At 39.8% G+C, this 72,089-nt stretch overlaps 3 protein-coding genes across 4 annotated transcripts in view; all 3 read left to right on the forward strand.

Moving 5' to 3' along the window:
* Positions 1 to 11,967, forward strand: part of LOC139554945 (transmembrane protein 106B-like) — a 21,499-nt gene extending 9,532 nt beyond the window's left edge. The window contains exons 6-9 of one of the 2 annotated variants that reach the window (XR_011670919.1): positions 5,062 to 5,111; positions 6,489 to 6,621; positions 9,687 to 9,740; positions 9,877 to 11,967. Coding sequence is in view for 1 of the 2 variants with exons in the window: in XM_071368255.1 (XP_071224356.1) it covers positions 5,062 to 5,111; positions 9,687 to 9,740; positions 9,877 to 10,018 (246 nt within the window). In the remaining variant the exon portion in view is untranslated. The remainder of the gene's footprint in view (positions 1 to 5,061; positions 5,112 to 6,488; positions 6,622 to 9,686; positions 9,741 to 9,876) is intronic. The other variant, XM_071368255.1, reaches the window with a different exon arrangement.
* Positions 11,968 to 17,423: 5,456 nt separating this feature from the next.
* LOC139554947 (scinderin-like) lies at positions 17,424 to 33,382 on the forward strand. Its single transcript, XM_071368256.1, has 16 exons — positions 17,424 to 17,760; positions 20,254 to 20,408; positions 21,062 to 21,223; positions 21,868 to 22,017; positions 22,252 to 22,344; positions 22,429 to 22,561; positions 22,686 to 22,774; positions 25,538 to 25,753; positions 26,008 to 26,129; positions 26,274 to 26,364; positions 27,624 to 27,794; positions 28,045 to 28,222; positions 28,749 to 28,870; positions 29,309 to 29,386; positions 29,482 to 29,542; positions 32,824 to 33,382. The coding sequence occupies exons 1-16, from the start codon at positions 17,568 to 17,570 to the stop codon at positions 32,991 to 32,993; spliced, it is 2,184 nt and encodes a 727-aa protein (XP_071224357.1). The 5' UTR covers positions 17,424 to 17,567; the 3' UTR covers positions 32,994 to 33,382.
* Positions 33,383 to 34,622: 1,240 nt separating this feature from the next.
* On the forward strand, positions 34,623 to 38,292 carry LOC139554948 (ADP-ribosylation factor-like protein 4A). The gene is made up of 2 exons (XM_071368257.1): positions 34,623 to 34,759; positions 35,626 to 38,292. Exon 2 carries the CDS (start codon positions 35,748 to 35,750, stop codon positions 36,357 to 36,359), a length of 612 nt encoding a protein of 203 aa, XP_071224358.1. The 5' UTR covers positions 34,623 to 34,759; positions 35,626 to 35,747; the 3' UTR covers positions 36,360 to 38,292.
* The last annotated feature ends 33,797 nt before the right edge of the window (positions 38,293 to 72,089 follow it).

Genomic DNA, 72,089 nt, shown 5'->3' on the forward strand with positions numbered 1-72,089 from the left:
ACAACGATGACTGGTAATAACACGCATGTGTAGCTAGTATAGGAGCCCTTTGAAGTGATTGTTTGACAATCGGATGAAAACATGACTGGTTGTGTTTATGCTACAGTAATAGGTAATACATTTTACAAGTTAAATGACATCTTTACGAGGCACACGGAGATCCTATTCAATTAATAAGGATTCTATATGTAATTCTATGATTAGGCCCTTAAAGTTCTACTTTCACCACTGGTAATAACACTAACTGCACTGTAATAGTGTGGTTATTACACAACGATGACTGGTAATAACACGTTAACTGCACTGTAATAGTGTGGAATATTACACAACGATGACTGGTATTAACATGATAACTGCACTGTAATAGTGTGGTTATTACACAATGATGACTGGTAATAATGCGGTAACTACACTAATAGTGTGGTTATTACACAATGATGACTGGTAATAATGCGGTAACTACACTAATAGTGTGGTTATTACACAATGATGACTGGTAATAATGCGGTAACTACACTAATAGTGTGGTTATTACACAACGATGACTGGTAATAACACGGTAACTGCACTAATAGTGTGGTTATTACACAATGATGACTGGTAATAACGCGGTAACTGCACTGTAATAGTGTGGTTATTACACAATGATGACTGGTAATAACACTAACTGCACTGTAATAGTGTGGTTATTACACAATGATGACTGGTAATAACGCGGTAACTGCACTGTAATAGTGTGGTTATTACACAATGATGACTGGTAATAACGCGGTAACTGCACTAATAGTGTGGTTATTACACAACGATGACTGGTAATAACGCGGTAACTGCACTAATAGTGTGGTTATTACACAATGATGACTGGTAATAACGCGGTAACTGCACTAATAGTGTGGTTATTACACAATGATGACTGGTAATAACGCGGTAACTGCACTGTAATAGTGTGGTTATTACACAATGATGACTGGTAATAACACGGTAACTGCACTAATAGTGTGGTTATTACACAATGATGACTGGTAATAATGCGGTAACTGCACTAATAGTGTGGTTATTACACAACGATGACTGGTAATAACGCGGTAACTGCACTAATAGTGTGGTTATTACACAACGATGACTGGTAATAACGCGGTAACTGCACTAATAGTGTGGTTATTACACAACGATGACTGGTAATAATGCGGTAACTGCACTAATAGTGTGGTTATTACACAATGATGACTGGTAATAATGCGGTAACTGCACTAATAGTGTGGTTATTACACAATGATGACTGGTAATAATGCGGTAACTGCACTAATAGTGTGGTTATTACACAATGATGACTGGTAATAACGCGGTAACTGCACTAATAGTGTGGTTATTACACAACGATGACTGGTAATAACGCGGTAACTGCACTAATAGTGTGGTTATTACACAATGATGACTGGTAATAACGCGGTAACTGCACTAATAGTGTGGTTATTACACAACGATGACTGGTAATAATGCGGTAACTGCACTAATAGTGTGGTTATTACACAATGATGACTGGTAATAATGCGGTAACTGCACTAATAGTGTGGTTATTACACAATGATGACTGGTAATAACGCGGTAACTGCACTAATAGTGTGGTTATTACACAATGATGACTGGTAATAACGCGGTAACTGCACTAATAGTGTGGTTATTACACAATGATGACTGGTAATAACGCGGTAACTGCACTGTAATAGTGTGGTTATTACACAACGATGACTGGTAATAACACGTTAACTGCACTGTAATAGTGTGGAATATTACACAACGATGACTGGTATTAACATAACTGCACTGTAATAGTGTGGTTATTACACAATGATGACTGGTAATAATGCGGTAACTACACTAATAGTGTGGTTATTACACAACGATGACTGGTAATAACGCGGTAACTGCACTGTAATAGTGTGGTTATTACACAATGATGACTGGTAATAACGCGGTAACTGCACTAATAGTGTGGTTATTACACAATGATGACTGGTAATAACGCGGTAACTGCACTGTAATAGTGTGGTTATTACACAATGATGACTGGTAATAACGCGGTAACTGCACTAATAGTGTGGTTATTACACAACGATGACTGGTAATAACGCGGTAACTGCACTAATAGTGTGGTTATTACACAATGATGACTGGTAATAACGCGGTAACTGCACTAATAGTGTGGTTATTACACAATGATGACTGGTAATAACACGGTAACTGCACTAATAGTGTGGTTATTACACAATGATGACTGGTAATAACGCGGTAACTGCACTGTAATAGTGTGGTTATTACACAATGATGACTGGTAATAACACGGTAACTGCACTAATAGTGTGGTTATTACACAATGATGACTGGTAATAATGCGGTAACTGCACTAATAGTGTGGTTATTACACAACGATGACTGGTAATAACGCGGTAACTGCACTAATAGTGTGGTTATTACACAATGATGACTGGTAATAACACGGTAACTGCACTAATAGTGTGGTTATTACACAATGATGACTGGTAATTACACGGTAACTGCACTAATAGTGTGGTTATTACACAACGATGACTGGTAATAACGCGGTAACTGCACTAATAGTGTGGTTATTACACAATGATGACTGGTAATAACGCGGTAACTGCACTAATAGTGTGGTTATTACACAATGATGACTGGTAATAATGCGGTAACTGCACTAATAGTGTGGTTATTACACAATGATGACTGGTAATAACGCGGTAACTGCACTAATAGTGTGGTTATTACACAATGATGACTGGTAATAACGCGGTAACTGCACTGTAATAGTGTGGTTATTACACAATGATGACTGGTAATAACGCGGTAACTGCACTAATAGTGTGGTTATTACACAATGATGACTGGTAATAACGCGGTAACTGCACTAATAGTGTGGTTATTACACAATGATGACTGGTAATAACGCGGTAACTGCACTGTAATAGTGTGGTTATTACACAATGATGACTGGTAATAACGCGGTAACTGCATTAATAGTGTGGTTATTACACAATGATGACTGGTAATAACGCGGTAACTGCACTAATAGTGTGGTTATTACACAATGATGACTGGTAATAACGCGGTAACTGCACTGTAATAGTGTGGTTATTACACAATGATGACTGGTAATAACACGTTAACTGCACTAATAGTGTGGTTATTACACAATGATGACTGGTAATAACGCGGTAACTGCACTAATAGTGTGGTTATTACACAATGATGACTGGTAATAACGCGGTAACTGCACTGTAATAGTGTGGTTATTACACAATGATGACTGGTAATAACGCGGTAACTGCACTAATAGTGTGGTTATTACACAATGATGACTGGTAATAATGCGGTAACTGCACTAATAGTGTGGTTATTACACAATGATGACTGGTAATAACGCGGTAACTGCACTAATAGTGTGGTTATTACACAATGATGACTGGTAATAACACGGTAACTGCACTAATAGTGTGGTTATTACACAATGATGACTGGTAATAACGCGGTAACTGCACTAATAGTGTGGTTATTACACAATGATGACTGGTAATAACACTAACTGCACTGTAATAGTGTGGTTATTACACAATGATGACTGGTAATAACACGGTAACTGCACTAATAGTGTGGTTATTACACAATGATGACTGGTAATAACGCGGTAACTGCACTAATAGTGTGGTTATTACACAATGATGACTGGTAATAACACTAACTGCACTGTAATAGTGTGGTTATTACACAATGATGACTGGTAATAACGCGGTAACTGCACTAATAGTGTGGTTATTACACAATGATGACTGGTAATAACACTAACTGCACTGTAATAGTGTGGTTATTACACAATGATGACTGGTAATAACGCGGTAACTGCACTAATAGTGTGGTTATTACACAATGATGACTGGTAATAACACGTTAACTGCACTGTAATAGTGTGGAATATTACACAACGATGACTGGTATTAACATGATAACTGCACTGTAGTAGTGTGGTTATTACACAATGATGACTGGTAATAACGCGGTAACTGCACTAATAGTGTGGTTATTACACAATGATGACTGGTAATAACACGGTAACTGCACTGTAATAGTGTGGTTATTACACAATGATGACTGGTAATAACGCGGTAACTGCACTAATAGTGTGGTTATTACACAATGATGACTGGTAATAACGCGGTAACTGCACTGTAATAGTGTGGTTATTACACAATGATGACTGGTAATAACGCGGTAACTGCACTAATAGTGTGGTTATTACACAACGATGACTGGTAATAACGCGGTAACTGCACTAATAGTGTGGTTATTACACAACGATGACTGGTAATAACACGTTAACTGCACTAATAGTGTGGTTATTACACAATGATGACTGGTAATAACGCGGTAACTGCACTAATAGTGTGGTTATTACACAATGATGACTGGTAATAACGCGGTAACTGCACTAATAGTGTGGTTATTACACAATGATGACTGGTAATAACGCGGTAACTGCACTGTAATAGTGTGGTTATTACACAATGATGACTGGTAATAACGCGGTAACTGCACTAATAGTGTGGTTATTACACAATGATGACTGGTAATAACGCGGTAACTGCACTAATAGTGTGGTTATTACACAATGATGACTGGTAATAACACGGTAACTGCAATGTAATAGTGTGTTTATTACACAACGATGACTGGTAATAACGCGGTAACTGCACTGTAATAGTGTGTTTATTACACAACGATGACTGGTAATAACGCGGTAACTGCACTGTAATAGTGTGGTTATTACACAACGATCATTATTGGACGTGCAGCAGAAACTCCAGTTTCACTAAATTCAAGATCCAACGACCCCTAGCTGTTTTTTTTGTACTAGATTCAGACACCTCTTCCTTGTCCTGCATCCGTTGTCACAGTGAGGATTTCAGGTCAATTTCCTATTTTGGTTCTTGGAGCACTCTTTCCCCATGTCACCTTTTTGATCATAACCCTGTGTGTTGTTGTTCCCAGGTTGACTACATGGTTCCCACCATTATAGCAGACGAGATGAGCTACATGTAGTAAGTACAGCACAACCCAGTACAGCACGTTACAGTACTAGTATTATGAGAACACTGGGAGCCTGATGGTCGAGATGTTGTTTAAAATAAATCCTATGGGAGTACAGATTGCAGTGTGGAGTCCTCTTTCAGTTCTTGCTTAACCTCGTCCCCAGGCTCATGTTACCGCATATAGAGCCTGGAAACCACATGACACTAAAGTGGGACTTGAAAGGGGCACATGCTAAAGGCTGGAGAGGGACAGAGAGCCTGTCATAGCTGGATTATTTGGGACTTTGAAAAACCTGCAATCAATAGCAATGTTGGATCACACCGACCCATATAATTTTTTGGAAGCCCAATTGATTCTGATCTTCGGCATATAACGTTTATGTGAAGACGTATTTTTAGATCAAGGGTATTCAACCAGGGGTCCGCGGAGATACTGCAGAGGGTCCATGAAACATTTTTTAATATTATTTTTGTATGCATGTATCGCTAGCAACCGGTTTTAATTTATTATTACATACCTACAATAGAAAAGAGGATAATATCTTCTGATGGCAACTTTATTTCGTAAACTTCATATATTGAGCCAGTTACACTCAATGGAATATCTGACATACAGTTGAAGTCGGAAGTTTACATACACTTAGGTTGGAGTCATTAAAACTCGTTTTTCAACCACTCCACAAATTTCTTGTTAACAAACTATAGTTCTGGCAAGTCGGTTAGGACATCTACTTTGTGCATGACACAAGTAATTTTTCCAACAATTGTCTACAGACAGATTATTTCACTTATAATTCACTGTATCACAATTCCAGTTGGTCAAAAGTTTACATAAACTAAGTTGACTGTGCCTTTAAACAGCTTGGACATTTCCAGAAAATGATGTCATGGCATTAGAAGCTTCTGATAGGCAAAAAAAAATGTGCCTTTTATTTAACCAGGTAGATTTAGTTGAGAACAAGTTCTCATTTACAACTGCGACCTGGCCAAGATAAAGCAAAGCAGTGCGACACAAACATCAACACAGAGTTACACATGGAACAAACAAACATGCAGTCAATAATACAATAGAAAAGGTCTATATACAGTGTGTGCAAATAAGGGAGGTAAGTCAATAAATAGGCCATAGTGGCGAAATAATTACAATATAGCTATTAAACACTGGAGTGATAGATGTGCAGAAGATGAGTGTGCAAGTAGAGATACTGGGGTGCAAAGGAGCAAAATAAATAACAGTATGGGGATGAGATAGTTGGATGGGCTTTTACAGATGGGCTATGTACAGTGATCTGTGAGCTGCTCTGACAGCTGGTGCTTAAAGCTAGTGAGGGAAGTATGAGTCTCCAGCTTCAGTGATTTTTTATTTTTTTTTGCATTTCGTTCCAGTCATTGGCAGCAGAGAACTGGAAGGAAAGGCGGCCAAAGGAGAAATTGGCTTTGGGGGTGACCAATGAGATATACCTGCTGGAGCGCGTGCTACGTGTGGGTGCTGCTATGGTGACCAGTGAGCTGAGATAAGGTGGGGCTTTACCTAGCAAAGACGTATAGATGACCTGACCAGGTGGGTTTGATGACGAATATAAAGCTAGGGCCAGCCAACAAGAGCATACAGGTCGCAGTTGTGGGTAGTATATGGGACTTTGGTGACAAAACGCATGGCACTGTGATGGACTGCATACAATTTGCTGAGTAGAGTGTTGGAGGCTATTTTGTAAATTACATCGCCGAAGTCAAGGATCGGTAGGATAGTCAGTTTTACTAGGGTATGTTTGGCAGCATGAGTGAAGGCTGCTTTGTTGCGAAATAGGAAGCCTATTCTAGATTTAATTTTGGATATCATTTGAGTCAATTGGAAGTGTACCTGTGGATGTATTTCAAGGCTTACCTTCAAACTCAGTGCCTCTTTTCTTGACATCATTGGAAAATAAAAAGATATCAGCCAAGACCTCAGAAAGAAATTGTAGACCTCCACAAATCTGGTTCATCCTTGGGAGCAATTTCCAAACGCCTGAAGGTACCACGTTCATCTATACAAACAATAGTACGCAAGTATAAACACCATGGAACCACGCAGGCGTCATACCGCTCAGGAAGGAGACGCGTTCTGTCTCCTAGAGATGAATGTACTTTAGTGCGAAAAGTGCAAATCAATCCCAGAACAACAGCAAAGGACCTCGTGAAGATGCTGGAGGAAACAGATACAAAAGTATCTATATCCACAGTAAAACGAGTCCTATATCGACATAAGGCTGCTCAGCAAGGAAAAGCCACTGCTCCAAAACCGCCTTTAAAAAAATTGGCATGCTCCTGATGAGGTGGCGGATGGTCTCCTGAGGGATCTCCTCCCAGACCTTGACTAAAGCATCCGCCAACTCCTGGACAGTCTGTGGTGCAACGTGGCTTTGGTGGATGGAGCAAGACATGATGTCCCAGATGTGCTCAATTGGATTCAGGTCTGGGGAACGGGTGGGCCAGTCCATAGCATCAATGCCTTCCTCTTGCAGGAACTGCTGACACACTCCAGCCACATGAGGTCTAGCATTGTCTTGCATTAGGAGGAACCCAGGGCCAACCGCACCAGCATATGGTCTCACAAGGGGTCTGAGGATCTCATCTCGGTACCTAATGGCAGTCAGGCTACCTCTGGCGAGCACATGGAGGGCTGTGCGGCCCCCCAAAGAAATGCCACCCCACACCATGACTGACCCACCGCCAAACCGGTCATGCTGGAGGATGTTGCAGGCAGCAGAACGTTCTCCACGGCGTCTCCAGACTCTGTCACGTCTGTCACATGTGCTCAGTCTGAACCTGCTTTCATCTGAAGAGCACAGGGCGCCAGTGGCGAATTTGCCAATCTTGGCGTTCTCTGGCAAATGCCAAACGTCCTGCACGGTGTTGGGCTGTAAGCACAACCCCCACCTGTGGACGTCGGGCCCTCATACCACCCTCATGGAGTCTGTTTCTGACCGTTTGAGCAGACACATGCACATTTGTGGCCTGCTAGAGGTCATTTTGCAGGGTTCTGGCTGTGCTCCTCCTGCTCCTCCTTGCACAAAGGCGGAGGTAGCGGTCCTGCTGCTGGGTTGTTGCCCTCCTACGGCCTCCTCCACGTCTCCTGATGTACTGGCCTGTCTCCTGGTAGCGCCTCCATGCTCTGGACACTATGCTGACAGACACAGCAAACCTTCTTGCCACAGCTCGCATTGATGTGCCATCCTGGATGAGCTGCACTACCTGAGCCACTTGTGTGGGTTGTAGACTCCGTCTCATGCTACCACTAGAGTGAAAGCACTGCCAGGATTCAAAAGTGACCAAAACATCAGCCAGGAAGCATAGGAACTGAGAAGTGGTCTGTGGTCCCCACCTGCAGAACCACTCCTTTATTGGGGGTGTCTTGCTAATTGCCTATAATTTCCACCTGTTCATTTGCACAACAGCATGTGAAATTTATTGTCAATCAGTGTTGCTTCCTAAGTGGACAGTTTGATTTCACAGAAGTGTGATTGACTTGGAGTTACATTGTGTTGTTTAAGTGTTCCCTTTATTTTTTTGAGCAGTGTAATATAGATAGATATATATATCTATCTTCTGGTCGGATGAAACAAAAATAGAACTGTTTGGCCGTAATGACCATCGTTATGTTTGGAGGGAAAAGGGGGAGGCTTGCAAGCCGAAGAACACCATCCCAACCGTGAAGCACGGGGCTGGCAGTATCCTGTTGTAGGGGTGCTTTGCTGCAGGAGGGACTGGTGCACTTCACAAAATAGATGGCATCATGAGGAGGAAAATTATGTGGATATATTGAAGCAACATCTCAAGACATTAGTCAGGAAGTTAAAGCTTGGTCGCAAATGGGTCTTCCAAATGGACAATGACCCCAAGCATAATTCTCTCTCCTATTACTCTGTCATTTCACATTCTTAAAACAATGTGGTGATCTTAACTGACCTAAAACAGGGATTTTCTACTCTGAATAAATGTCAGGAATTGTGAAACTGAGTTTAAATGTATTTGGCTAAGGTTTATGTAAACTTACGACTTCAACTGTAGGCTTTAAAAAAGCACCTGTGAAAAGTGCTGCCGGTAAGCTTTCTTGACTTGGACATACATTTTTGCAACACATGGCTAACCTTTTGTTTTAAACAGCTGCTCTTAGAGAACATGTGTTTGCAGTTTCTTTTCTACCTAATAGACAGAGTTTATACTTCCCCTTCCAATTATAATGTGGTCAAGTCAAAATGCATTTTTGGGGTCACCAGTTTTCCTGGGAGGGGGTCCCTGGGCAAGAAAAGGTTGAAGACCCCTGTCTTAAATTCATACTTTCCGATTTCCCGAACTTACTTCATTTCTTGTTTAGCCTTTCACTTGTGCTGCTCCTGCTTTGAAATGCACAACGTAGAGGGGTGGTTCAAGGGGTATGCTGATGGACTGAAAGATCAGCAAATAGGCTCCTTTCAAGTCCCTTTCTGAAACTCTGTGAAACCAGACAGAGAAAGAGCCAGCTGGTGGACAAGATTCGTTTTTTGTTTTCTTATCACGTGAAACAGCCAATCTGACTGGAGCATCTGTTCTTCTTTTTCCCAGTGATTACTGCACCCTACAGACCATAAAGGTGCACAACATTGTGGTTATGATGCAGTAAGTACTCTGTCTGCACATCTCTCTTTAAATATTCACACAGGACCACGGAAGCCTGGTTCTCATTCTCCCATGTAATACTTGTTAATGCACTTGTAATACTTGTCAATAATATATTGAATAATCCTGTTTCCAGGGTGACGGTGACCACAGTGTACTTTGGCCACATGGAGCAGGTCACTCAGGAGATGTACCAGTATGTAGACTGTGGAGTTAACACCACCACTGTGAGGGGGGCGCAGCCCAAGGTGTCTAATGCCCCAATACCCCCAGAGTAACCCACATACTTGCCCTACCTGACCTGAGCCCGGTCCTGGTGAGGGTCCTTGGATATAGAATGTTAGAGCAGGGATAAAAGTGTCCACCCAGTAGCTCTCCAGGAGGAGGGTTAGCCACCCCAGCCGAAGATGGTACACTGTGTTTCTCCTTCCTCTTCACCATCCATCTACTGATGAAGACCCCACTGTCATGCATATCTGTGTTAGCTTACCATTTTGTTGGGAGTATATGCCAAATGTGCAGTTGAGGGGAAAAATACTTGTTTTAAATGTATAAACACTACCACAATATTTCAGGACCAAACCATTATGCACTTTATTAATGCATTTCAAATTCAACCTGTCACTGTGACAATGTAACATTTCACGATGCCACTCCAGACTCCTCCAAACCACTTTGAACTGTAAATGTATATGAAGTAATAACACTTTCCTGTGTATGGATGAGGATAACCTCTGAAAGAGTTCTCTCAGTAATCTGATCTCAAATCATTTTGATAGTCAGAGAAATTGAACCAACAGATCTGGGACCAGTCTATTCTCAAAGTTAGACCTGTTGTAACACAATAGTGTGTATTATTATGACATTAATCTAGTCCATCTAAATCTGCTGATCAATCACAATCCCCTATATAGCACTACTATGGCTCTGTCCAAAGGTAGTGCGCTATATAGGGCCCCCAAACTCAACTCTGGACCTCGAAGCCAGTTCCACTGTGTTTTTTCTTCATTGTTCCCCTCTAGTCATGGACTGATTTAGACCTGGGACAACAGGTGGGGTGCAACTATCAGGTAGAACAGAAAATCAGCAGGCTCTGGACCTTGTCGGTTAAGAGTTGAATCCCCCTGATTTAGGACATAAGGTGCCATTTGAGATGAAGCCAGAATGTGGCGTTTCCAGGATTTCTCAGCTTGTAATGACCAGGTTCTGCTTTAGAGGGCTCTCTGTACAATCTGTGAATTTGGACCAGTTTACTGTGATCTGTTGTGTGTGTGATCCGTTGACGTGATTTGAAAGGCTTATATCCCTGAAATTGAGTAATTTAAGATATTAAGTTCCTTCCACCACTCTTTTCCCAATTGGTAAAATATTGATTGATTGATGGTGATTCCTTATCAGTAATTTACTCCTCTCAGTTTGTGCCTATGAGGGAGTTGTGTAATGTTTTGTGATCCTACCTACTGCTGATTTGTATTTGACCAACTGAATTTTTACATTCCATCGGATCCATTTTCATGATATACATAAAGAGGATTTATTAATAACCTGCAAGGGACTGCGTTTTGATAATTTACGTCCCTGCCTATCAAACTCAGTTGAAGAGTTTGTAGAACTACCTAGATTTAATGAAAACCTGTTTTAATACAACTTTTGTAATATGATTCATACCTACGTTGTAGAGAACCTTTTTGAAATATGAACTCAAATTAATATAAACTACCCTCTTTCATAGATATAAATATACCTTGAATTATACAACTCTAATAGAAACTACCCTCTGTCATAGAAAAATATACCTTGAATTTCTTAATGAATAATCAAACTGTAGTTTGCCGTTGATGTAATTAGCAGTTTCCTAGGTTATTGTAGAGCACAACATTTAATTTTGTTTTTGTTCCTAATCAAGCACCTTAATCGTGTATGGAAGAGTGGTTCAGCTTTTGATTGAATGTTAGGATCGAGTGAAGACTTGAAATACTATTGGTTCATCAAGAAGAAGAGCGGTTTGATGATCTGACGAGGTTCTTTCTGAATGTCTACTTCTGTGGGGTAGATAATCAGAATAATGTAACAACTTTTTGACTAGATGTAAATACAAGCTGTTTTTAAAGAGTATAAATGTAGTTTTTATTTGCTTTTCATCATATTTTAAATTGTTTGTCCTGTCTAGGTATGTTGTCATGCTTTCAGGAAAAAATGTAATAGCATGAATAAAGTTGTCACCACATTTGTCTGTTATCTTGTATTTTCTTCAGTCTTTGTTCATACCTTTTTATTTAACAAACCACAGAGCAACTGGTAAGAAATGGAACACTCACATGCTTGAGCACATGAATCAGTGTGACATCACAATTCACTCACAATGACTTCATGAACCAGAATTGGAATCATACTGGTAATTCTGATTCGATGGATGTTTGCCAGACGGTTGTCTCCTGAGCAAAACTGAACTCGCACAATGTTGCCATGGGGACAGTGGACAGCCAGTGGGAAGAGTTTTTACATCAAACCCCATATTTGACAAACACCTGTCTGCATAAATAGCCCCTTTCGATGGAATTTGGCACATTACTTACACTTTACATGCACTTTCAGGCCATTTTGGAAGCTGATCTTCCTTTTGCCTTACAGCAAAATAATGGTAAGTTAATATCACTGATGACATGTTGATGCAAGCTTGTATACTTAATGACTTGTCAGATGAGCCTTAATTAAAGTGGTTGTAGCCTCAAAGTTGTTTGACTTGACAATGGAGCAAGAGCACCAATAGATCCTGGAACAGTCTAGTAACCAAAGTTTGAGTCCCAGGACGGACAGGCAAATCTGGAGGAAGTTGCAGCCGAAGAGTTGCTGGCTTCAACTTCCTATGTTGTATACCCAGTACCATTGTGCCCTTGGGCAAAGCACTTACTGCCAGCTGACCCTGTGCTGCTCCCAGCCTGTAGTGTGTCAGGTTGTGTCCATAGCTTTGACAGCAAATATGAAAAGAATGTCTCTGCCAATAGTATTGTATATTACACAAATTGTATGACTTGTTTATTTTAGCATTTTGTGTATGCAGGACCAGCAGTGACATTACTTGTGAACAATGCTGCCCCTAACAGTGCAGGGGGGTATACCAGGTGTACCACGCAGCACCATCGGCATCCTGGCACGGTCTTCCTGTGTACCAGGGTCCACCACCTCACCAGCTGGCCTTGACCACTTCAGAGATACAAGGGGGCACTGATCCAGTGGTGTAAAGTACTTAAGTAAAAATACTTTTAAGTACTAATTAAGTAGTTTTTGGGGGTATCTGTACTATTTCTATTTTTGACAACTTTTACTTTTACTCCACTACATTCCTAAAGAAAATAATGTACTTTTTACATTTTCCCTGACACCCAAAAGTACTCGTTACATTTTGAATGCTTAGCAGGACAGGAAAATTGTCTAATTCACGCACTTATCAAGAGAACATCCCTGGTCATCCCTACTGCCTCTGATCTGGCAGACTCATTAAACACAAATGCTTCGTTTGTAAATTATTATTTGTAAAAATTACTTCACACTGGAACGCTACCTGGACATGTTCACTGACTGAAACACAGTGACTGTGACTAAGGAAAAATAACCAATAAACATTTGGAATAAAGACAATGATCTGCTGTTGTTTGTTCTAATGTAATGTGTGTTTGTTTACACTAGAATCAGTCGTAGGAAATAGAATACCTTCATTATGGATTAGCAAGTGTGAATACCGTCACACTGTTAGCTAGTTAATTAACTAGTCATTTTGATATCTCCATGTCTCTAGGAAATGAAATGTAGTTGATGGATTTACGTTATTGATTGATATCAGGCGGCAATGATGACAAACAGGACGATAACATATCAAGACGAGGAAGGAAGACAAGGTGCTATATTTTTTTCAGCACTTGTTTTCTGCTGTTGGAACTGTGGCTGTCGTTCGAAGCAGTTCTCTGATTTTAAGGGCTATGTGTGTAGGCCTTATCCTCTCAGGGCTGAGCGCCCCAAAGGACACAACAGAACAGGGCAAGACTTCTGTTCACATGGAGACCCAATATGAAGACATAATATCTGACCCAATCAAGCAGATGATTCATCTTGTGAAACATGCTGACCCAGAAGAAAGCACTCAGTGAAAAATTGCCTTAATGAAATTGACTACACTGCTGTCTAGAGGCAGACAGATTGAAATATTGTCTGTGCTTGTGTTATAACAGTTTGCTACGGGAGTCAGTTAATACCTTGATACTGTAGGCTATTACATCATACAGTTAATGATACATCATAGCTAGTTATATAGTGTTATCAGTGCTTGACTTGGACTGAAATAGGTTCCGGTACTCATTTCGAGTGTCGGTATTGTTTTTATTTAGGTGTAGGAGCTCCACAATACTTTTGAGCTGATATTCTATAAGATGAACAGGGGCTCAAGCAGTAATGTGAGGTGCCGGTACTCGGCTCCGGTAAGATCCTGCTATGCCTATTCAATGGGCCAGATTCAGTATGGTGATATTTGGAATTGATCTGGTATTTATGACATCATAGCTGTTCTTTACGAAATAATGAATTAAACCTCTCAAAGATTCAATTCCCAGCGGGTGGTACCTTTTAACTTTGAAACAGTGTCAACTAGAAGTTGTTGAATTCCGGTAAACTACTGATTTAATTATGAGCCATGTAATAAACGTGTAATAGATGACACATGACAGAACTTGTTTGCTTAACTGCATGCAATCACTTACTGGTGGAGAGGTCACAGCCTGTCTTTGAATCTAACACACACACACACACACTTTTACTGCACTAATTTGAAAGTACCACTGCCTGTAAACTTCCCCTAAATGGCCTATCTTACCATAAAATATTTTGCCTACCTCACCATTGTAAAGAAAATCCTATGAGAAAATAACACAGCCAATGTAAAGCTGAACATAGTCACTTTAAGTGACGCTGAAGTGTGGGTGTATATTGCAGATAAAGTAACAAGGGAATTGACACCCATTGCTTGTACTTTAATATCAGATCCACACCAAAAACAGGATATCACATGACACTGTGTTTACAGTGCTAAGCAACAGCACTGTTTTGCTCCATTTCATTTCTGACATAGATCATCTATTTTCCCTGTCTATCTTTCATATGCCCATAGACTATATTATGTTCAGCAATATATTGAAAAATTACCCAAATCAAAAAATGTATATTAAAAAAAATTACTGTACATTTTTTTATACATTAACAAATGAATGTTTGGAAATTGTTATTGAACTCAAAATACCACTCATATTTCAGAACAAGCGGTAAAGCTTAATTTGACTCCAGTTTTTGCTTTGTAGCACCTACGTATGAAATATTATGGAGTCTTAAAGGAAGAGGTCTGGGTAAGTCCAAAAATGTCATAAATATGCCAACTTTGATTATTTCTCAATTATGCTTTTTGATACAAATGTCAAATATATGTCAACAATCCTTCCTCCAAAGGTCCATTCTATTAATTAAATGTCGTGAAAGTCCCGAATCATGGTCTTTTTTTGTCCTGGTTTCGTGAGGAATCACTATTATAAAGCTTCCATCACGGGTCTGGATCCTCCTTCTCTATTGCTCACATTAACTGACACCAAGTGGAAACTGGTCACTGGCGTCACCAACTTTAAAATAACCTTATTTTTGAGGGATAAAACTCTACAGTACTCAAAACAGATTCGTTGCACAACATTAGCAGATTGGTCTTGTAAAAAAACACTTATGTAATAGTTAGTAGTAAGTAGTTGTACTACAGACTGTCATTGTATTTCAAAACTTATGAGGAAAATGCTTGACATTTTCCAAAGATTTGGCCCCAAGCTGTGCAATGTGTTGGAATTGAGCAGGTACGGCTGGTAAATCTACAAGTTTTGAATACCATCGCAAAAAACTTGAACTAAAACTTGAGCTCTCCCCTAAGCCATAACCTTTAGAGACCAGTCTAATACGGAACAAGAAATAGGGAACTTGAAAGGGAACCATTCTGTAATGTCTGGTTTATATTTAGTTTCTTGGTCAAATGGTAATATTTCTTTAAACCAGAGTAGAGATCAATTCTGAACTGATGCAATTGTGGGGATTTTTTTCTGGTTCTCTGTGTTTATAAGTGCAGAGACAAATTACCACACACTGATATCAAGGTCCAAACACACCAAAACAGTCATGAAGAGGGCACGACAAAACATTTTCCCCCGGGGGAGACTGAAATGATTTGGAATGGGTCCCCAGATCCTAAAAAGTTCTACAGCTGCACCACCGAGAGCATCCTGACCGGTTGCATCCCCGCCGGGAATGGCAACTGCTCGGCATCCGACCGTAAGGCGCTACAGAGGGTAATGCGTATGGCCCAATACATCACTAGGGCAAAGCTTCCTGCCATCCAGGATCTATATACTAGGCGGCATCCGAGGAAAGCCCCAAAAATTGTCAAAGACTCCAGTCACCCACGTCATAGACTGTTCTCTCTGCTACCCCACGGCAAGCGGTACCGAAGCGCCAAGTCTAGGTCCAAAAGGCTTCTTAACAGCTTCTACCTCCAACTGCTGAACAATGAATCAAATGGCCACCTGGACTATTTACCTTGACCCCATTGTTTTTACACTGCTGCAACTCGCTGTTAATTATCTATACATTGTCACTTTACCCCTACTTACAAGTGTCAATCAATCAATCAAATGTATTTATAAAGCCCTTTTTACGTCAGCCGATGTCACAAAGTGCTGTACCGGAACCCAGCCTAAAACCCCAAACAGCAAGCAATGCAGGTGTAGAAGCAAAAACAACCTAGAAAGGCCAGAACTTAGGAAGCAACCTAGAGAGGAACCAGGCTCTGAGAGGTGGTCAGTCCTCTTCTGGCTGTGCTGTGTGGAGATTATAACAGTACATGGCCAAGAAGTTCAAACGTTCATAGATGACCAGCAGGGTCAGATAATAATAATCAAAGTGGTTGTAGAGGGTGCAACAGGTCAGCACCTCAGGAGTAAATGTCAGTTTGCTTTCATAGTCGATCATTCAGAGTTAGAGACAGCAGGTGTGGTAGAGAGAGAGTCCAAAACAGCAGGTCCGGGACAAGGTAGCACATCCAGTGAACAGGTCAAATTACCTCGACTAACCTGAACCCCCGCACATTGACTCTGTACCGGTACCCCCTGTATATATGGCCTCGTTATTGTTATGTAATTTTATTGTGTTACTTTTTATGAAATGTTTTACTTAGTTTATTTAGTAAATATTTAGTTAACTCTATTTCTTAAACTGCATTGTTGGTTAAGGGTTTGTAAGTAAGCATTTCACGGTAAGGTCTACACATGTTGTATTCGGCGCATGTGATAAATATAATTGGATTTGATTTGCTGAGCTCTGTTGAAACTACAAGATAAACATCTCTGTTGACCTGATCTGAATGCAAGTTATTTGAAGCCTAATATTATGATGTAATAAAGTTATTATAGCAGAACCTTTACTCTGAGCGCTTTTCCAAGGACATATTGGAAATATTGAGCATGGATAGAGACAGTAATATGTAGGTGTAGTGAAAACATGTGTGTGTGAGTGTGTATGTGCGCGTACGCATTGTGTGTGTACTTTGGCAGCCTCTAAGACACACCCACCCCCTCTCAGCCTCAACCTCAGCCTTAGAGCCCTGCACACTGCTGCTATTGACTCACTCCTCCGCTGGACCAGACAGAGAACAGAGCAGCAGTCTGTGCCTCGCTCTCACCCCATACTCTTCTCACCACACCAGGGATCCACATCCAGCCGTCGCCCTTCTGCCACCAGACAACCAGAGGAACCATGGTGCTCTACCACAGGGAGTTTGACAAGGCAGGCAGGGCAGCCGGTCTCCAGATATGGAGGATAGAGAAGATTGAGCTGGTCGCTGTGCCTGAGAACCTGCACGGGAACTTCTATGTTGGCGACGCGTACGTGGTTCTCCACACCGTCAAACAGCGGGATAGCTGCTTCTACGACCTGCACTTCTGGCTGGGTGAGTTGGAGTGAATGAGCGAGTGTGTTTCCTCAGGCTCTTCCACACAACATGTCACACGCTGGATGATTTGTTTACTGACGGAGGGTTATGAATCCTTGGAGATTAACGTGAATACATTTGGGGAGTGCTTCATAGACGTTCAAGTTTTATAGCTACAGGCTGAAATCCATGGCATAATATTCTCAGAACCTTCTCATTAACATTAATACATACATTGGCAATAGCTAAAATAACTTAGCATCAAAGGACATAATATACTAACAGTGTTATAACACATTCCCTTCATCATAGGATCATATCTGAGTAGATGTATTCATATAAGAGAAGAACAGGTTGTACATTTCAAGACAGAACAAGATAGATGGTTTAGCTTGACACCACAAATGCAGATATGAGATGCTGATAATGTTGAGAAAGATAGTTTAGAAATGGATTAAATAATCACTATTATTTGGCATTGCTGTCCTGCACCTCCCCTGAAAGACCCCATGTCAACCTAATAGTAGAATGCCTCTGCTCTTTGTGGATGATCGCGTGTGAGCAGGGATGGAACATAAGGATTTTGGGCACTGGACAGCCAGGCTAGCCGTCTAAAAATGCAAGCAGTCTAAAAATTCAAAAGGCACTCTTTTGCAGGTGCATGGTAACAATTGAATAACATGAGAGAAAAAATAAGAAACCTGCATGCTTTTCTTGCTAGTATAACTGCTCTTTATTAAGCTTTACGTATAGGCCTCAAGGCCTTTGTAAGAGCCCGGGGCTAAAAAAATGTGCCATGCGATATTTGAAAAGACAAAATGTCAATAGCCGGGTAGCTAGTTGGGCACATTTTGTACTAGCCCTGTCTGAAAAGTACTGGCAACGGGTTAATGGGCTAGCTTAATTTCCATCCCTGTGTGTGAGTGACGTTTCATAACGTTTCACAACTGTGAGGTCTCAAGGTGCTGTTGTCTTAGTGTACAGAGAAGTAAAGCAGAAGCAAGTCAGACGATCTTGTCATCAGCTGAGCTGAATACAGTTTTTTTGCCTGAAGTAAAAAATGAAAGTGACTATCTGGGTGGGGTGATTGACTATCATGAATCTTCCTGGATAAGATAAGGTCATTCTCAGCAGAGGTCGTAAACTTTATCAGTCCTCGTTCCACACGTAATCTGGGAAACGATCAAGCCTTTTCATTAACCTTTGAGTAACTTCTCTGTTCAGCTGTCTCAGAGTAGACACATTGTACCTGAAGGTACTGTCAGTTTCTTCGTGGAACTACTGAACCATGCAAGTCAAGGCTACTGATCTGTAACTCCAGCTTCCTTCCTTGACACACAATCATATATTTTTATGTCTCTCTCTCTCTCCCACACCCTCTTTCTCTTTCTCTATCTCTCCCACCTTCTCTCTCTCCCACCCTTCCTCTTTCCTCTCCTCCCTCATGCCCCCCCCCCCCCCCCATCATTAACCATTAACCACTAAACATGCTAATGGACCTCCAAAGGGTTTCCTTCACATTATGCTTGCTGCTATGGGCTTTAATTTTTCCCTCGGTTCCTTCATTCAGTTACTCACTAAATTAGAATGACAACATGTTATAGACTGCTAGCTAATGTTTAACTATGTTAGTCACACCAAAATAGTAGGTATGACTTGGACTGTTTACCTACCTCATCAGGCCTACAAGGTACCACTTACAGGGTTCCAGCTCCTCAAATCAAATCCAATTGTATTGGTCACATACACATGGTTAGCAGATGTTATTGCGACTGTAGCGAAATGCTTGTGCCTTTATTTCCGACAGTGAAGCAATAGCTAACATGTATTCTCACAATTCCACAACAACTACCTAATAAAAACAAATCTAAGTAAAGGAATGGAATAAGAATATATACATACAAATATATGGATGAGCAATGACAGAGCGGCATAGGCAAGATGCAATAGATGGTATAAAATATAATATAAACATATGAGATGACTAATGCAAGATATGTAACCATTATTAAAGTGGCATTATGAAAGTGACTAGTGATCCATTTATTCAAGTGGCTAATGATATCAAGTCTGTACCCAGGCAGCAGCATCTCTGTGTTAGTGAATGGCTGTTTAACAGTCTGATGGCATCTGATGGCCTTGAGATAGGTGTTAAACCACTGTTGTGTTGTGCAGCAGCAGCAGTCACCCAGAAATGTACAATGGCAACACGCAAGGCTGTTAGATTCTGTTTGAGAGTGAAAATATGAAAACTGCATCACCAGTGTGATTATTGTTGCCAAGCCGTCTTCAAGGGTGACAAAAAAGATGTGAACAAACAGGCCCACGCCACACAGTGTGAAGATAAAGCATACTATGAACATCACAGTGATAACATCAGCTAGGCAGTTTGACTCATAAGAATGAACATTGTGCTTAAGTTCCTTTGTCTAAACTTGAATACTCTCTCATTTCATGCTAACATTTATCATATTGTATTTAAGTACTGTACCCCTCATGTTCTCTCCTTAGGTAAGGAGTGCAGCCAGGACGAGAGCACGGCGGCGGCCATCTTCACTGTTCAGCTGGATGATTTCCTAGGAGGGAAGCCTGTCCAGTACAGAGAACTGCAGGGGTTCGAGTCCACCGCCTTCACACGCTACTTCAAGGGAGGCATCACATATAAAGTACAGTATTGTCTTACTGATGCATTTTATTTCAGTTTATTTGACTAATATTATAGTTGTTCCTGTATCTGTCTTACTGCTATTTACTACTAGAAGATATGGTGTTATATTGAACCAAAAAGCACCCTTATTTTTAGCAGTGAATATTCATTCCATTTGCCACATTTCAGACCCTGGGCATCATACGCTGGAGGTCTGCTATTAAATTAACACTTGTCGTAACGTTTTGTTTGGCCCTGGCCATGGGCAGCAACACTGACTCATGGGATGGTAAAGGAACCTGGTGTGCAGATGAAAAGGAAAAACAGTTATGCGTGATCCTCACATTGTTTGTTTTTCTTGGTTCTGAACCTTTCTTAATTTTCCTTAATATTACCCAATCACTAGAAGGAACTACTTGACATTCTAACCTTGTTCAACCTCACAGGGTACTCATAGGCTCTGACATTGCCTTTTATATGTTGTTTCAGGGATGTTTGTGTTGGGCACTATGTAACTGTGTATCTTGTGTTGTATGTGATGTATGCTATGTACATCTACATCTTGTATTGCTTTAAAACTGAGCAAGACAAATTCCCTCTTGAGGGCAATGAAGTATTACATTTTATCCTGATCTACTCCATTTTTTTCTATTCTACCCTGTTCTATTCTAGGCCGGAGGCGTGGCCTCTGGGTTCCATCACGTGGTCACCAACGACCTGTCAGCTCTGAGACTATTCCATATCAAAGGTCGCCGCGTCGTCAGGGCAACTGAGGTTACCCTCAACTGGTCCAGCTTCAACAGAGGGGACTGCTTCATCGTGGACCTTGGTGCAGTAAGATTTGATTGATTGATTAATTGATCTACTGATTGACTAATTGACTCATCGATGGATCGACAGATCAGGAGATTGTACTTTAGCCTCCCTCTATGTGAGAGTTTACCATATAGATATAGAACATGTATCAATGATATAGTGTCTATGTTGGGAACAATGCCTCTGCCACTTGTATGCCACTTGTATGGATGGTAGTGCACTTAGTGACCCTGTAACAACAGTTCATTTGTTTGACTGTCACCTTCCTGAGAAAACAGACACATTGTCCAGACAAACTTCAAATTCTGTTGAAAGTCAAATATTAACTGTTCGGCTTGAGTTCTTCTTAAATCTTAAATATATGTAGGCCTACGGTATGTTGACTTGAGGTGGGTTTATGTATCAGATCATTTGATATACAAGGTATCCTAATGTTTACCAAACTAAATCCAAAAGCTGTACTGTTCTCTTATTTGAATATTGCCTGAAATCAGGATGTATTGCCACATAACAGTGACCCGCTGGGTTAGAACCTGGGTCATCTGCATGCCCCAGCATAATGTGAGTTATCCCTCGAAGCTAAACGCCTGTATGCACCTGGAACTTGATAAAGTGAGCAACAACCTTCTTTCAAATGAACCGTACCTGTTACCTGTCTATAGGTTATCTACCAGTGGTGCGGTTCAGAGTGCAACAAATTTGAGCGCCTCAAGGCAGCACAGGTGGCTGCCAGTATCCGTGATAATGAAAGGAATGGCCGAGCAAAGCTGGTTGTCGTGGAAGAGTGGAGCGAGCCGCCTGAGTTAACTGAGGTGACAGATGCTAATTCAATATGTATTTTTACAACCACAATATTGAACTTTCATTCCCTAGTCTAGAATTTGCACTCTTGAATGGACATTAATCGCGAATTACTGCAGGCACTTAACTGTATGACAGTTAAATAATCCACTTATGTACACTATCATTTTGCTATCTCCATTAACACAAGTCAATATTATCTTAGTCTTTTTTGTCTTTGTGTTTTTACCGGTCAACCTTAACAGGTACTTGGCAACAAGCCAGATCTACCAGAAGGTGATGACAATGACGATATGATGGCAGATATCTCCAACAGGAAAATGGCCAAACTCTACATGGTATGGTACACAGTCTATACACACTCTAACACACACTCACTCACACACACACACACACACTCATCTCGCTGTTGTTCCTTTCAGGTATCTGATGCGTCCGGAGAAATGCAGGTGACCCTGGTCTCAGAGGAGAACCCGTTCTCTCAGAGCCATCTGCTGTCTGACGAGTGCTTCATCCTGGACCACGGGAAGAGCAGGATGATCTTTGTCTGGAAAGGTACATATTTAAACTGCTACACATGCTTATCTTGACCATCTAAATTCATCCCCTCATCCTTTAGTACCTCCCATCTTTTTTGTACCTCTTCTTCTGCATGAATCATCCATCATCACCCATAAAGGCCGTAACGCCAACCCGAGCGAGAGGAAGACTGCCATGAAGACTGCTGAGGGCTTCATCAAGCAGATGGGCTACCCAGCTAACACACAGGTTCATGCTCATTATCATCCATATAGCGTCAGTCATAATTGCTTTGGTTGGATCATTTGATTGGATCAACTCGTGACTCAAATATCAGTCTATGTCAGTTCATGACCTGCTAAACTGATCATATCAAATAAAACTTTATTTGTCACATGCACCGAATTCAACAAGTCTAGACCTTACCGTGAAATGCTTACTTACAAGCCCTTAACCAACAGTGCAGTTCAAGAAGAGTTAAGAAAATATTTACCAAATTAACTAAAGTAAATAATAATTTGTACATGTAGGTAGGGGTGAAGTGGCTATGCATAGATAATAAGCAGCGAGTAGCAGCAGTGTACAAAACAAATGGGGGGGGGGCAGTTCTCTGACCTCACTGACCACACTGCCAGTTCTCTGACCACACTGACAGTTCTCTGACCTCCTCCCTATAGGCTGTCTCATCGTTGTCCGTGATCAGGCCTACCATTGTTGTGTCATCAGCAAACTTAATGATGGTGTTGGAGTCGTGTTTGGCCATGCAGTCGTGGGTGACCAGGGAGTACAGGAAAGGACTAAGTACACACCCCTGAGGGACCCCAGTCTTGAGGACCAGCATGGCAGTCGTGTTGTTGTCTACCCTAACCACCTGGGGGCGGCCCTTCAGGAAGTCCAGGATCCAGTTGCAGAGGGAGGTGTTTAGTCCCTGGGTCCTTAGCTTAGTGATGAGCTTCGTGGGCACTATGGTGTTGAACGCTGAGCTGTAGTCAGTGAACAGAATAATTCTCACACAGGTGTTCCTTTTGTCCAGGTGGAAAAGGGCAGTGTGGAGTGCGAGTGAGATTGCGTCATCTGTGGATCTGTTGGGGCGGTATGCGAATTGGAGTGGGTCTAGGGTATCCAGGAGGATGCTGTTGATGTGAGCCATGACCAGCCTTTCAAAGCACTTAAATGGCTACCAACATGCTACGGGGCGGTAATAATTTAGGCATGTTACCTTCGTTTTCTTGGGCACAGGGAATATGGTGGTCTGCTTGAAACATGTAGGTATTACAGACTCAGTCAGAGGTTGAAAATGTCAGTGAAGACACTTGCCATTTGTTCCGCGCATGCTTTGAGTACACGTCCTGGTAATCCATCTGACCCCGCGGCTTTGTGAATGTTGACCTGTTTAATGGTCTTGCTCACATTGGCTACCGAGAGCGTTATCACATAGACATCCAGAACAGCTGGTGCTCTCAATCATGCTTCAGTGTTGCTTGCCTCAAAGCGAGCATAAAAGCATTTAGCTCGTCTAGTAGGCTAGAATTAGGATAGAATTATGGTCAGATTTGCCAAATGGAGGGCGGGTTAGAGCTTTGTATGCATCTCTGTGTGTGGAGTAATGATGGTCTAGAGTTTCTTCCCATCTGGTTGCACATGTGACATGCTGGTAAAAATTTGGTAAAACTGATTTAAGTTTGCCTGCATTAAAGTCCCCGGCCACTAGGAGCACCGCTTCTGGGTGATTATTTTATTGTTTTCTTATGGCCTTATGGAGTTGGTTGAGTGCGGTGTTAGTGCCAGCATCGGTCTGTGGTGGTAAATAGACAGCTGCAAATAATATAGATGAGAATTATTTTGGTGGATAGTGTGGTCTACAGTTTAAGGTACTCTACCTCAGGCGCGCAATACCTCGAAACTTCTTTAATATTAGACATCGCGCACCAGCTGTTATTGACAAAAAGACCCCCACCCCTCGTCTTACCTTCTTACCTTATCTTCTCTGTTCTGCCGGTGTATGGAAATTCCCGCCAGCTCCATATTATCCGTGTTGTCATTCAGGCACGACTCGGTGAAACATAAGATATTACAGTTCTTAATGTCCCGTTGGTAGGATAATCGTAATCGTAGGTCATCAGTTTTATTTTCCAATGATTGTATCAGGATAAGGTAAGACCCAGATGCAGACTGTGTCGAAGTAACAATGTTGATTACAGCAACAGGGGCAAAGGTACAGGAAGGCAGGCAGGCTCAGGGTCAGGTCAGGCAGAGGTCGGTAATCCAGAGACGGGCAAAGGTACAGGATGGCAGGCAGGCTCAGGTTCAGGTTCAGGGGCAGGGGCAGGCAGAGTGGTCAGGCGGGCGGGCTCAGGGTCAGAACAGGCAACGGTCAAAAACAGGAGGACGAGTAAAGACAGACTGGGGAAAAGCAGGAGCTGATACAAAACCATTGGTTGACTTGACAAACAAGAAGAACTGGCAACAGACAAACAGAGAACACCAGAATAGGAGATAATGGGGAAGATGGGCGACACCTGGAGGGGGGTGGAGACAATCACAAAGACAAGTGAAACAGATTAGGGTGTGTCAAATTGCATGTTAGCAAGTAAAATGGATGGCAGTGAGAGTTTACTCGCTCGCTTATTGATTCTCAGAAGGCAGCCAGATTTGCGTCCTCTTTTCCTCCGTCTTTTCTTCACGCAAATGATGGGGATTTGGGCCTGTTCCCGGGAGAGCAGTATATCCTTCTCGTCGGACTCATTAAAGAAAAAAAAATATTACAGTTCGTGGTGAGTAATCGCTGTTCTGATGTCCAGAAGTTATTTTCGGTCATAAGAGACGGTAGCAGCAACATTATGTACAAAATAAGTAAAAAAATAAGTTGCAAAAAAAATGACAAAATAGCACAATTGGTTAGGAGCACGTAAATGTCAGCCATCCTCTTCGGCGCCATCTTCATCAGGACTGAAGGAGAGTTGATCCCCAACCCTGACATTCATAGAAACAACTCCTCTTCTCTATCTCCAGATCCAGGTACTTCCAGAGGGTGGGGAGACTCCCATCTTCAGGCATTTCTTCCAGGGGTGGAGGGATAAAAACCAGAGCGAGGGGTTTGGGAAGGTCTTTGTGACCGAGAGGATCGCAAAGATACGTCAGGTGGAGTTCGATGCCTCCAAACTCCATGAGTCCCAGAGCATGGCAGCCCATTATAACATGGTGGATGACGGCACAGGAGACACTCAGGTACAGGACCATGTGTTACTGCCACAAAACTGTTAGCCCGCTGAGCTAAGGTCTAAGCAATAGATCAGGGAGCTAGCACAGGCCTTCAGGAATCAGGCAAGGTTCCTCATTACACAGGCATTAAGAGCAGTGAATAAGAAAATGTGCTAATCTAAAAATGAGTCAGGTGTTTTATTCAACTGACAATTCCAATCACATGGATTGTAAACAAATTATAGTAGAATAGCAAGCCAGATGCATGTTTCATGTTCTAGATCTTCAGAGTGGAGAGCAGTGGTCGAGTCCCAATCGACCCAAAGACCTATGGCCAGTTCTATGGAGGAGACTGTTACATCATCCTCTATACATATAAGAGAGGACAGGTCATCTACACCTGGTGAGTCTGGTAGACCTGTGCTCATATATTCAATTAGATTGATTGGTTGGTTGGTTGGTTGGTTGGTTGGTTGGTTGGTTGGTTGGATGGATGGATGGATGGATTGATGAATTAATTGATTGATCCCTATACTTCCTGTGGCAGGCAGGGGGCTAGCAGCACTCTAGATGAGCTCACAGCTTCTGCCTTCCTAACTGTGGAGCTCGATCGCTCTCTGGGTGGGAATGCAGTTCAGGTAAGTCTAACCCAAATTAAGTTGAGGATCTCTTATTGTCCAATGTCCACAGATGTCCAGTGGATGTGCTTTATCCCAACCCCTCCGAAAGACACAGTCGCTGTTGGAGCGAAGGCCCTCGGTGGAAATGTGTAAAAGCTGTAGAAAGTTTTAAACTTTTTTTTTTTTATCACAGTTGTAAATTGTGATACTAGAGGTTATTCTCTCCAGCCCATAGTGTATTAAATTCCCTAATTTGATTGTTTTATCAGGGTTTACTTTCCATGCCTACGGGGCATGATGTAATCTTTTCTCTGGTTGTGAAGTTGGTATCTCATTATCTGATTCAATGTTTTATGATCAACTGTTAGCACAGGGTGCCGCTGGGAGGTTCTCAATTTGTTTTACTAACTCCTCCATCCTCTCCTCACCTCTTTTTTTAAAAAGGTCAAAGGTAATCGAGGAGAGGAAACGTGGAAACAAATGCGCTTGTATGAAATGAGATTCTCCTTCTCCACTCGTGCCTCATCAGGCAAATCGAGAGCTTGGGACGATAAGGTTCAATGTGGAAAAAGATGATTCTGGGATAATTAAAGTTCTGATCCCTCAATGGTTTGAATGGTGTCAGCGATGTTTATCTTGTAATCTTTTGAAATTAACAACATGATTTGTGGTATTTAGAGTACTATATAGGTAGAGAACATTGAACAGAACAAGGCTATGTCAATAACAACATTTAGACAAAAATGCAGATACAATCTTATAGTCCCAAACACTCGAAATGCGTTTACAGGGGTGGAATACCCAAATAAATGTGTAAAGTGATGAAAACAAATGGAGCTAGTTGTGGCAGACATTTTATAGATAAGTAGAGTATAGTTTTTAAATGTGTACATGTTTTTCTCCTTCGAAAAAAACACATCTGATTCAAAGTGGGTGTGGCGGATTATAAAACACTTCTGCGCTACCTGCCGCGAGGGCACTCTTGTGCATCCGCTGCCGAAGAAGGCCATCGAAGAGGGAGCAGACTCCTTTGTTCGCCTACTAACGAATTGACAGTTTCCTCCACCACCCGACAACTTATCGGTTTCTGGGTCACGGAGGATAGATAGCGTTTTTTTGCCCAAATGAGAATTTTCCACTGTGTATGCCATGTTATAGTGCCCCCTAGTGGTTGTCTACAGCATAGTTTTCTACCTGGCCCTCCAGCTATGGCTTTGCTATCCATGAGCTCCTGTACCAAATTTGATATGCATTAATACTCTCTTTTGGTTTCCTAGGTGAGAGTATCCCAAGGAAAAGAGCCTGCCCATCTCCTGAGTTTGTTCAAAGCCAAGCCCCTCATCGTGTATAAGAGTGGTACCTCACGCATCGGAGGCCAGGCACCTGCGGCCCCCACACGCCTGTTCCAGGTCCGACGTAACCTGGGCACCATCACACGCATCGCAGAGGTTAGGATATTCTCTCACACAGACACACACTTATGGTTGTTTGATTGGCAGAGATGGAAGGTAAACACACATAAATGCAGTTTTCACACTATATTGTGAATAGGCACTGATTATGCTAAATTTGAGGGTTTTTCATTGACATTTACGATGCTCATTTGTCATTTCCTATCATCTAGACTGGAGGTCAGCGTTTCCTCACCACTAGATCCCAGTTGCATTGTCTGTTGTGTGTGTGTGTGTGTTGTGGCAGGTGGATGTGGAGGCTGGCAGCCTGAACTCTAACGACGCATACCTGCTGAAGCTGCCCTCGGGGGGGAGCTACCTGTGGGTGGGTAAGGGCGCCAGCGAGGACGAAGAGCGGGGGGCCCAGTACCTGAGTCAGGTGCTGAAGTGTCAGACACAACGCATCGTAGAGGGACAGGAACCAGGTGAGAATATCATACAGATTCCTTGGCCTGGGCTCATGTTCATAAAACGTCTCAGAGGAGTGCTAATGTAGTATTAGTTTTCCTTTTTAGTTCATAATGAATAAGAATATATGGACAGGTTCCTGATATTAGATCAGAAGTTCTACTCCGAGAAGCTTTATGAGGGGCAGCAGGTAGCCTAGTGGTTAAAGTGTTGGACTAGTAACTGGAAGGTTGCAAGATCAAATCCCTGAGCTGACAAGGTCAAAATCTGTTGTTCTGCCCCTGAACAAGGCAGTTAACCCACTGTTCCTAGGCCGTCATTGAAAATAAGATATTTTTTTCTTAGCTGACTTGCCTAGTTAAATAAAGGTAAAATAAAAAAAATGAGATATGATGTAGTACTCAGGAAAGTCACCAGGGGACACACTGACACAAGGAAAGTCTTCAGACAGATTGACAAGTTTGAGGTTTTTCGTCCTAAAAATGTATATCACAAGTTCAAGATGCAAAGAAACCCAAGCAGATTTGTTTTGTTTGGTTGTAGCGGACCTCTGGGCAGCATTAGGGGGAAAGAAGGACTACCAAACATCAGAGAGACTGGCGAGTAAGAGCCTCACTCAACAACCTCGCCTGTTCGCCTGCTCCAACAAGACTGGCAGGTTCATAGTGAGTACCACACACACGCACTCTCTCTCTCTCTCTCTCTCTCTCTCTCTCTCTCTCTCTCTCTCTCTCTCTCTCTCTCTCTCTCTCTCTCTCTCTCTCTCTCTCTCTCTCTCTCTCTCTCTCTCTCTCTCTCTCTCTCTCTCTCTCTCTCTCTCTCTCTCTATATCCCTCTCTCTCTCTCTCTCTCTCTCTATATCCCTCTCTCATCTCTCTCTCTCTCTCTCTATCCCTCTCTCATCTCTCTCTCTCTCTCTCTCTCTATCCCCCTCTCATCTCTCTCTCTCTCTCTCTCTCTCTCTCTCTCTCTCTCTCTCTCTCTCTCTCTCTCTCTCTCTCTCTCTCTCTCTCTCTCTCTCTCTCTCTCTCTCTCACACACACTCACACTCACACTCACACTCACACTCAAATAGATAGATAGATGACAAATACTGTTTGCAGATTGAGGAGGTTCCAGGGGAGTTCAGTCAGGAGGATCTGGCAGAGGATGACGTGATGCTGTTGGATGTCTGGGATCAGGTATGGAGCTTGTTACATATCCTCAAATTACAATTTTCAGGCCATTTCTAACTCTATGGAGGTTGAACTACATTGATGTTCATTTTTTGCGATAGGTGTTTATCTGGATTGGCAAAGATGCCAATGAAGTTGAGAGAACTGAATCTGTAAAATCAGGTGAGTTTTGCCTTGTGTGTGTGTATATAGGGTAGTTTATTTTTCGTAGTACGTTTAATATATAGTTTATAAGTATATAAACTGAAACCATATCATGACCAAGACTTGGCATCTATAAGGTCTTATTTATGCATACATTTAAGCAATGAGATTTAAAAAAATATATATACAGTGGGGAGAACAAGTATTTGATACACTGCCGATTTTGCAGATTTTCCTACTTACAAAGCATGTAGAGGTCTGTAATTTTTATCATAGGTACACTTCAACTGTGAGAGACAGAATCTAAAACAAAAATCCAGAAAATCACATTGTATGATTTTTAAGTAATTAATTTGCATATTATTGCATGACATAAGTATTTGATACATCAGAAAAGCAGAGCTTAATATTTGGTACAGAAACCTTTGTTTGCAATTACAGAGATCTTACGTTTCCTGTAGTTCTTGACCAGGTTTGCACACACTGCAGCAGGGATTTTGGCCCACTCCTCCATACAGACCTTCTCCAGATCCTTCAGGTTTTGTGGCTGTCGCTGGGCAATACGGACTTTTAGCTCCCTCCAAAGATTTTCTATTGGGTTCAGGTCTGGAGACTGGCTAGGCCACTCCAGGACCTTGAGATGCTTCTTACGGAGCCCCTCCTTAGTTGCCCTGGCTGTGTGTTTCGGGTCGTTGTCATGCTGGAAGACCCAGCCACAACCCATCTTCAATGCTCTTACTGAGGGAAGGAGGTTGTTGGCCAAGATCTCGCGATACATGGCCCCATCCATCCTCCCCTCAATACGGTGCAGTCGTCCTGTCCCCTTTGCAGAAAAGCATCCCCAAAGAATGATGTTTCCACCTCCATGCTTCACGGTTGGGATGGTGTTCTTGGGGTTGTACTTATCCTTCTTCTTCCTCCAAACACTGCGAGTGGAGTTTTGACCAAAAAGCTCTATTTTTGTCTCATCAGACCACATGACCTTCTCCCATTCCTCCTCTGGATCATCCAGATGGTCATTGGCTAACTTCAGACGGGCCTGGACATGCGCTGGCTTGAGCAGGGGGACCTTGCGTGCGCTGCAGTATTTTAATCCATGACGGCGTAGTGTGTTAAATGGTTTTCTTTGAGACTGTGGTCCCATTTCTCTTCAGGGTATTGACCAGGTCCTGTCGTGTAGTTCTGGGCTGATCCCTCACCTTCCTCATGATCATTGATGCCCCACGAGGTGAGATCTTGCAGACCGAGGGTGATTGACCGTCATCTTGAACTTCTTCCATTTTCTAATAATTGCGCCAACAGTTGTTGCCTTCTCACCAAGCTGCTTGCCTATTGTCTTGTAGCCCATCCCAGCCTTGTGCAGGTCTACAATTTTATCCCTGATGTCCTTACACAGCTCTCTGGTCTTGGCCATTGTGGAGAGGTTGGAGTCTGTTTGATAGAGTGTGTGGACAGGTGTCTTTTATACAGGTAACGAGTTCAAACAGGTGCAGTTAATACAGATAATGAGTGGAGAACAGGAGGCCTTCTTAAAGAAAAACTAACAGGTCTGTGAGAGCCGGAATTCTTACTGGTTGGTAGGTGATCAAATACTTACAGTGGGGAGAACAAGTATTTGATACACTGCCGATTTTGCAGGTTTTCCTACTTACAAAGCATGTAGAGGTCTGTCATTTTTATCATAGGTACACTTCAACTGTGAGAGACGGAATCTAAAACAAAAATCCAGAAAATCACATTGTATGATTTTTAAATAATTAATTTGCATTTTATTGCATGACATAAGTATTTGATCACCTACCAACCAGTAAGAATTCCGGCTCTCACAGACCTGTTAGTTTTTCTTTAAGAAGCCCTCCTGTTCTCCACTCATTACCTGTATTAACTGCACCTGTTTGAACTCGTTACCTGTATAAAAGACACCTGTCTACACACTCAATCAAACAGATTCCAACCTCTCCACAATAGCCAAGACCAGAGAGCTGTGTAAGGACATCAGGGATAAAATTGTAGACCTGCACAAGGCTGGGATGGGCTACAGGACAATAGGCAAGCAGCTTGGTGAGAAGGAAACAACTGTTGGGGCAATTATTAGAAAATGGAAGAAGTTCAAGATGACGGTCAATCACCCTCGGTCTGGGGCTCCATGCAAGATTTCACCTCGTGGGGCATCAATGATCATGAGGAAGGTGAGGGATCAGCCCAGAACTACACGGCAGGACCTGGTCAATGACCTGAAGAGAGCTGGGACCACAGTCTCAAAGAAAACCATTAGTAACACACTACGCCGTCATGGATTAAAATCCTGCAGCGCACGCAAGGTCCCCCTGCTTAAGCCAGTGCATGTCCAGGCCTGTCTGAAGTTTGCCAATGACCATCTGGATGATCCAGAGGAGGAATGGGAGAAGGTCATGTGGTCTGATGAGACAAAAATAGAGCTTTTTGGTCTAAACTCCACTCACCGTGTTTGGAGGAAGAAGAAGGATGAGTACAACCCCAAGAACACCATCCCAACCGTGAAGCATGGAGGTGGAAACATCATTCTTTGGGGATGCTTTTCTGCAAAGGGGACAGGACGACTGCACCGTATTGAGGGGAGGATGGATGGGGTCATGTATCGCGAGATCTTGGCCAACAACCTCCTTCCCTCAGTAAGAGCATTGAAGATGGGTCATGGCTGGGTCTTCCAGCATGACAACGACCCAAAACACACAACCAGGGCAACTAAGGAGTGGCTCCGTAAGAAGCATCTCAAGGTCCTGGAGTGGCCTAGCCAGTCTCCAGACCTGAACCCAATAGAAAATCTTTGGAGGGAGCTGAAAGTCCGTATTGCCCAGCGACAGCCCCGAAACCTGAAGGATCTGGAGATGATCTGTAGGGAGGAGTGGGCCAAAATCCCTGCTGCAGTGTGTGCAAACCTAGTCAAGAACTACAGGAAACGTATGATCTCTGTAATTGCAAACAAAGGTTTCTCTACCAAATATTAAGTTCTGCTTTTCTGATGTATCAAATACTTATGTCATGCAATAAAATGCAAATTAATTACTTAAAAATCATACAATGTGATTTTCTGGATTTTTGTTTTAGATTCCGTCTCTTATAGTTGAAGTGTACCTATGATAAAAATTACAGACCTCTACATGCTTTGTAAGTAGGAAAACCTGCAAAATCGGCAGTGTATCAAATACTTGTTCTCCCCACTGTATATACTTATATACCTTTAATATATAAGAGGTGTGAACACCCTCTTTTCTATGGTTTATCCCGTTGATAACATCTATGTGCTCCCTTCCTTACAGCCAAGACATACATAGAGACGGATCCGGGTGGTCGGGATAAGAGGACCTCCATAGTGATGGTGAAGCAGGGTCATGAGCCCCCCACCTTCACAGGGTGGTTCCTGGGGTGGGACGCGGAACGCTGGGACTCAGACACCATGGCCAGGACCATGAAGACACTGCAGATTTAGCATCAATGAATCCAAACAGTTATAACACCATTATAACACAGTTAGACAGTTATAACAGTTATAACATTCACTATGTATTCAGTGGAGGGTTTACAAATACTAGTGTGAAAGGAGGGTTAGCTAGCTCTTCATGGACTAGTGTTAACCCCAGATGGTGTGTACTGCTTGGACAACTTTGTTGTTTTGGTTCCAAAGACAAAAGACCAAAAAGTATGATATATGATGTTAATTTGAATGCGGATCTTTACATTTGGACTACGTCTGGAATTAAATATTGCTATTTGCTCTATAAAAACAAAAATACAAATAAGAAGTTTGTAATTTGTGTGTTGGCGAGTATGGAAGATTGAATGCTTTTGTCATTAAAAACTCTGATAGAAAATGCATAACGCCTTCCCGAGAGTTATTTGCATGAACTCACACTGAGAAAGAGAATTTCATTTTTTTTTGTCCTCGAGTCTAACTAGCCGCCTGATCTCGCGAGCTTACATGAATGGTTCGCTAATCAGTCTGGTAATTACCAGGCTAAACGTCTAACCATGATGGACAATCAAATTAATTCAAGACGGGCTAATACATTATTAAACATTTATTAGCTCCAGTGTCTTGTCTTAAACATTTATTAGCTCCAGTGTCTTGTCTTCATCTCAAACCTTGGCCTACTGTGTAGCCTGGGAAATGAACTTGTAATTCATATCCTACAATATTCGAGTACCTGAAAAAGTCATTTTGGTCACTTTAGAATATCAAAAGAAAGACCTAGGCTTTCCAATGAGAGACATAACTATCACTAGTAAATTGAGTGTGAGATTGGGCACAGACATCAATTCAACGTTAATTCCACGTTGGTTCAACGTAATTTCATTGAAGTCACGTGGAAACAACGTTGATTCAATCAATGTGTGCCCAGTGTGATTGCACTGAAATGTTATTTCAAATGTACATTTCCCACCATCACAATGTCTGGCGTCTGGGGAGCCCACCCACTTTCAGATCATACAATTGAAACTGTTGAGCGATCAGACCAGATCCGAGAGACCACCCAAGTCACTCAGTAAATGTGCTCTTGATGGTCCTCATCTTGGTGAAGGAAATCACCGTGCTTTGATCTTACATTATTGCTTTTTTCCTTTCTGATCTAATGATAGAATTTAATTTTTTTAATCGGCAAACATTGGCCCTATTTGTAATTGAACATACACATTTAGGCAGGACACATCTTTTAAAAAGATCTAGATCTTAATATTTAATAGTTTGTTGCAATCAATGAAACTTGAAACATTTCAATCACATTTCAATCACAAGCCACACAAGTGTAGCCTATAGATGAGTTCCTGATAAGATACCCATTTTACACAGAAAACATCATATCAAGTACAAATACATCTAGAATATATAACACGCCCTTTTCATTGCAACCAGTACTATGTAATTTCAGAGTTCAATGACACCAAGTGACAGAAACAGGTGGCGCGTGGAGGTGTGTCGCGTGAGGACGACGACGACAACAGGCACCGCTCATCACCAATCGGACAAGGAGAAAACGGAGTGCTCTGGGACTTCAACCAAACACAGCTCTCGCTAGAAACATTCTGGGTTGAACCCGTGGTGCGGGAATGGATTGGAGAGGGAGTATATCCACGTTTATCGCTCAGTAGTCGTGTGGACACGAAAGTGTGAGCAAGAGAGAGGAGATCATAAACGATACCCTGTTGCAACGATTTCGCTTTGATGTTTTGGAAAGTCCATAGGCCTACATCACAAAGGTAGGTGTGCATTCTACAAATTATATAATTTGTTCCATGCATGGAGATTATGCATAGAGATTACGTTTAGTACAATATGTGGAATGAATTAGATTATACCCAAACCATCGTCGCCAATTTTTCATGACAGTTTGCATTGAATGTCTGCCTAGACCGCCTATTATTGAGTGCAAGATGATTGAATAGCAAACTAGCAATAGCCTCCTAACATATATAAACGCATTCGATTCAGTGTTTTGTTTTTTCATAGCACATGTTGACATAACCCCCGCTGTCTGCCTGTCAACCCATTTGTTTTGTCGTTAGTGGTAGAAGACTGTTGTTGCCGCGCAACAGTTTCTTGATGGCCAGCCAGTCAATCTTCTGTAGCCTATTTCGATTATTCTCTCAATTTACGATTTGTCAGGCAACGAGCAGAATAGTGTTATTCCTTGTGCCAACGGCAATGATCATCAACCCGAAGACAGTTAAAGTCGGATTTTGTTGGGAGCACGCAGACGTCCTTGTTATTCAATATTGATAGCCTACTGTCTCTGAATGGGAATTAACATATGAAATCCACCGAGCTCCGAGCGCTGCTCTAGACGCTACATGTGCAAATAGGCTCCTTTCACACCCCTCTGGTTTACCTCTCATTCATCACATGGCCCGAAATATTAAAGATGTAGAAGGCTTAAGAATAAGAAAGAGAGAGAGCATATTCACTTACAATGAGAAAAGGTAAAAGACAGAGACTGTATAGGCCTAGGCTATATTCACTTACAGTGCATAGCCCCTCCAATTGTAAAGCAATAGACTGCTGTTCTTGTTGGTTGTTAGTGCTTTTTACAGCTGCTTACATTGTATCCTCTCTCTTTTATGTCTAGGTGAATGCTGCAGCACAGCCCCCTGGAAAAGGAATGAGCAAAGCAGTCTTGTGATTATTTGTTGAAGCAGCAGCGGCAAGCTTCTCCCCTGTCTGAGTCTCCCTCAAAGTGTGAGAAACAAGATGGGTAATGGATTATCAGACCAAATCTTCCCCAGCCTTCCTTCCTTCCAGGCTCTCCATATTGTCATCCTGGGTCTGGACTGCGCCGGGAAGACCACTGTCCTCTACCGCCTTCGTTTCAATGAGTTTGTGAACACGGTCCCCACTAAGGGATTCAACACGGAGAAGATCAAAGTGTCCCTGAGTGCTAGCGGAAAGTCCTGGCGGAAGGCGGCGTTCCACTTCTGGGACGTGGGCGGTCAGGAGAAGCTCCGCCCCCTGTGGCGCTCATACACGCGGTGCGCCGACGGTATCGTGTTTGTGGTGGATTCCGTCGACACCGAGCGTCTGGAGGAGGCCAAGACGGAGCTCCATAAGATCACAAGGTTAGCAGAGAACCAGGGGGTGCCTGTTCTAGTGGTGGCCAACAAGCAGGACCTGAGGAACTCCCTGCCGCTTCACGAGATGGAGCGCTCTCTGGCGCTAGCAGAGCTGGGTAATGGAACGCCCTGGCACCTGCAGCCCGCCTGCGCCATCATAGGGGAGGGGCTACAGGAAGGTCTCGAGAAGCTCCACACCATGATCATCAAAAGGAGGAAGACGCAGAAAGCTCAACAGAAGAAGAAGAGATGATCGGATTGGTCACACACACAACCGCCAACATGGCGGAGTTGGTGGAGTTACACAAGGACTTAATGTGAGATACCAATGGTGATGGACGGTGACCCACCTCTCGGGGTGTTAACCTGTTAACCATGAGCTGGACATATGGTGTTGACTAGTATGGTGTACCAATACTGCTAGGTGTCTCCTTATCAATACATTGACCAGGTGATGTGGAGCACTCAGTGATGGATCAGCTGCTTGCTGGCCTGCCTGCCTGTAAGTCTGTCCTGGCTCAGTTGTATCAGTCAAATGGACTGAGTTTGTTCAGGGCTGTCTCGGGGTGTTGTCAATATGTCCTCACTGGAACTGATGGAATAGATTTTTTTCACCATGCCATGGACTTTGGATGGTAACAGTCCTGGCTGGCACAGCAACACGGGACAGTAGACACTAATGTATTTTTATAGGAAGTATTTCGTCATACCATGAGGCACACAAGAGTTCCCAGAGAGACAAAACAATCAAAACGTTGAAGTGTCAGAGAAGTCAAATGCACACTTGATTGTATGCTGTCTTTACTGTCAAGTGTTACAAGTGTATGTAGCCTATTGTTCAATCAGTTTGAAACATGAAAACACAATGAAATTATAGGTTTACCAAAGCTTTTGTTGACAATGAGATTACATGTCGAAAACACAAAGAAGGACTATCAAGTTGCAGTAGGAGTCATGTTAGTGTGACCTCTGAAATGTAGTCTTACAATCAGTCAGTATTAGAAGCAGGGGTGCAACTTTCACTGGGAACGGGGGACATGTCCCCTCCACATTCTGATATTGCGTTTTTGAGAACGTTTAAACATTGGAATGTGATACAAAACGAGGCAACTGTGAGCTTTAGGACCATGCGGACGCCTCCGAGCAGTCGGGTAAACTGTTTGGAGTGTATGTCCGACTGGATAAAATAAAGAAGTATGTCCCCCCTTCTTCTAAACCAAAGTTGCACCTCTGTATACAAGTTTAGAGAGAATAGTTCACAATAAGCTCAATGATGATGATTCACTGAGAAGAGAATACAGAGATGGACATTTTTAAACGTAAGTGTAACAACGTTAGTGTTTCATCAGTGATAAATGATTAGGATCTACAGCAGTTAGGCTATTTAATGTTGCTATCACTTGGGTGAGGTCAAGGTGGGGTATAAACTTAGTTCAGCTCAGCACTATTGGTGTCAGTGTCAGTGGTTGTGTCTTGTGTAATTCTGTTGATGCCAGGCTCAGTTGGCTAAGCAATCTGAATATTCCTTCCTGGCTTGGCTAGCAGTCTGATCTGGATCCTGTACTCCAAAGTGTCAGGCATCTGTCAGATCCAAGCTTAGTACCTGCCTAAGACTTTGGGTGCATTCCAGAGTGTAGATCCAGCCCTACTTCGCTATCTACCTAAGACTTTGGGTGCGTTCCAGATACACCTTTTCTGCTGTCAGATCCAGCCCTACCTAAGACTTTAGGTGCGTTCCAGATACACTCATTCTACTCAGGTCCTTGCAGTTTATAGGATCCTTATATCATGTTGATGTGCTTCCTGAGGTGTTAAATAGTTCTCCAAATGATGTAAAGATCTGATCATCTGATCTCAGATCTGTGCAGGGTTTGTGTACCTGGAACGCACCCATGGACTTCCATATTCCAAAGGGACAGTCAAGTAAATGCACTTTATTGGTCCGTTTTCTGACCTTGCGTCATCAGATTTTTGTATGACGTTTATTATGATACTTAAAAGAAGTCAAATATTGATATTGCTTCGAAGGAAGCGTTTAAAAAAAGGTGTTACACTGTTACCACATTGGACCGTCAGTTATGTCCCCCTGTTTACTCTGTCTGTGTGTGAGGGGGGAGGGGTGATCATATGTATGTGTTTGTTTGTGGGAATTTGTTCAACTCGAATAAAGCAACAATTAAATGCAATAACATGACATCACAGTGGTTTTCTCCTCTCCCATGTCAAAAGTGGTGAAAATAATTTCCTAGATGACGTTAGACCTTGGGCAACAGTGTAATTAATATTATCTTCAGAGGAAGAAGAATATTTAAGTTACACTTCTATCATAGCTTATCAGCAGTTATATGGCATTTACACACTGCATTGGATTCTGGGGGGAAAAATGTAAATCACTGATATTTGCTCATGAAATAGGTTCCCGCCCTCCTGTCAGTGTAGAAACGGAGAATAACAAACGGGAGAGATGTGCTTTCATTACACAGTGTACTCTACTCACACACAGACACACTGTATTTCACTTTTCACCGACCTGAATTCACTGGCTACGCCCCAAACCCCCTTAATTCACTGCCTACGCCCCAAACCCCCTGAATTCACTGCCTACGCCCCAAACCCCCTGAATTCACTGGCTATGCCCCAAACCCCCTGAATTCACTGCCTACGCCCCAAACCCCCTTAATTCACTGCCTACGCCCCAAACCCCCTTAATTCACTGCCTACGCCCCAAACCCCCTGAATTCACTGCCTACGCCCCAAACCCCCTGAATTCACTGCCTACGCCCCAAACCCCCTGAATTCACTGCCTACGCCCTAAACCCCCTGAATTCACTGGCTATGCCCCAAACCCCCTGAATTCACTGCCTACGCCCTAAACCCCCTGAATTCTGCGGTGAAACTAATTCAGGTTCAACAGCTACTCTCACTGTTAGCTAGAAGTGAGGCTGGTGTTCTAATGAGGCTCATGAATATTCCTGAGAAACACTGAGGGAAAAGCATGATATGCATAATGTAACAGGGAACAGGTTCATAGCAGTGGGATTTGGAGCTGGGCACAGAATTACAACTCTGATAGTGGTGCTGATCAGGTGGCCTTGGGATATAGGCTACCTCCATTACAGGACAAGCAGTATAACATGTTCACACCATTACCAGCTGTTGAAACTATGTATTATCTTGTTTATTATCTGGGGCTGATTTCAGTGGTGTTGGGTTGTTTCTGTTTGGAGAAGAGACGAGCGGTCACAGCCAGTTCTAGCCCAGGAAGACCCGCCCTCCTCAGAACAAAAACATAGAGAGGGAGAGAGAAAGGGAGGAGAGGGGCAATCGGTCAGAGGAGATGACCCAGTAAGGAGTTATTTTTCTGGACTTGTTTCCCCTGTTAAGCCCTTTCCTGGTTGTTGGCTGGATGGAGGGGAAGGCACAGTCATGTGAGGGGAGGGCACACACATGCGCACACACACTGACACGTACACACACGCGTACAAATACACACACACATACGCACACTAGCTCACACGTACAATCACGCACGCACGCGCACACACACACACACACACACACAATGTGGTCATCCAGGTCACCCAGGTATTTGATAGGGAGGGATAATGTGGTGAAACTGGCACACAGTTAATTGTTTCAGAGATAATGAAATATGCAAAAATATTCTCTCTGCATATTCATGTTCTCTCTCTGCATGTGCACCTACAGAAAGCCTGGTCCTGCACCAAAAACGTCAAAGAGAATTTCAAATGTGTTTTCAAACATTTTAAGAATTTAGTCTTTTTTTTATGAAAGGAGGAGCAACATAGACATTGTTGCAACTAAATAAACAGCAGAAAACAGGAATAATATGAATTTGACTTCGTAAAGCTTCACACTACCTTTTCAGTCTTCGCTATGCTGTAAACATTTGGATTAAACATTTCAATACTACACCTAAACAAGTGTTACTTTCCTACCACATGTGGATATGACTGAATGATCGTCCAGGGTCCTGCCATGTAAACGGTGGCACATTGTTTCTGTGATATCCCTTCTCTGGGGCTAAATGGCTGTTTGCCCATGTCGATTTTTCCGTCATAGTGACGTCAGACAGATGTGTGTGGCACCAGAGGTTAAGGCCAGGGGGAACACACACACACACAGTTTAACAGAGTCACATTGGGGCGTAGGGTTCAGTCGTTCCCATACCCTCCTATCATTCTCCCTCTCTTCCTCCTTTCCTGTACCACTACAAGCCCTGACTGGGCCCCTGCCCTCTGATCTTTTGATGTAAGTAACATGGTATTAGTGTGTTAAGGGGCTAAACACATGGACTCCAATCCCCTTCAAATTGAGCTTTGCGTGACTTAATTTGTCCTGTACAATTAAACCAATGGAATTGTCCTTAAAGTGCAAACTCTGAGCTAAATCAAGCGCACCTGCTGACCAGCATCATGGGATTCCTCCCTGCCCTCAGAACTAGTTGATTCAGAAGCTGTATGTCAAACCACACCCTGTTCCAGTCCAACCCTGTTCCAGTCACACACCCTCACTGTTCCACTCCCCCCACACCCTCCACTCCTCCTATGTGACACTGAATTAGGCCTGCTCTAGGGTCATAAAAGAGAAGCTCACAACCATAAAAAATCCCTGTGCACATGGTCATTACGGGTTTCCATGGAGGGATGTAGTGTGGAGCCAGATGTGGACTGTACATGTTTTCATCTACACCAGATGTTTGTACTGTACCTTCTGCTCTCGCTGCTGTGATGTGACGCAGGGCAGTGCCCTAAATTATGAGAGCCAAACTCACACGCTGATGGCATCTCTGTCCACCCTTTTCTTCCTCATTTAATTTCATGCCATTTGTATTGATTTTACCAGGATATTCCACTCAGTCACAATTAGCACTATTATGTGAAAGTGAACACACTCAACTCTGTGTTGAATTCATTTTGTGTAGTCCACTAAGAGGTTAGTCTGATCTGATGGCTTCCTGTGGTTGAGGAGTTGGACAGGTATTATCAGAACAAGCTCTACATTACTGCTTCTCTATCACTATTACCATTCATTTGAAGCCTGTCTGCCTCAGAGGTCTAGCACTGTCAGTACTCCAGAGGTGTGAATGTGGGAGTGGAATCATTCATGTTGGATGGGTGTGTGTGTGAAGCTCCGATCATCCCTCACCTCCAGCGTGTGTGAGCTGTGGGGCAGGGTGTGTAAACCGTGGTAGCTAGGGTGTGGATGGTGAGGCCATCATTGATAAGAGAGGAACCAGAGTTACCACTCCCTACAGCATGGCTTTCCTGAGAAGAGGCCTAGAGCGGCCTGCCCTCGCTAACACTCAAAGTGAGAGACAGGACATTACAGCAGAGCTTTTCACACTTTGCAAAGTGTCGAGGGAAAAAAATCTTTTTTCCGCTTTACAAGCATGGCCTATTGTCTCACCCTTTCCCCGTCAGTTTATTTCTCATATATCAGCAATTTTTTATTGGCTTCAATAATAACGATATAATGAATTTTGGAAAAGCGCAGTGTAATGTTGTGAAACATCAATTATTTCCACCTTTTTTGTGTTAAGGTAAACAAACAGAATAAAAATGATTTCTGTGCCTAAATACTCCTTAATAACAACTAACGGCTGTGCTAAATTTCATAATAAGGCTCAATGAACCGTTTTAATTTCTTTTTCATAATAACAGGAAATGAATGGGTGATTGAGATGGCGCCGGAAAAGATGGCTGCCGTTGTACGGGCTCCTAACCAATTGTGCTATTGTGTGTGTTTTTTCACATTATTTGTACATAATGTTTCTGCAACCATCTCTTATGACCGAAAAGAGCGTCTGGATATCAGGACAGCGATTACTCACCTCGTACTGGACAAATATTTTTTATTTAACAAGTCGGACGCGAAGGATTTACTTCAGACACCCGACAAGGCCCAAACCCCTGTCATTCACATGAAGAAGAGACTGAAATATCGGGGACCTAGGTCGGGATGACTTGCAAGGATCTGACGGCAAGTGAGTAAGCCCCCTCTACAATCAGTCCTATTAGCCAACGTGCAATTAAAAAAAAATGCACGTTATTTAACCAGGTAGGCCAGTTGAGAGCAAGTTTTCATTTACAACTGTGACCTGGCCAAGATAAAGCAAAGCAGTGCGACACAAACAACATAGAGTTACACATAAACAAATGTACAGTCAATAACACAATAGAAAAGTCTATATACAGTGTGTGCAAATAAAGTAAGATTAGGGAGGTGAAAAACAGTTGAAGTAGGAAGTTTAGATACACTTAGGTTGAAGTCTTTAAAACTTGTTTTTCAACCACTCCACAAATGTCTTGTTAACAAACTGTAGTTTTGGCAAGTCGGTTAGGACATCTACTACATGTGCATGACAGAACTAATTTTTCCAACAATTGTTCACAGACAGATAATTTCACTTATAATTTACTGTATCACAATTCCAGTGGGTCAGAAGTTTACATACACTAAGTTGACTGTGCCTTTAAACAGCTTAGAAAACTCCAGAAAATGATGTCATGGCTTCTGATAGGCTAATTGACATCATTTGAGTCAATTTGAGGTGTACCTGTGGATGTATTTCAAGGCCTACCTTCAAACTCAGTGCCTCTTTGCTTGACATCATGAGAAAATCGACAGAAATCAGCCAAGACCTCAGAAAAAAATTGTAGACCTCCACAAGTCTGGATGGGACCACGCAGCCATCATACCGCTCAGGAAGGAGACGTGTTCTGACTCCTAGAGATGAACGTACATTGGTGCGAAAAGTGCAAATCAATCACAGAACAACAGCAAAGGAATGTGTGAATATGCTGGAGGAAACAGGTACAAAGTAGCTATATCCATAGTAAAATGAGTCCTATATCGTCATAACCTGAAAGGCCGCTCAGCAAGGAAGAAGCCACTGTTCCAAAACCGCCATAAAAAAGCCAGACTACGGTTTGCAACTGCACATGGGGACAAAGATCGTACTTTTTTGAGAAATCTCCTCTGGTCTGATGAAACAAAAATAGAACTGTTTGGCCATAATGATCATTGTTATGTTTGGAGGAAAAAGGAGGATGCTTGCAAGCCGAAGAACACCATCCCAACCGTGAAGCACGGGGCTGGCAACACCATGTTGTGGGGGTCCTTTGCTGCAGGAGGGACTGGTGCACTTCACAAAATAGAATGCATTATGAGGAAAGAAAATTATGTGGATATTTTGAAGCAACATCTCAAGACATCAGTCAGGAAGTTAATGCTTGGTCGCAAATGTGTCTTCCAAATGAATGAACAATGACCCCAAGCATACTTCCAAAGTTGAGGCAAAATGGCTTAAGGACAACAAAGTCAAGGTATTGGAGTGGCCATCACAAAGCCCTGACCTCAATCCCATAGAGAATTTGTGGGCAGAACTTAAAAAGTGTGTGCGAGCAAAGAAGCCTACAAACCTGACTCAGTTACACCAGCTCTGTCAGGAGGAATGGGCCAAAATTCACCCAACTTATTGTGGGAAGCTTGTGGAAGGCTACCCGAAACGTTTTACCCAAGTTAAACAATTTAAAGGCAATGCTACCAAATACTAATTGAGTGTATGTAAACTTCTGACCCACTGGGAATGTGATGAAAGAAATAAAAGCTGAAATAAATCATTCTCTCTACTATTATTCTGACATTTCACATTCTTAAAATAAAGTGGTGATCCTAACTGACCTAAGACGTGGAATTTTCCAAGGATTAAATGTCAGGAATTGTGAAAAACTGAGTTTAAATGTATTTGGCTAAGGTGTATGTAAACTTTCGACTTCAACTGTAATTACAATTTGGATAACCTCCTCCGGCGCAATCCAATCATTGGATAACAAAATGGATGAGCTCCGATCAAGACTGTACTACCAACAGGACATTAAAAACTGTAATATCTTATGTTTCACCGAGTCATGGCTGAACAACGACCTTGGATAACATACAGCTGCTGGGGGTTTCGGTCCATCGGCAACATAGAACAGCTGCCTCTGGTAAGACAAGTGGAAAATTACTCTAGACCACCTTTACTCCACAGACAGAGACGCATAAAAAGCACTGCCTCGCCCTCCATTTGGCAAATCTGACCATAACTCTATCCTCCTGATTCCTGCATACAAGCAAAAACTAAAGCAGGAAGTACCAGAGACTCGCTCAATAAGGAAGTGGTCAGATGTTAAGCTACAGGACTGTTTTGCTTGCTCAGCCTGGAATATGTTACGGGATTCTTCCAACGGCATTGAGGAGTACACCACATCAGTCGCTGGCTTCATCAATAAATGCATAGATGACATCGTCCCCACAGTCACCGTACATACCCCAACTAGAAGCCATGGATTACAGGCAACATCCGCACTGAGCTAAAGGGTAGAGCTGCCACTTTCTAGGCGTGGGACTCTAACCCGAATGCTTTTAAGATATCCCGCTATGCCCTCCGACGATACATCATACAGGCGAAGCGTCAATACAGGACTAAGATTGAATCGTACAACACTGTCTCCGATGCTCGTCGGATGTGGCAGGGCTAGCAAACTATTATGGACTACAAAGGAAAGCACAGCAGAGAGCTGCCCTGTAACACAAGCCTACCTGGCGAGCTAAATAACTTCTATGCTCGCATCGAGGCAAGCAACACTGAAGCATGAATGAGAGCATCAGCTGTTCTGGACGACTGTGTGATCAAGCTCTCCGTAGTAGGTCAACATTCACAAGGCCAGACTGATTACCGGGACGTGTACTCAAAGCATGGGCTGACCAATTGGGAAGTGTCTTCACTGACATTTTCAATCTGTCCCTGACCGAGTCTGTAATACCGACATGTTTCAAGCAGACCACCATAGTCTCTGTGCCCAGGAACACCAAGGTAACCTGCCTAAATGACTACCGACCCGTAGCACTCACGTCTGTGACCATGAAGTGCTTTGAAAGGCTGGTCATGGCTCACATCAACACCATTATCCCAGAAACTGTAGACCCACTTCAATTTGCATACCTCCCCAACAGATCCAAAGATGATGCAATCTCTATTGCACTCAACACTGGCCTCTCCCAGCTGGACAAAAGGAACACCTACTTGAGAATGCTATTCATTGACTACAGCTCAGTGTTCAACACCATAGTGCCCTCAAAGCTCATCACTAAGCTAAGGACCCTGGGACTAAACACCTCCCTGGATCCTGGACTGGAACTGGATCCTGGACTTCCTGACGGGCCACCCCCAGGTGGTGAGGGTAGGCAACAACACATCCTCCCCACTGATTATCAAAACAGGGGCCCTTCAGGGGTGCATGCTCAGTCCCCTCCTGTACTCCCTGTTCACTCATGACTGCATGGCCAAGTACAACTCCAACACCATCATTCAATTTGCCAACGACACAACAGTGATAGGCCTGATCACAGACAACGATGAGACATCCTATAGGGAGGAGGTCAGAGACCCGGCAGTGTGGTGCCAGGATAACAACCTCTCACTCAACGTGATCAAGACAAAGGAGATGATTGTTGACTACAAAATAAGGATGACCGAGCACGCTCCCATTCTCATCGACGGGGCTGTAGTGGAACAGGTTGAGAGTTTCAAGTTACTTGGTGTCCACATATCCTTAAACTAACATGGTCAAACACACCAAGACAGTTGTGAAGAGGTCACAACAGTAACTATTCCCCCTCAAAAGACTGAAAAGATTTGGCATGGGTCTTCAGATCCTCAAAAGGTTCTACAGCTGCACCATCGAGAGCATCCTGACTGGTTGCGTCACTGCCTGGTACGGCCCAGTACATGTGGGGCCAAGCTTCCTGCCATCCAGGAACTCTATACAAGGCGGTGTCAGAGGAGGGCCCAAAAAATTGTCAAAGACTCCAGCCACCCTAGTCATAGACTGTTCTCTCTGCTACCGCACGGCAAGCAGGACCGGAGCGTCAAGTCTATGTCAAAGAGGCTTCTTAACAGCATCTACCCCCAAGTCATAAAACTCCTGAACAGCTCATCAAATGGCTACTCGGACTATTTGCATTGTTCCCACCCCATTTTTATGCTGCTGCTGCTGCTCTCTGTTTATTATCCATGCATGGTCAATTTACCTCTTCCTACTTGTACATATTACCTCAATTACCTCGACTAACCGATGCCCCCGCACATTGACTCTGTTACGGTACCCCCTGTTATACAGCCTCACTACTGTTATTTTATTGTCGCTCCTGAATTATTTGTTATTTGTCCATTTTTCTAGTTTTTTTTCCTATATTTTTTTACTTTTTTTTTTTACTTCAGTTTATTTTAGTAAATACTTTAACACTTTTTTTCTTAAAACTGCATTGTTGGTTAAGGGCTTGTAAGTAAGCACTTCACTGTAAGGTCTACTACACCTGTTGTATTTGGCGCATGTGTAAAATCAAATTTGATTGGATTTGAAGCTCATTATGGAGTAGATAATATCAGGGAACTGTAAACTCTGGAATCTGTGACCTGTTTTCTTCAAGGTGAACCTTCCAAAAGCCATAAGGGATTATTCAAACGTAACTCAGATATTTTTCTCATGTACTTATTTGATTTTGGGTTGAATGGCAGAATCAACAAAACATGTACAAATATTCTCTTTCAAGTAAACAGACCGGCTCAACTAGTGCAGTGTGTGTGTGTGTGTGTGTGTGTGTGTGTGTGTGTGTGTGTGTGTGTGTGTGTGTGTGTGTGTGTGTGTGTGTGTGTGTGTGTGTGTGTGTGTGTGTGTGTGTGCGTGCGTGCGTGCGTGCGTGCGTGCGTGCGTGCGTGCGTGCGTGCGTGCGTGCGTGGGTGCGCGCGCGCGTGCGTGTATGTGTGTGATGGGGTGGTAGAGCCAATGGAGGAACACCTCAGACCCAAACAGTCCTACTTCACTCTATTACGTAACTAAGGCCTGAATTTGAATGCCCCAGCATTCTTTTTGTCCCTGTTTAGACAAGAGTTTAACAAAAGCAATCATATCTCCATTTAACTTCAATTGCATTCATTATTAAGTGTTAAGAGAAAAGTTCTGAAGTCTAATTCTGTCTGTCTCTCACCTCATAGCTGCACTCCACATATGATGTGATCAACAGAAGACTTTGCCGGTTGTATGACTGTTTCTGAAACTTTGCAAGTGGGACAAAGCAGGTTTCCCTTTCTCCCTGAGACAATGGGAAGAGAGACAGGGAGGGGAAGAGGGAAGGGTGGGGGAGGTTAGAGGGAGGTGGCTGGACAGTCCTGTGGAATTGTTATTCCATAAATCCTGAACTTCACAGCCTTCAAAGGGTGTCCTCCTACTCTAACCGAGTCACTGTGACAACATGTAGTATGAGTGTTAACCCTGGTGTTCAGGCTAAATAAACAACATGTAGTAGTATGAGTGTTAACCCTGGTGTTCTGGCTAAATAAACAACATGTAGTATGAGTGTTAACCCTGGTGTTCAGGCTAAATAAGCAACATGTAGTAATATGAGTGTTAACCCTGGTGTTCTGACTAAATAAACAACATGTAGTAATATGGGTGTTAACCCTGGTGTTCAGGCTAAATAAACAACATGTAGTATGAGTGTTAACCCTGGTGTTCAGGCTAAATAAGCAACATGTAGTAATATGAGTGTTAACCCTGGTGTTCTGACTAAATAAACAACATGTAGTAATATGAGTGTTAACCCTGGTGTTCAGGCTAAATAAACAACATGTAGTAATATGAGTGTTAACCCTGGTGTTCTGACTAAATAAACAACATGTAGTATGAGTGTTAACCCTGGTGTTCTGACTAAATAAACAACATGTAGTAATATGAGTGTTAACCCTGGTGTTCAGGCTAAATAAACAACATGTAGTATGAGTGTTAACCCTGGTGTTCTGGCTAAATAAACAACATGTAGTAATATGAGTGTTAACCCTGGTGTTCAGGCTAAATAAACAATATGTAGTAATATGAGTGTTAACCCTGGTGTTCAGGCTAAATAAACAATATGTAGTAATATGAGTGTTAACCCTGGTTTTCAGGCTAAATAAACAATATGTAGTAATATGAGTGTTAAACCTGGTGTTCAGTCTAAATAAACAATATGTAGTAATATGAGTGTTAACCCTGGTGTTCAGGCTAAATAAACAATATGTAGTAATATGAGTGTTAACCCTGGTGTTCTGACTAAATAAACAATATGTAGTAATATGAGTGTTAACCCTGGTGTTCAGGCTAAATAAACAATATGTAGTAATATGAGTGTTAACCCTGGTGTTCTGGCTAAATAAACAACATGTAGTAATATGAGTGTTAACCCTGGTGTTCAGGCTAAATAAACAATATGTAGTAATATGAGTGTTAACCCTGGTGTTCAGGCTAAATAAACAATATGTAGTAATATGAGTGTTAACCCTGGTGTTCAGGCTAAATAAACAATATGTAGTAATATGAGTGTTAACACTGGTGTTCAGACTAAATAAACAACATGTAGTAATATGAGTGTTAACCCTGGTGTTCAGGCTAAATAAACAACATGTAGTAATATGAGTGTTAACCCTGGTGTTCTGACTAAATAAACAATATGTAGTATGAGTGTTAACCCTGGTGTTCTGACTAAATAAACAACATGTAGTAATATGAGTGTTAACCCTGTTGTTCAGGCTAAATAAACAACATGTAGTATGAGTGTTAACCCTGGTGTTCTGACTAAATAAACAATATGTAGTAATATGAGTGTTAACCCTGGTGTTCTGGCTAAATAAACAACATGTAGTATGAGTGTTAACCCTGGTGTTCAGGCTAAATAAGCAACATGTAGTAATATGAGTGTTAACCCTGGTGTTCTGACTAAATAAACAACATGTAGTAATATGAGTGTTAACACTGGTGTTCAGGCTAAATAAACAACATGTAGTATGAGTGTTAACCCTGGTGTTCTGGCTAAATAAACAACATGTAGTATGAGTGTTAACCCTGGTGTTCAGGCTAAATAAGCAACATGTAGTAATATGAGTGTTAACCCTGGTGTTCTGACTAAATAAACAACATGTAGTAATATGGGTGTTAACCCTGGTGTTCAGGCTAAATAAACAACATGTAGTATGAGTGTTAACCCTGGTGTTCAGGCTAAATAAGCAACATGTAGTAATATGAGTGTTAACCCTGGTGTTCTGACTAAATAAACAAGATGTAGTAATATGAGTGTTAACCCTGGTGTTCAGGCTAAATAAACAACATGTAGTAATATGAGTGTTAACCCTGGTGTTCTGACTAAATAAACAACATGTAGTATGAGTGTTAACCCTGGTGTTCTGACTAAATAAACAACATGTAGTAATATGAGTGTTAACCCTGGTGTTCAGGCTAAATAAACAACATGTAGTATGAGTGTTAACCCTGGTGTTCTGGCTAAATCAACAACATGTAGTAATATGAGTGTTAACCCTGGTGTTCAGGCTAAATAAACAATATGTAGTAATATGAGTGTTAACCCTGGTGTTCAGGCTAAATAAACAATATGTAGTAATATGAGTGTTAACCCTGGTGTTCAGGCTAAATAAACAATATGTAGTAATATGAGTGTTAACCCTGGTGTTCAGGCTAAATAAACAACATGTAGTAATATGAGTGTTAACCCTGGTGTTCAGGCTAAATAAACAACATGTAGTAGTATGAGTGTTAACCCTGGTGTTCAGGCTAAATAAACAACATGTAGTAATATGAGTGTTAACACTGGTGTTCAGACTAAATAAACAACATGTAGTAATATGAGTGTTAACCCTGGTGTTCTGACTAAATAAACAACATGTAGTAATATGAGTGTTAACCCTGGTGTTCAGGCTAAATAAACAACATGTAGTAATATGAGTGTTAACCCTGGTGTTCTGACTAAATAAACAATATGTAGTATGAGTGTTAACCCTGGTGTTCTGACTAAATAAACAACATGTAGTAATATGAGTGTTAACCCTGGTGTTCAGGCTAAATAAACAACATGTAGTATGAGTGTTAACCCTGGTGTTCTGACTAAATAAACAATATGTAGTAATATGAGTGTTAACCCTGGTGTTCTGGCTAAATAAACAACATGTAGTATGAGTGTTAACCCTGGTGTTCAGGCTAAATAAGCAACATGTAGTAATATGAGTGTTAACCCTGGTGTTCTGACTAAATAAACAACATGTAGTAATATGACTGTTAACCCTGGTCTTCAGGCTAAATAAACAACATGTAGTATGAGTGTTAACCCTGGTGTTCTGGCTAAATAAACAACATGTAGTATGAGTGTTAACCCTGGTGTTCAGGCTAAATAAGCAACATGTAGTAATATGAGTGTTAACCCTGGTGTTCTGACTAAATAAACAACATGTAGTAATATGGGTGTTAACCCTGTTGTTCAGGCTAAATAAACAACATGTAGTATGAGTGTTAACCCTGGTGTTCAGGCTAAATAAGCAACATGTAGTATTATGAGTGTTAACCCTGGTGTTCTGACTAAATAAACAAGATGTAGTAATATGAGTGTTAACCCTGGTGTTCAGGCTAAATAAACAACATGTAGTAATATGAGTGTTAACCCTGGTGTTCTGACTAAATAAACAACATGTAGTATGAGTGTTAACCCTGGTGTTCTGACTAAATAAACAACATGTAGTAATATGAGTGTTAACCCTGGTGTTCAGGCTAAATAAACAACATGTAGTATGAGTGTTAACCCTGGTGTTCTGGCTAAATCAACAACATGTAGTAATATGAGTGTTAACCCTGGTGTTCAGGCTAAATAAACAATATGTAGTAATATGAGTGTTAAACCTGGTGTTCAGGCTAAATAAACAATATGTAGTAATATGAGTGTTAACCCTGGTGTTCAGGCTAAATAAACAATATGTAGTAATATGAGTGTTAACCCTGGTGTTCTGACTAAATAAACAATATGTAGTAATATGAGTGTTAACCCTGGTGTTCAGGCTAAATAAACAATATGTAGTAATATGAGTGTTAACCCTGGTGTTCAGGCTAAATAAACAACATGTAGTAATATGAGTGTTAACCCTGGTGTTCAGGCTAAATAAACAATATGTAGTAATATGAGTGTTAACCCTGGTGTTCAGGCTAAATAAACAATATGTAGTAATATGAGTGTTAACCCTGGTGTTCAGGCTAAATAAACAATATGTAGTAATATGAGTGTTAACCCTGGTGTTCTGACTAAATAAACAATATGTAGTAATATGAGTGTTAACCCTGGTGTTCAGGCTAAATAAACAATATGTAGTAATATGAGTGTTAACCCTGGTGTTCAGGCTAAATAAACAACATGTAGTAATATGAGTGTTAACCCTGGTGTTCAGGCTAAATAAACAATATGTAGTAATATGAGTGTTAACCCTGGTGTTCAGGCTAAATAAACAATATGTAGTAATATGAGTGTTAACCCTGGTGTTCAGGCTAAATAAACAATATGTAGTAATATGAGTGTTAACCCTGGTGTTCAGGCTAAATAAACAATATGTAGTAATATGAGTGTTAACCCTGGTGTTCAGGCTAAATAAACAATATGTAGTAATATGAGTGTTAACCCTGGTGTTCTGACTAAATAAACAATATGTAGTAATATGAGTGTTAACCCTGGTGTTCAGGCTAAATAAACAATATGTAGTAATATGAGTGTTAACCCTGGTGGTCAGGCTAAATAAACAACATGTAGTAATATGAGTGTTAACCCTGGTGTTCAGGCTAAATAAACAATATGTAGTAATATGAGTGTTAACCCTGGTGTTCAGGCTAAATAAACAATATGTAGTAATATGAGTGTTAACCCTGGTGTTCAGGCTAAATAAACAATATGTAGTAATATGAGTGTTAACCCTGGTGTTCAGGCTAAATAAACAATATGTAGTAATATGAGTGTTAACCCTGGTGTTCAGGCTAAATAAACAACATGTAGTAATATGAGTGTTAACCCTGGTGTTCAGGCTAAATAAACAACATGTAGTAATATGAGTGTTAACCCTGGTGTTCAGGCTAAATAAACAATATGTAGTAATATGAGTGTTAATCCTGGTGTTCAGGCTAAATAAACAACATGTAGTAATATGAGTGTTAACCCTGGTGTTCAGGCTAAATAAACAATATGTAGTAATATGAGTGTTAACCCTGGTGTTCAGGCTAAATAAACAACATGTAGTAATATGAGTGTTAACCCTGGTGTTCAGGCTAAATAAACAATATGTAGTAAAATGAGTGTTAACCCTGGTGTTCAGGCTAAATAAACAACATGTAGTAATATGAGTGTTAACCCTGGTGTTCAGGCTAAATAAACAATATGTAGTAATATGAGTGTTAAACCTGGTGTTCAGGCTAAATAAACAATATGTAGTAATATGAGTGTTAACCCTGGTGTTCAGGCTAAATAAACAATATGTAGTAATATGAGTGTTAACCCTGGTGTTCTGACTAAATAAACAATATGTAGTAATATGAGTGTTAACCCTGGTGTTCAGGCTAAATAAACAATATGTAGTAATATGAGTGTTAACCCTGGTGTTCAGGCTAAATAAACAACATGTAGTAATATGAGTGTTAACCCTGGTGTTCAGGCTAAATAAACAATATGTAGTAATATGAGTGTTAACCCTGGTGTTCAGGCTAAATAAACAATATGTAGTAATATGAGTGTTAACCCTGGTGTTCAGGCTAAATAAACAATATGTAGTAATATGAGTGTTAACCCTGGTGTTCTGACTAAATAAACAATATGTAGTAATATGAGTGTTAACCCTGGTGTTCAGGCTAAATAAACAATATGTAGTAATATGAGTGTTAACCCTGGTGTTCAGGCTTAATAAACAACATGTAGTAATATGAGTGTTAACCCTGGTGTTCAGGCTAAATAAACAATATGTAGTAATATGAGTGTTAACCCTGGTGTTCAGGCTAAATAAACAATATGTAGTAATATGAGTGTTAACCCTGGTGTTCTGACTAAATAAACAATATGTAGTAATATGAGTGTTAACCCTGGTGTTCAGGCTAAATAAACAATATGTAGTAATATGAGTGTTAACCCTGGTGTTCAGGCTAAATAAACAACATGTAGTAATATGAGTGTTAACCCTGGTGTTCAGGCTAAATAAACAATATGTAGTAATATGAGTGTTAACCCTGGTGTTCAGGCTAAATAAACAATATGTAGTAATATGAGTGTTAACCCTGGTGTTCAGGCTAAATAAACAATATGTAGTAATATGAGTGTTAACCCTGGTGTTCAGGCTAAATAAACAACATGTAGTAATATGAGTGTTAACCCTGGTGTTCAGGCTAAATAAACAATATGTAGTAATATGAGTGTTAACCCTGGTGTTCAGGCTAAATAAACAATATGTAGTAATATGAGTGTTAACCCTGGTGTTCAGGCTAAATAAACAATATGTAGTAATATGAGTGTTAACCCTGGTGTTCAGGCTAAATAAACAATATGTAGTAATATGAGTGTTAACCCTGGTGTTCAGGCTAAATAAACAACATGTAGTAATATGAGTGTTAACCCTGGTGTTCAGGCTAAATAAACAACATGTAGTAATATGAGTGTTAACCCTGGTGTTCAGGCTAAATAAACAATATGTAGTAATATGAGTGTTAATCCTGGTGTTCAGGCTAAATAAACAACATGTAGTAATATGAGTGTTAACCCTGGTGTTCAGGCTAAATAAACAATATGTAGTAATATGAGTGTTAACCCTGGTGTTCAGGCTAAATAAACAACATGTAGTAATATGAGTGTTAACCCTGGTGTTCAGGCTAAATAAACAATATGTAGTAAAATGAGTGTTAACCCTGGTGTTCAGGCTAAATAAACAACATGTAGTAATATGAGTGTTAACCCTGGTGTTCAGGCTAAATAAACAACATGTAGTAATATGAGTGTTAACCCTGGTGTTCAGGCTAAATAAACAACATGTAGTAATATGAGTGTTAACCCTGGTGATCTGGCTAAATAAACAATATATAGTAATATGGGTGTTAACCCTGGTGTTCAGGCTAAATAAACAACATGTAGTAATATGAGTGTTAACCCTGGTGTTCTGGCTAAATAAACAACATGTAGTAATATGAGTGCTAACCCTGGTGTTCAGGCTAAATAAACAACATGTAGTAATATGAGTGTTAACCCTGGTGTTCTGGCTAAATAAACAATATGTAGTAATATGGGTGTTAACCCTGGTGTTCAGGCTAAATAAACAACATGTAGTAATATGAGTGTTAACCCTGGTGTTCTGGCTAAATAAACAACATGTAGTAATATGAGTGTTAACCCTGGTGTTGAGGCTAAATAAACAACATGTAGTAATATGAGTGTTAACCCTGGTGTTCTGGCTAAATAAACAATATGTAGTAATATGGGTGTTAACCCTGGTGTTCAGTCTAAATAAACAATATGTAGTAATATGAGTGTTAACCCTGGTGTTCTGGCTAAATAAACAATATGTAGTAATATGAGTGTTAACCCTGGTGTTCAGGCTAAATAAACAATATGTAGTAATATGAGTGTTAACCCTGGTGTTCTGGCTAAATAAACAATATGTAGTAATATGAGTGTTAACCCTGGTGTTCTGGCTAAATAAACAATATGTAGTAATATGGGTGTTAACCCTGGTGTTCAGGCTAAATAAACAATATGTAGTAATATGAGTGTTAACCCTGGTGTTCTGGCTAAATAAACAATATGTAGTAATATGAGTGTTAACCCTGGTGTTCAGGCTAATTAAACAATATGTAGTAATATGAGTGTTAACCCTGGTGTTCTGGCAAAATAACAATATGTAGTAATATGAGTGTTAACCCTGGTGTTCTGGCTAAATAAACAATATGTAGTAATATGGGTGTTAACCCTGGTGTTCAGGCTAAATAAACAATATGTAGTAATATGAGTGTTAACCCTGGTGTTCAGGCTAAATAAACAACATGTAGTAATATGAGTGTTAACCCTGGTGTTCAGGCTAAATAAACAATATGTAGTAATATGAGTGTTAACCCTGGTGTTCTGACTAAATAAACAACATGTAGTAATATGGGTGTTAACCCTGGTGTTCAGGCTAAATAAACAATATGTAGTAATATGAGTGTTAACCCTGGTGTTCTGACTAAATAAACAACATGTAGTAATATGAGTGTTAACCCTGGTGTTCTGGCTAAATAAACAATATGTAGTAATATGAGTGTTAACCCTGGTGTTCAGGCTAAATAAACAATATGTAGTAATATGAGTGTTAACCCTGGTGTTCTGGCTAAATAAACAATATGTAGTAATATGAGTGTTAACCCTGGTGTTCTGGCTAAATAAACAATATGTAGTAATATGGGTGTTAACCCTGGTGTTCAGGCTAAATAAACAACATGTAGTAATATGAGTGTTAACCCTGGTGTTCAGGCTAAATAAACAACATGTAGTAATATGAGTGTTAACCCTGGTGTTCAGGCTAAATAAACAACATGTAGTATGAGTGTTAACCCTGGTGTTCTGACTAAATCAACAACATGTAGTAATATGAGTGTTAACCCTGGTGTTCAGGCTAAATAAACAATATGTAGTAATATGAGTGTTAAACCTGGTGTTCAGGCTAAATAAACAATATGTAGTAATATGAGTGTTAACCCTGGTGTTCAGGCTAAATAAACAATATGTAGTAATATGAGTGTTAACCCTGGTGTTCTGACTAAATAAACAACATGTATTAATATGAGTGTTAACCCTGGTGTTCTGGCTAAATAAACAATATGTAGTAATATGAGTGTTAACCCTGGTGTTCAGGCTAAATAAACAATATGTAGTAATATGAGTGTTAACCCTGGTGTTCTGGCTAAATAAACAATATGTAGTAATATGAGTGTTAACCCTGGTGTTCTGGCTAAATAAACAATATGTAGTAATATGGGTGTTAACCCTGGTGTTCAGGCTAAATAAACAACATGTAGTAATATGAGTGTTAACCCTGGTGTTCAGGCTAAATAAACAACATGTAGTAATATGAGTGTTAACCCTGGTGTTCAGGCTAAATAAACAACATGTAGTATGAGTGTTAACCCTGGTGTTCTGGCTAAATCAACAACATGTAGTAATATGAGTGTTAACCCTGGTGTTCAGGCTAAATAAACAATATGTAGTAATATGAGTGTTAAACCTGGTGTTCAGGCTAAATAAACAATATGTAGTAATATGAGTGTTAACCCTGGTGTTCAGGCTAAATAAACAATATGTAGTAATATGAGTGTTAACCCTGGTGTTCTGACTAAATAAACAATATGTAGTAATATGAGTGTTAACCCTGGTGTTCAGGCTAAATAAACAATATGTAGTAATATGAGTGTTAACCCTGGTGTTCAGGCTAAATAAACAACATGTAGTAATATGAGTGTTAACCCTGGTGTTCAGGCTAAATAAACAATATGTAGTAATATGAGTGTTAACCCTGGTGTTCAGGCTAAATAAACAATATGTAGTAATATGAGTGTTAACCCTGGTGTTCAGGCTAAATAAACAATATGTAGTAATATGAGTGTTAACCCTGGTGTTCAGGCTAAATAAACAATATGTAGTAATATGAGTGTTAACCCTGGTGTTCTGACTAAATAAACAATATGTAGTAATATGAGTGTTAACCCTGGTGTTCAGGCTAAATAAACAATATGTAGTAATATGAGTGTTAACCCTGGTGTTCAGGCTAAATAAACAACATGTAGTAATATGAGTGTTAACCCTGGTGTTCAGGCTAAATAAACAATATGTAGTAATATGAGTGTTAACCCTGGTGTTCAGGCTAAATAAACAATATGTAGTAATATGAGTGTTAACCCTGGTGTTCAGGCTAAATAAACAATATGTAGTAATATGAGTGTTAACCCTGGTGTTCAGGCTAAATAAACAATATGTAGTAATATGAGTGTTAACCCTGGTGTTCAGGCTAAATAAACAACATGTAGTAATATGAGTGTTAACCCTGGTGTTCAGGCTAAATAAACAACATGTAGTAATATGAGTGTTAACCCTGGTGTTCAGGCTAAATAAACAATATGTAGTAATATGAGTGTTAATCCTGGTGTTCAGGCTAAATAAACAACATGTAGTAATATGAGTGTTAACCCTGGTGTTCAGGCTAAATAAACAATATGTAGTAATATGAGTGTTAACCCTGGTGTTCAGGCTAAATAAACAACATGTAGTAATATGAGTGTTAACCCTGGTGTTCAGGCTAAATAAACAATATGTAGTAAAATGAGTGTTAACCCTGGTGTTCAGGCTAAATAAACAACATGTAGTAATATGAGTGTTAACCCTGGTGTTCAGGCTAAATAAACAATATGTAGTAATATGAGTGTTAAACCTGGTGTTCAGGCTAAATAAACAATATGTAGTAATATGAGTGTTAACCCTGGTGTTCAGGCTAAATAAACAATATGTAGTAATATGAGTGTTAACCCTGGTGTTCTGACTAAATAAACAATATGTAGTAATATGAGTGTTAACCCTGGTGTTCAGGCTAAATAAACAATATGTAGTAATATGAGTGTTAACCCTGGTGTTCAGGCTAAATAAACAACATGTAGTAATATGAGTGTTAACCCTGGTGTTCAGGCTAAATAAACAATATGTAGTAATATGAGTGTTAACCCTGGTGTTCAGGCTAAATAAACAATATGTAGTAATATGAGTGTTAACCCTGGTGTTCAGGCTAAATAAACAATATGTAGTAATATGAGTGTTAACCCTGGTGTTCTGACTAAATAAACAATATGTAGTAATATGAGTGTTAACCCTGGTGTTCAGGCTAAATAAACAATATGTAGTAATATGAGTGTTAACCCTGGTGTTCAGGCTTAATAAACAACATGTAGTAATATGAGTGTTAACCCTGGTGTTCAGGCTAAATAAACAATATGTAGTAATATGAGTGTTAACCCTGGTGTTCAGGCTAAATAAACAATATGTAGTAATATGAGTGTTAACCCTGGTGTTCTGACTAAATAAACAATATGTAGTAATATGAGTGTTAACCCTGGTGTTCAGGCTAAATAAACAATATGTAGTAATATGAGTGTTAACCCTGGTGTTCAGGCTAAATAAACAACATGTAGTAATATGAGTGTTAACCCTGGTGTTCAGGCTAAATAAACAATATGTAGTAATATGAGTGTTAACCCTGGTGTTCAGGCTAAATAAACAATATGTAGTAATATGAGTGTTAACCCTGGTGTTCAGGCTAAATAAACAATATGTAGTAATATGAGTGTTAACCCTGGTGTTCAGGCTAAATAAACAACATGTAGTAATATGAGTGTTAACCCTGGTGTTCAGGCTAAATAAACAATATGTAGTAATATGAGTGTTAACCCTGGTGTTCAGGCTAAATAAACAATATGTAGTAATATGAGTGTTAACCCTGGTATTCAGGCTAAATAAACAATATGTAGTAATATGAGTGTTAACCCTGGTGTTCAGGCTAAATAAACAATATGTAGTAATATGAGTGTTAACCCTGGTGTTCAGGCTAAATAAACAACATGTAGTAATATGAGTGTTAACCCTGGTGTTCAGGCTAAATAAACAACATGTAGTAATATGAGTGTTAACCCTGGTGTTCAGGCTAAATAAACAATATGTAGTAATATGAGTGTTAATCCTGGTGTTCAGGCTAAATAAACAACATGTAGTAATATGAGTGTTAACCCTGGTGTTCAGGCTAAATAAACAATATGTAGTAATATGAGTGTTAACCCTGGTGTTCAGGCTAAATAAACAACATGTAGTAATATGAGTGTTAACCCTGGTGTTCAGGCTAAATAAACAATATGTAGTAAAATGAGTGTTAACCCTGGTGTTCAGGCTAAATAAACAACATGTAGTAATATGAGTGTTAACCCTGGTGTTCAGGCTAAATAAACAACATGTAGTAATATGAGTGTTAACCCTGGTGTTCAGGCTAAATAAACAACATGTAGTAATATGAGTGTTAACCCTGGTGATCTGGCTAAATAAACAATATATAGTAATATGGGTGTTAACCCTGGTGTTCAGGCTAAATAAACAACATGTAGTAATATGAGTGTTAACCCTGGTGTTCTGGCTAAATAAACAACATGTAGTAATATGAGTGCTAACCCTGGTGTTCAGGCTAAATAAACAACATGTAGTAATATGAGTGTTAACCCTGGTGTTCTGGCTAAATAAACAATATGTAGTAATATGGGTGTTAACCCTGGTGTTCAGGCTAAATAAACAACATGTAGTAATATGAGTGTTAACCCTGGTGTTCTGGCTAAATAAACAACATGTAGTAATATGAGTGTTAACCCTGGTGTTGAGGCTAAATAAACAACATGTAGTAATATGAGTGTTAACCCTGGTGTTCTGGCTAAATAAACAATATGTAGTAATATGGGTGTTAACCCTGGTGTTCAGTCTAAATAAACAATATGTAGTAATATGAGTGTTAACCCTGGTGTTCTGGCTAAATAAACAATATGTAGTAATATGAGTGTTAACCCTGGTGTTCAGGCTAAATAAACAATATGTAGTAATATGAGTGTTAACCCTGGTGTTCTGGCTAAATAAACAATATGTAGTAATATGAGTGTTAACCCTGGTGTTCTGGCTAAATAAACAATATGTAGTAATATGGGTGTTAACCCTGGTGTTCAGGCTAAATAAACAATATGTAGTAATATGAGTGTTAACCCTGGTGTTCTGGCTAAATAAACAATATGTAGTAATATGAGTGTTAACCCTGGTGTTCAGGCTAATTAAACAATATGTAGTAATATGAGTGTTAACCCTGGTGTTCTGGCAAAATAACAATATGTAGTAATATGAGTGTTAACCCTGGTGTTCTGGCTAAATAAACAATATGTAGTAATATGGGTGTTAACCCTGGTGTTCAGGCTAAATAAACAATATGTAGTAATATGAGTGTTAACCCTGGTGTTCAGGCTAAATAAACAACATGTAGTAATATGAGTGTTAACCCTGGTGTTCAGGCTAAATAAACAATATGTAGTAATATGAGTGTTAACCCTGGTGTTCTGACTAAATAAACAACATGTAGTAATATGGGTGTTAACCCTGGTGTTCAGGCTAAATAAACAATATGTAGTAATATGAGTGTTAACCCTGGTGTTCTGACTAAATAAACAACATGTAGTAATATGAGTGTTAACCCTGGTGTTCTGGCTAAATAAACAATATGTAGTAATATGAGTGTTAACCCTGGTGTTCAGGCTAAATAAACAATATGTAGTAATATGAGTGTTAACCCTGGTGTTCTGGCTAAATAAACAATATGTAGTAATATGAGTGTTAACCCTGGTGTTCTGGCTAAATAAACAATATGTAGTAATATGGGTGTTAACCCTGGTGTTCAGGCTAAATAAACAATATGTAGTAATATGAGTGTTAACCCTGGTGTTCTGACTAAATAAACAACATGTAGTAATATGGGTGTTAACCCTGGTGTTCTGGCTAAATAAACAATATGTAGTAATATGAGTGTTAACCCTGGTGTTCAGGCTAAATAAACAACATGTAGTAATATGAGTGTTAACCCTGGTGTTCTGGCTAAATAAACAATATGTAGTAATATGGGTGTTAACCCTGGTGTTCAGGCTAAATAAACAACATGTAGTAATATGAGTGTTAACCCTGGTGTTCAGGCTAAATAAACAATATGTAGTAATATGAGTGTTAACCCTGGTGTTCAGGCTAAATAAACAACATGTAGTAATATGAGTGTTAACCCTGGTGTTCAGGCTAAATAAACAACATGTAGTAATATGGGTGTTAACCCTGGTGTTCAGGCTAAATAAACAATATGTAGTAATATGAGTGTTAACCCTGGTGTTCTGACTAAATAAACAACATGTAGTAATATGAGTGTTAACCCTGGTGTTCTGGCTAAATAAACAATATGTAGTAATATGAGTGTTAACCCTGGTGTTCAGGCTAAATAAACAATATGTAGTAATATGAGTGTTAACCCTGGTGTTCTGGCTAAATAAACAATATGTAGTAATATGAGTGTTAACCCTGGTGTTCTGGCTAAATAAACAATATGTAGTAATATGGGTGTTAACCCTGGTGTTCAGGCTAAATAAACAATATGTAGTAATATGAGTGTTAACCCTGGTGTTCTGACTAAATAAACAACATGTAGTAATATGGGTGTTAACCCTGGTGTTTTGGCTAAATAAACAATATGTAGTAATATGAGTGTTAACCCTGGTGTTCAGGCTAAATAAACAACATGTAGTAATATGAGTGTTAACCCTGGTGTTCTGGCTAAATAAACAATATGTAGTAATATGGGTGTTAACCCTGGTGTTCAGGCTAAATAAACAACATGTAGTAATATGAGTGTTAACCCTGGTGTTCAGGCTAAATAAACAATATGTAGTAATATGAGTGTTAACCCTGGTGTTCAGGCTAAATAAACAACATGTAGTAATATGAGTGTTAACCCTGGTGTTCAGGCTAAATAAACAATATGTAGTAATATGAGTGTTAATCCTGGTGTTCAGGCTAAATAAACAACATGTAGTAATATGAGTGTTAACCCTGGTGTTCAGGCTAAATAAACAATATGTAGTAATATGAGTGTTAACCCTGGTGTTCAGGCTAAATAAACAACATGTAGTAATATGAGTGTTAACCCTGGTGTTCAGGCTAAATAAACAATATGTAGTAAAATGAGTGTTAACCCTGGTGTTCAGGCTAAATAAACAACATGTAGTAATATGAGTGTTAACCCTGGTGTTCAGGCTAAATAAACAACATGTAGTAATTTGAGTGTTAACCCTGGTGTTCTGGCTAAATAAACAATATGTAGTAATATGGGTGTTAACCCTGGTGTTCAGGCTAAATAAACAACATGTAGTAATATGAGTGTTAACCCTGGTGTTCTGGCTAAATAAACAACATGTAGTAATATGAGTGTTAACCCTGGTGTTCAGGCTAAATAAACAACATGTAGTAATATGAGTGTTAACCCTGGTGTTCTGGCTAAATAAACAATATGTAGTAATATGGGTGTTAACCCTGGTGTTCAGGCTAAATAAACAATATGTAGTAATATGAGTGTTAACCCTGGTGTTCAGGCTAAATAAACAATATGTAGTAATATGAGTGTTAACCCTGGTGTTCTGGCTAAATAAACAATATGTAGTAATATGAGTGTTAACCCTGGTGTTCAGGCTAGATAAACAATATGTAGTAATATGAGTGTTAACCCTAGTGTTCTGGCTAAATAAACAATATGTAGTAATATGAGTGTTAACCCTGGTGTTCTGGCTAAATAAACAATATGTAGTAATATGGGTGTTAACCCTGGTGTTCAGGCTAAATAAACAATATGTAGTAATATGAGTGTTAACCCTGGTGTTCTGGCTAAATAAACAATATGTAGTAATATGAGTGTTAACCCTGGTGTTCAGGCTAAATAAACAATATGTAGTAATATGAGTGTTAACCCTGGTGTTCTGGCTAAATAAACAATATGTAGTAATATGAGTGTTAACCCTGGTGTTCTGGGTAAATAAACAATATGTAGTAATATGGGTGTTAACCCTGGTGTTCAGGCTAAATAAACAATAAGTAGTAATATGAGTGTTAACCCTGGTGTTCTGACTAAATAAACAACATGTAATAATATGGGTGTTAACCCTGGTGTTCAGGCTAAATAAACAATATGTAGTAATATGAGTGTTAACCCTGGTGTTCTGGCTAAATAAACAATATGTAGTAATATGAGTGTTAACCCTGGTGTTCAGGCTAAATAAACAATATGTAGTAATATGAGTGTTAACCCTGGTGTTCTGGCTAAATAAACAATATGTAGTAATATGAGTGTTAACCCTGGTGTTCTGGCTAAATAAACAATATGTAGTAATATGGGTGTTAACCCTGGTGTTCAGGCTAAATAAACAATATGTAGTAATATGAGTGTTAACCCTGGTGTTCTGACTAAATAAACAACATGTAGTAATATGGGTGTTAACCCTGGTGTTCTGGCTAAATAAACAATATGTAGTAATATGAGTGTTAACCCTGGTGTTCAGGCTAAATAAACAACATGTAGTAATATGAGTGTTAACCCTTGTGTTCAGGCTAAATAAACAATATGTAGTAATATGAGTGTTAACCCTGGTGTTCTGGCTAAATAAACAATATGTAGTAATATGAGTGTTAACCCTGGTGTTCAGGCTAAATAAACAATATGTAGTAATATGAGTGTTAACCCTGGTGTTCTGACTAAATAAACAACATGTAGTAATATGGGTGTTAACCCTGGTGTTCTGGCTAAATAAACAATATGTAGTAATATGAGTGTTAACCCTGGTGTTCAGGCTAAATAAACAACATGTAGTAATATGAGTGTTAACCCTGGTGTTCTGACTAAATAAACAACATGTAGTAATATGGGTGTTAACCCTGGTGTTCTGACTAAATAAACAATATGTAGTAATATGAGTGTTAACCCTGGTATTCTGGCTAAATAAACAATATGTAGTAATATGAGTGTTAACCCTGGTGTTCTGACTAAATAAACAACATGTAGTAATATGAGTGTTAACCCTGGTGTTCTGGCTAAATAAACAACATGTAGTATGAGTGTTAACCCTGGTGTTCTGACTAAATAAACAACATGTAGTAATATGAGTGTTAACCCTGGTGTTCTGGCTAAATAAACAACATGTAGTAATATGAGTGTTAACCCTGGTGTTCTGGCTAAATAAACAACATGTAGTAATATGAGTGTTAACCCTGGTGTTCTGGCTAAATAAACAACATGTAGTAATATGAGTGTTAACCCTGGTGTTCTGGCTAAATAAACAACATGTAGTGATATGAGTGTTAACCCTGGTGTTCAGGCTAAATAAACAACATGTAGTAATATGAGTGTTAACCCTGGTGTTCTGACTAAATAAACAACATGTAGTAATATGAGTGTTAACCCTGGTGTTCTGGCTAAATAAACAACATGTAGTAATATGAGTGTTAACCCTGGTGTTCTGGCTAAATAAACAATATGTAGTAATATGAGTGTTAACCCTGGTGTTCTGGCTAAATAAACAATATGTAGTAATATGGGTGTTAACCCTGGTGTCCAGGCTAAATAAACAATATGTAGTAATATGAGTGTTAACCCTGGTGTTCTGACTAAATAAACAACATGTAGTAATATGGGTGTTAACCCTGGTGTTCTGGCTAAATAAACAATATGTAGTAATATGAGTGTTAACCCTGGTGTTCAGGCTAAATAAACAACATGTAGTAATATGAGTGTTAACCCTGGTGTTCAGGCTAAATAAACAATATGTAGTAATATGAGTGTTAACCCTGGTGTTCTGGCTAAATAAACAACATGTAGTAATATGAGTGTTAACCCTGGTGTTCAGGCTAAATAAACAACATGTAGTAATATGAGTGTTAACCCTGGTGTTCTGGCTAAATAAACAATATGTAGTAATATGGGTGTTAACCCTGGTGTTCAGGCTAAATAAACAACATGTAGTAATATGAGTGTTAACCCTGGTGTTCTGGCTAAATAAACAACATGTAGTAATATGAGTGTTAACCCTGGTGTTCAGGCTAAATAAACAACATGTAGTAATATGAGTGTTAACCCTGGTGTTCTGGCTAAATAAACAATATGTAGTAATATGGGTGTTAACCCTGGTGTTCTGGCTAAATAAACAATATGTAGTAATATGGGTGTTAACCCTGGTGTTCAGGCTAAATAAACAATATGTAGTAATATGAGTGTTAACCCTGGTGTTCTGGCTAAATAAACAATATGTAGTAATATGAGTGTTAACCCTGGTGTTCAGGCTAAATAAACAATATGTAGTAATATGAGTGTTAACCCTGGTGTTCTGGCTAAATAAACAATATGTAGTAATATGAGTGTTAACCCTGGTGTTCTGGGTAAATAAACAATATGTAGTAATATGGGTGTTAACCCTGGTGTTCAGGCTAAATAAACAATAAGTAGTAATATGAGTGTTAACCCTGGTGTTCTGACTAAATAAACAACATGTAATAATATGGGTGTTAACCCTGGTGTTCAGGCTAAATAAACAATATGTAGTAATATGAGTGTTAACCCTGGTGTTCTGGCTAAATAAACAATATGTAGTAATATGAGTGTTAACCCTGGTGTTCAGGCTAAATAAACAATATGTAGTAATATGAGTGTTAACCCTGGTGTTCTGGCTAAATAAACAATATGTAGTAATATGAGTGTTAACCCTGGTGTTCTGGCTAAATAAACAATATGTAGTAATATGGGTGTTAACCCTGGTGTTCAGGCTAAATAAACAATATGTAGTAATATGAGTGTTAACCCTGGTGTTCTGACTAAATAAACAACTTGTAGTAATATGGGTGTTAACCCTGGTGTTCTGGCTAAATAAACAATATGTAGTAATATGAGTGTTAACCCTGGTGTTCAGGCTAAATAAACAACATGTAGTAATATGAGTGTTAACCCTGGTGTTCAGGCTAAATAAACAATATGTAGTAATATGAGTGTTAACCCTGGTGTTCTGGCTAAATAAACAATATGTAGTAATATGAGTGTTAACCCTGGTGTTCAGGCTAAATAAACAATATGTAGTAATATGAGTGTTAACCCTGGTGTTCTGACTAAATAAACAACATGTAGTAATATGGGTGTTAACCCTGGTGTTCTGGCTAAATAAACAATATGTAGTAATATGAGTGTTAACCCTGGTGTTCAGGCTAAATAAACAACATGTAGTAATATGAGTGTTAACCCTGGTGTTCTGACTAAATAAACAACATGTAGTAATATGGGTGTTAACCCTGGTGTTCTGACTAAATAAACAATATGTAGTAATATGAGTGTTAACCCTGGTATTCTGGCTAAATAAACAACATGTAGTAATATGAGTGTTAACCCTGGTGTTCTGGCTAAATAAACAACATGTAGTATGAGTGTTAACCCTGGTGTTCTGACTAAATAAACAACATGTAGTAATATGAGTGTTAACCCTGGTGTTCTGGCTAAATAAACAACATGTAGTAATATGAGTGTTAACCCTGGTGTTCTGGCTAAATAAACAACATGTAGTAATATGAGTGTTAACCCTGGTGTTCTGGCTAAATAAACAACATGTAGTAATATGAGTGTTAACCCTGGTGTTCTGGCTAAATAAACAACATGTAGTAATATGAGTGTTAACCCTGGTGTTCTGACTAAATAAACAATATGTAGTAATATGAGTGTTAACCCTGGTGTTCTGGCTAAATAAACAATATGTAGTAATATGAGTGTTAACCCTGGTGTTCAGGCTAAATAAACAACATGTAGTAATATGAGTGTTAACCCTGGTGTTCTGGCTAAATAAACAACATGTAGTAATATGAGTGTTAACCCTGGTGTTCTGACTAAATAAACAACATGTAGTAATATGAGTGTTAACCCTGGTGTTCTGGCTAAATGAACAACATGTAGTAATATGAGTGTTAACCCTGGTGTTCTGGCTAAATAAACAATATGTAGTAATATGAGTGTTAACCCTGGTGTTCTGGCTAAATAAACAATATGTAGTAATATGGGTGTTAACCCTGGTGTTCAGGCTAAATAAACAATATGTAGTAATATGAGTGTTAACCCTGGTGTTCTGACTAAATAAACAACATGTAGTAATATGGGTGTTAACCCTGGTGTTCTGGCTAAATAAACAATATGTAGTAATATGAGTGTTAACCCTGGTGTTCAGGCTAAATAAACAACATGTAGTAATATGAGTGTTAACCCTGGTGTTCTGGCTAAATAAACAATATGTAGTAATATGAGTGTTAACCCTGGTGTTCTGGCTAAATAAACAACATGTAGTAATATGAGTGTTAACCCTGGTGTTCAGGCTAAATAAACAACATGTAGTAATATGAGTGTTAACCCTGGTGTTCTGGCTAAATAAACAATATGTAGTAATATGGGTGTTAACCCTGGTGTTCAGGCTAAATAAACAACATGTAGTAATATGAGTGTTAACCCTGGTGTTCTGGCTAAATAAACAACATGTAGTAATATGAGTGTTAACCCTGGTGTTCAGGCTAAATAAACAACATGTAGTAATATGAGTGTTAACCCTGGTGTTCTGGCTAAATAAACAATATGTAGTAATATGGGTGTTAACCCTGGTGTTCAGGCTAAATAAACAACATGTAGTAATATGAGTGTTAACCCTGGTGTTCTGGCTAAATAAACAACATGTAGTAATATGAGTGTTAACCCTGGTGTTCAGGCTAAATAAACAACATGTAGTAATATGAGTGTTAACCCTGGTGTTCTGGCTAAATAAACAATATGTAGTAATATGGGTGTTAACCCTGGTGTTCAGGCTAAATAAACAATATGTAGTAATATGAGTGTTAACCCTGGTGTTCAGGCTAAATAAACAATATGTAGTAATATGAGTGTTAACCCTGGTGTTCTGGCTAAATAAACAATATGTAGTAATATGAGTGTTAACCCTGGTGTTCAGGCTAAATAAACAATATGTAGTAATATGAGTGTTAACCCTAGTGTTCTGGCTAAATAAACAATATGTAGTAATATGAGTGTTAACCCTGGTGTTCTGGCTAAATAAACAATATGTAGTAATATGGGTGTTAACCCTGGTGTTCAGGCTAAATAAACAATATGTAGTAATATGAGTGTTAACCCTGGTGTTCTGGCTAAATAAACAATATGTAGTAATATGAGTGTTAACCCTGGTGTTCAGGCTAAATAAACAATATGTAGTAATATGAGTGTTAACCCTGGTGTTCTGGCTAAATAAACAATATGTAGTAATATGAGTGTTAACCCTGGTGTTCTGGCTAAATAAACAATATGTAGTAATATGAGTGTTAACCCTGGTGTTCAGGCTAAATAAACAATATGTAGTAATATGAGTGTTAACCCTAGTGTTCTGGCTAAATAAACAATATGTAGTAATATGAGTGTTAACCCTGGTGTTCTGGCTAAATAAACAATATGTAGTAATATGGGTGTTAACCCTGGTGTTCAGGCTAAATAAACAATATGTAGTAATATGAGTGTTAACCCTGGTGTTCTGGCTAAATAAACAATATGTAGTAATATGAGTGTTAACCCTGGTGTTCAGGCTAAATAAACAATATGTAGTAATATGAGTGTTAACCCTGGTGTTCTGGCTAAATAAACAATATGTAGTAATATGAGTGTTAACCCTGGTGTTCTGGGTAAATAAACAATATGTAGTAATATGGGTGTTAACCCTGGTGTTCAGGCTAAATAAACAATATGTAGTAATATGAGTGTTAACCCTGGTGTTCTGACTAAATAAACAACATGTAGTAATATGAGTGTTAACCCTGGTGTTCTGACTAAATAAACAACATGTAGTAATATGAGTGTTAACCCTGGTGTTCTGGCTAAATGAACAACATGTAGTAATATGAGTGTTAACCCTGGTGTTCTGGCTAAATAAACAATATGTAGTAATATGAGTGTTAACCCTGGTGTTCTGGCTAAATAAACAATATGTAGTAATATGGGTGTTAACCCTGGTGTTCAGGCTAAATAAACAATATGTAGTAATATGAGTGTTAACCCTGGTGTTCTGACTAAATAAACAACATGTAGTAATATGGGTGTTAACCCTGGTGTTCTGGCTAAATAAACAATATGTAGTAATATGAGTGTTAACCCTGGTGTTCAGGCTAAATAAACAACATGTAGTAATATGAGTGTTAACCCTGGTGTTCAGGCTAAATAAACAATATGTAGTAATATGAGTGTTAACCCTGGTGTTCTGGCTAAATAAACAACATGTAGTAATATGAGTGTTAACCCTGGTGTTCAGGCTAAATAAACAACATGTAGTAATATGAGTGTTAACCCTGGTGTTCTGGCTAAATAAACAATATGTAGTAATATGGGTGTTAACCCTGGTGTTCAGGCTAAATAAACAACATGTAGTAATATGAGTGTTAACCCTGGTGTTCTGGCTAAATAAACAACATGTAGTAATATGAGTGTTAACCCTGGTGTTCTGACTAAATAAACAACATGTAGTAATATGAGTGTTAACCCTGGTGTTCTGGCTAAATGAACAACATGTAGTAATATGAGTGTTAACCCTGGTGTTCTGGCTAAATAAACAATATGTAGTAATATGAGTGTTAACCCTGGTGTTCTGGCTAAATAAACAATATGTAGTAATATGGGTGTTAACCCTGGTGTTCAGGCTAAATAAACAATATGTAGTAATATGAGTGTTAACCCTGGTGTTCTGACTAAATAAACAACATGTAGTAATATGGGTGTTAACCCTGGTGTTCTGGCTAAATAAACAATATGTAGTAATATGAGTGTTAACCCTGGTGTTCAGGCTAAATAAACAACATGTAGTAATATGAGTGTTAACCCTGGTGTTCAGGCTAAATAAACAATATGTAGTAATATGAGTGTTAACCCTGGTGTTCTGGCTAAATAAACAACATGTAGTAATATGAGTGTTAACCCTGGTGTTCAGGCTAAATAAACAACATGTAGTAATATGAGTGTTAACCCTGGTGTTCTGGCTAAATAAACAATATGTAGTAATATGGGTGTTAACCCTGGTGTTCAGGCTAAATAAACAACATGTAGTAATATGAGTGTTAACCCTGGTGTTCTGGCTAAATAAACAACATGTAGTAATATGAGTGTTAACCCTGGTGTTCAGGCTAAATAAACAACATGTAGTAATATGAGTGTTAACCCTGGTGTTCTGGCTAAATAAACAATATGTAGTAATATGGGTGTTAACCCTGGTGTTCAGGCTAAATAAACAACATGTAGTAATATGAGTGTTAACCCTGGTGTTCTGGCTAAATAAACAACATGTAGTAATATGAGTGTTAACCCTGGTGTTCAGGCTAAATAAACAACATGTAGTAATATGAGTGTTAACCCTGGTGTTCTGGCTAAATAAACAATATGTAGTAATATGGGTGTTAACCCTGGTGTTCAGGCTAAATAAACAATATGTAGTAATATGAGTGTTAACCCTGGTGTTCAGGCTAAATAAACAATATGTAGTAATATGAGTGTTAACCCTGGTGTTCTGGCTAAATAAACAATATGTAGTAATATGAGTGTTAACCCTGGTGTTCAGGCTAAATAAACAATATGTAGTAATATGAGTGTTAACCCTAGTGTTCTGGCTAAATAAACAATATGTAGTAATATGAGTGTTAACCCTGGTGTTCTGGCTAAATAAACAATATGTAGTAATATGGGTGTTAACCCTGGTGTTCAGGCTAAATAAACAATATGTAGTAATATGAGTGTTAACCCTGGTGTTCTGGCTAAATAAACAATATGTAGTAATATGGGTGTTAACCCTGGTGTTCAGGCTAAATAAACAATATGTAGTAATATGAGTGTTAACCCTGGTGTTCTGACTAAATAAACAATATGTAGTAATATGGGTGTTAACCCTGGTGTTCTGGCTAAATAAACAATATGTAGTAATATGAGTGTTAACCCTGGTGTTCAGGCTAAATAAACAACATGTAGTAATATGAGTGTTAACCCTGGTGTTCAGGCTAAATAAACAATATGTAGTAATATGAGTGTTAACCCTGGTGTTCTGGCTAAATAAACAACATGTAGTAATATGAGTGTTAACCCTGGTGTTCAGGCTAAATAAACAACATGTAGTAATATGAGTGTTAACCCTGGTGTTCTGGCTAAATAAACAATATGTAGTAATATGGGTGTTAACCCTGGTGTTCAGGCTAAATAAACAACATGTAGTAATATGAGTGTTAACCCTGGTGTTCTGGCTAAATAAACAACATGTAGTAATATGAGTGTTAACCCTGGTGTTCTGACTAAATAAACAACATGTAGTAATATGAGTGTTAACCCTGGTGTTCTGGCTAAATGAACAACATGTAGTAATATGAGTGTTAACCCTGGTGTTCTGGCTAAATAAACAATATGTAGTAATATGAGTGTTAACCCTGGTGTTCTGGCTAAATAAACAATATGTAGTAATATGGGTGTTAACCCTGGTGTTCAGGCTAAATAAACAATATGTAGTAATATGAGTGTTAACCCTGGTGTTCTGACTAAATAAACAACATGTAGTAATATGGGTGTTAACCCTGGTGTTCTGGCTAAATAAACAATATGTAGTAATATGAGTGTTAACCCTGGTGTTCAGGCTAAATAAACAACATGTAGTAATATGAGTGTTAACCCTGGTGTTCAGGCTAAATAAACAATATGTAGTAATATGAGTGTTAACCCTGGTGTTCTGGCTAAATAAACAACATGTAGTAATATGAGTGTTAACCCTGGTGTTCAGGCTAAATAAACAACATGTAGTAATATGAGTGTTAACCCTGGTGTTCTGGCTAAATAAACAATATGTAGTAATATGGGTGTTAACCCTGGTGTTCAGGCTAAATAAACAACATGTAGTAATATGAGTGTTAACCCTGGTGTTCTGGCTAAATAAACAACATGTAGTAATATGAGTGTTAACCCTGGTGTTCAGGCTAAATAAACAACATGTAGTAATATGAGTGTTAACCCTGGTGTTCTGGCTAAATAAACAATATGTAGTAATATGGGTGTTAACCCTGGTGTTCAGGCTAAATAAACAACATGTAGTAATATGAGTGTTAACCCTGGTGTTCTGGCTAAATAAACAACATGTAGTAATATGAGTGTTAACCCTGGTGTTCAGGCTAAATAAACAACATGTAGTAATATGAGTGTTAACCCTGGTGTTCTGGCTAAATAAACAATATGTAGTAATATGGGTGTTAACCCTGGTGTTCAGGCTAAATAAACAATATGTAGTAATATGAGTGTTAACCCTGGTGTTCAGGCTAAATAAACAATATGTAGTAATATGAGTGTTAACCCTGGTGTTCTGGCTAAATAAACAATATGTAGTAATATGAGTGTTAA

This window comes from Salvelinus alpinus, chromosome 26 (assembly GCF_045679555.1).
Source record: "Salvelinus alpinus chromosome 26, SLU_Salpinus.1, whole genome shotgun sequence".
NCBI classification, from domain to species: Eukaryota; Metazoa; Chordata; class Actinopteri; order Salmoniformes; family Salmonidae; genus Salvelinus; species Salvelinus alpinus.

Bases quoted from the DNA above. Each gene is read 5' to 3' on its own strand.
- LOC139554947 (XM_071368256.1), top strand. From the start codon at position 17,568: ATGGTGCTCTACCACAGGGAGTTTGACAAGGCAGGCAGGGCAGCCGGT. The intron at 27,795-28,044 runs GTTAGGATATTC...GTGTTGTGGCAG, and splicing joins CCATCACACGCATCGCAGAG to GTGGATGTGGAGGCTGGCAG. The intron at 29,543-32,823 runs GTGAGTTTTGCC...CCTTCCTTACAG, and splicing joins AACTGAATCTGTAAAATCAG to CCAAGACATACATAGAGACG.
- LOC139554948 (XM_071368257.1), top strand. From the start codon at position 35,748: ATGGGTAATGGATTATCAGACCAAATCTTCCCCAGCCTTCCTTCCTTC.